Raw genomic sequence first — 72,089 nt, 5'->3', positions numbered from 1 at the left:
TTACTATGGATATCTCTATTGTTGCAGAGTAGGAAAATCTGCAAAGCCTCTTTTTCTCCTCACTGAGATGCTTTTTTTTCTGCAAGCTCATCCTGTTTCCTCCCACTGGGAACCGAGGGGATGCCGCTACTTCAATACTGCTGTTTATAAACCTGGAAATCATTGCAGTTGCATGGATGACTTGTATCTTTATAAGAAAGGTCTGCTCAGTGAAAAATTGAGACCATAAAGCTGGGTCGTGCTAAAGTAAGTAAGAGCTGGCTCCGCATTGCAGAAGTGAAATGTATACTAGGAATTAGATCAGAAACCATGACAGTGAGGCCACATGTAAAAGCTGCTCTGGTTCAGGTTGAACAAATGACCCAAAAAGCTGGTTCGTCCTTTAAACATCATGCATTCCCCAAATATTTCCAGCGACCATCAACCCTGCTTTAATGCTTTGCAGCGAGTGTAATTTGCAAACCCTGCCTTCAATATCTGCTGCAGATGTGGGATTATGGGAGAATTACATAACAGGACACTTTCAAATCGGTCCGAAACATTTTCCAGCAGTGCAGATGATACCAATAAAGCAGGACAAGCTGGTCTTTATTACTATACTGTCTCTCGCTGTAACCAGGGAAATAGTTAATGAGATTTCCTGTTCTTGATTTTAAGATGTTATGGGTGTATAACAGGCACTGCATTATTGAAGTCGCTGGGTAGGTTTGAAAGAGGTCCTAAAACAGCTGAATGACATCCAAATGTTTATGGAGGGTAATAATCCAAATTTAATCAATGTAGAAAAATGATTTTTTTTATGTAACTAGTACATTAAATAGAACAGCATGTTCAAGCCTACAGGGTAAAACTTGATAGTTGAACTAGCCATTAGTACTATGAGCTTTTTACAACTACAGTGGCCGAGGCATCTGACACAACTGCATCAAAGCCACATGGATGTATGAGTCAAATTGACGGTTATTTGTGAAAACCTGGATAAATCAGTCACCACTTAAAGGGATATGCTAGTCTGTTTGAGGTGTTACAGTGCAGGAGCACCCAGAGAGGGAACACAATGTACTTGTGTGCATACAGGTATGTGTACTACACCTGTACTTCAACATCTGTTGTCACTCAATTCCATTGTGGTTGAGTTTCAGTTGTTTGGCTTTTGCATTCTTGTTGTGACATTTTGCAGTTGTGTTTGTGTTTTCCCATCATGCACTGAGACGTTTTGGCCTCCTTAAGTATCTACATTTGTAATGACCATAAAGCATTTGATTCAGAGCAACAACGAAATAAAATTGACACCCTACGCATCCCATAAACCATTGCGAATGATTTATTTCCAAAGACTTACAGTGCACTTTCTCTCGATATAGTGCTGCAATATATTGTAGTTTTGTGTCTTGTATGTTTGTATATAGTGTTCGTTATAGTGTAGCAACCTGGTGTTGTATCGCTGAAAGATCCCATCATTGCCATCAGAGCAGGCATGATTTTTGCGGTACGGTTACAATGAGCACACCTAAGGATTGTGGGTAGTGTAGTATTTCTTCTTTTTTTTTTATCCCAGTTTATATACAAATTTGTAGCTTCTCCTGGACTTTTTAACATTGTTTCACAATCTTGTAGCTTGTGGTTAAATCTACCTTGGATGATTAAAATAGTATTGGCCGAATATAAAAAAATCCTTACTCAGAAGATGAATGGGATTTTCACTTCTGAAACCATGTTGTTGAGCTCTATTTGTATTAATCTTATTAGATTCCACTGGTTTATTCACTACTCAAATCTCTTATTTGACTTCAGTAATCCCCTCCCATCATCTGCAACTCTGCCACCTTGCCTGTGGGTGTGTGGCAGTGAAAATGCGATGCTAAATGTTTGGTATGAAGCCCGTGTGTACTTTAACCCCATCATCTGTCCAATCAGAGAACGCAGGCCAGGGAGCGTTGTCTCTCTCTTTGTCCCCACTTCATTGGAGATTACAACACCAATTAGGCGGATGTTTCCTGACATTCTCCCATCAAAGCTGCGAAATGGTTGGTTTTATTTCTCACATCAAAGGATTGTTTCTCCTTTCAAATCAACATCCACCCCGAGGATGTGTGAGTTCTCGCTTTCATTTTTCCCTTTTCTACCGAGCAGTCAAAATCTTCTCTGAACCAAGCCATAATGGAAAAAGGCAACGCAAACCAAAGAGAAGAGACGTTCCCAGTAGCACTGCAGAAATATCAAATTGTTTATTTTCTTTCCTTCATCTATTTCTCTTGTTTTTCCCTTTCTGTATCATTGCTTATTATTCTGCAACAACATATGACAGGTTCAAAATCACCTACCAGGTATATTTATTATGGGGAGCACATCCACAGCCCTATAGCCATGTATTGGGAGAACAGTTTTAAAAATGCATGATCCGTGTGCATTATGTATAATAATGTAAAACATTTAGAATAATGTTTTAAATATAAGATCTTTCTTGCACTTCCAAGACCTTTATCTTTTTGGTCCTGGTTTATGAGGAGTGATTGATCTCGGTCCGATTTTTCATTAAATTACATGTAGAGAAAATAATCCAAGCTTGACACAAAATACGTGCGATCACAGCAGTGCCTCCTGTCACATCTACCTGATTACTCACATCCAGCCATTCCCTGGGTGTAAGGCACATTTAAAGTGTGATTGCATAGTTGTGATCACACTTTAAATCTGTCAGACTATGGAAGCATCAAGCTTGTACAGCTATATCCCTTAAGTTGCTTTGGTTCTGGCTTTTTATCCAAAGGCAAACATGGCTTCTTCAAACGATGTACATAGTGTTAATGAATCTCTTCCTGTGCATGTAGGTTTGTGTGAGCGCGGACACACAGTCATGTATTCGCGTTGTATTTCTTATGTCAGTATGAGGAATGGACGTCATCCCAACTAAAGAAAAGTGAGTCTGGGTCTCACATCTTCTAACTATTAACCTGTGAGATTTGTGTTATTCTTTGATTTTGGTAGAGAAACCCAGGTGATAAATCATTTTCAGCAAAACATTCAAGTTTCTTTTAAGCTGTCAAAACTTTCAACCCTGAGCTTTCCCCAGATGTCGATGCTAAAATAAACAGTCGTAATATTTGTACCTTTTTAACAACCTGTTGTTATGCTCTGAGCAATAGTGCCTCGTCAAATGTAAAACACCTTTTTTTTATTTCAGGAGGAATGACAGCCAAAACTACACTAACAAGACTTAGCTTGTAACAAAAAGAAAGGTAAACAGCTTGAGGGGGAGCCAATAGCGTTTGAAGCTTAGCTTCCAATTAAAGTATTGGAAAACTTTAATCAAAAAGTACTTTGCAAACAGTATTGAAGCAATTACCCACAATCCTAGAGTCCTTTTCAAAGTGTTCAGTTTAGGTCTTTACATTGATTCCATCCCAAGAGAAATGTAACCAAGCCATCCAGATCCCCAACCTTCCACTGATACACAATGTTTGTGCCTCTCTGAACCTGTTCATGGAAATTTCCACAATGCGCTTGACAAAATTCTGCATCATCTAAATCAAATCTCCACCTGTAGAGCACGAAACCCGTCGCCCTGGTGGATTCATTAAATCCTCTGTGTGTAATTGCTCTACTGTCCCTCATCGTCCATCACATCCTGGTTCAGTTTCCAGTTTCCACATGGATCTCATTCCATTGCTAACATATGCACTAAATGTCCATCCATCAATCACGGGAATCTAATACCACTTCCTGCGTCTGCAAAGATTAACACCCAAACCCTGCTTTTCAAATGGACAGGAAAATGCTGCTGATGTTTGGGGAAAAACATGCTAAACCCATCTTGAGCCCATCTCAGCAGCATCGGTTGGACGGATCAAACATAGCCTCCTCCATACAGCAGCCAGATTCACTCCATTAACCTAACATGGCTGTAGAGTAAAACTGTGGGTTAAATAAAGAGGCGGCCACACTACGTGACAGACCGATGAGCCAGTGGTGCAGAGGTGAAACACAGAGCACAGAGCCCGCTGTTGTTGTATTTAGGACAGTCCAGCTATATTCCAGTCATTATGAAACATAATGAGAAAGTCTTTAATAGAACTGTTTTTGTTACAAGATACAGGGATTCTTTTTCACATGTCCTTCAAGCTTCTGACGATCAGGATCTCACCTCAAGTGAAAAAATATAGTTTTTTTCTTGTCAACATATCCAGACTAGGGATGCTCTGATTCAATACTGATATCACATACAAGATCAATACATGTACTGCTGACACTGTCATGTGTAAGTAGTACACCAGTGAACCCCCACACTGACCAGTTCCAAAGCAGCAACCTATAGCACAAAGGAGAGAGCTAAGAAAAGTTATATTATTCACATATGTCACATTTCTAGCTTAATGATTGATCAGTCATTTTATTCCACCAGTACATCAACCAAGTCACCAGTTTAGCATTAACTAGTAGCTGGAGCAGTTAGTTTAATTCTGACTGAATAAAACTATTTTCAGGTTGTGGGTAAAGAAAAAACAAGGACAGCTCTGTCTTATCTTAGCTAAGTTCATTTTACACTAAAACAACTGTAGGAAAAACTATTTCTAATTCAAGCTTTGCCTAAAACATTACAGATTGATCCCAGTCCCCTCCACACAGTGAGGCATACAATACAGTTCATTGATTTAACACTATTGGATCAATACTGGATGTTGAGGATGTTCTCCTGATGAAAGAATCTGTGAACCCGATCCAGAAATTAAACAACAGTCTGGAACATGTGTAACACAGCTGCAGCCAACAATTATTTTCTGTATTAATCAATTAAAGTTTCGTTAAAATAACATTATATTTTTTTGCATTGTGTATTTTTTTCTTTCATTTGACCAGCAGTCCCAAACCCAATGTTTAGAATCAGATGTGATGCAGAAAGGCTGCAAATCCTCACATTGGAGTGGAGTTTGAAACAATGAATGTTTTGTATATCTGCTTCCACAATTACTAATATTAATAATAATTCTTCATTGCTATTCATTTTCGAAGAAACTCACATATTGATTAACTGACAGGGGCTTTGTCTGCAATTTCTGAACTGTGGAGGACAAAGTGTCCCAAGAGGGATGGAACTTCTGTTAAAAACAAGCATATAAAAAAACACTAATAACTAGCAGCATTCGCTCAGTGGATTCCATCAGACAGACAGCATGTTTTCTTCTTACGATAACAAACCTCTACTGCTTAAATTTCATAAAGGACTTGACCTTTATGGAAATAAGTTCAAAACTAAACTTCAGTGTCAAAATATACATTTTAATAGCAATCTTAAGGTCAAACTGGGTAATGTTTCAGCGGTGAAAGCAGCAGGAGAGTTAAAATAAAACTCCGGCTCATAGGGGAATGATTTTTATCTTTAGGAAGTCCAAGGTTAGAGAACATTGTCCTTTTCTCTAATTTGAATATCAAATATTTAACAGGGTTGGTTTTGCAGACTTTAGCACACTATAGGATCTCAGGGTGAACTGTATGTGGTATGTTAAAACAAACAAACACGCTCAGCATGTAACAAGCATAATTGGTAACATATGCTGGCAGATGAGGTGGAAGTTAATGCATCTCATCACGCTCCTGCGCGTCTGCATATCATTCCTATGATTGCATCATGAATTATTCTTAAAACAACTAACACTCATGAAGAGGTCTCTCACAGCACAATGATTCAAGTGTAAGTGACTGCGAGCTACATTTCCAATATGTAATTAGCATGTTGTTGGGTCGTCATATCTTAATTTGTGAACATGAACAGGAAATTGCTTTGAAACCTCCAAAGCAAAGGAGCAAATGAGGAGGTAATTAATAACAGCCAGACACAAACAGAATAGCTGACAATTCAATAATGCCTCGATGAAGAGACAGTGACAGTGCACATGTTGATTTGTGTGGATACAAGTGTCTATTTGAACATCTTACATCTTGGCATTACAGATTATTATCCATGGGAAAAACTGACCTATAGATATTTATAACCTCAAAACCTGGAAAATATTCACTCCCGTCTAAACTCCTAATGTCTCTTTCTTTTAGAAATCGTCATGAACACAGAGCTTCATTGCTACTATGCTTTAAACGTTGAGTCTCTAGAAATTAACTGCAGGGACCATGCGATCATGGGATCCTGCTAAGTGTGTATCTGATAATGAAGATGCCTCCAAAATCTTCCATCAAGTTCAGGATCTGCCCACTGTGAAGTTTTGATTTTCATGCTCATCGAAACCATTCAATGATCGCGAGCTCTGACTGAAAGATTTACGTTCTTTCTCTACTCATTGATTCAGGTTTTGTCCATTAGTTTTCTATTCATCTACATTTTACACTGTGAATTTAATGTGTGGGTTTCTGTGAGGACGTTTTCACACCTGATGGTTTGGACCAGCATTCATGTCTTTATTAAATAGTTTATATGTGAAAAGGTTAGTTTTGGTTGATGTTGGCATGGTGTCAAGTGGAGGATAATGGACTCTTTCCATTTGAATCGAGAAAATGAATGAACCGCAGCCATGTTTACATCATTATGTTACGGTTATTTAGGCGCAGTACTCGACACTAGTCACACACATCTCTTCAGTCATTTTTGGGTCTTAAATCGACACATTAGCCAATTCCATCCACATGAAGACACCTTCTGATTATATTATTGTGCTGCTTCCCACGGATTTGCGAAGTAAGACACAGCGTATCTTTAAACCTAAAATCTGATTTAAAAATCTTTTTTAGTATTTTATGTAGCATCATATCACAAGGACCTTGCAGCCTGTTTTGATTTTTGAAAGGCAACAACTCACTCAGATTAAACTAATGAGATAATAATCTCAATAATTAACTGGAATATGATGATTTGGCTACTTTTCCATGAAAGTTTAATTATGGATTCAAAGCGTTCATAGTGCTGCGATATCTATGGTACCCAGAGTTTCCAATTATAGATGAAAGATGGATTAAATAATTTACAATCATGGAAGCCTTTGCTGTAGCGTTACAAAATAATCTCAACTATAATTTTCCCTACAGTTCAACCAATAATGTCTGTTAGAAACATTGAGGTGGAAACATTTCCAGGGCTATCTGTGGTGGAAAAGGAGCTCCTGGGACGCTGGGCACTTGGTGGAGGGGTTGAGTCCCGCTCAGTGCTGAGAGAAAGCTCTCACCCCTTGTTAGTAAATGGAGGGGTCCTTGGTCCCACTCCCTAATAGTGTGGCATCGCTGCAGGGAACACAAAGCAGTACCCTGAATACCAATGGGAGGCAGCAGGGTCCTTGAAGGAACACGACCACCAGCAGACAAACACTGCCAATTAGCAGAGGGCCCCTACTCATCAGCCATGTGTTCACATCTGATTAACAGAACACATTCACTGCATCAGGTCCAGGCAAACACAAAACCTGTCCCTTGGGCCCTTGCTTTTCTCCTCATATCCTTATTTATGTCAATTAAAAGCCTTATTATGATGCTAACGGTGAGACCACTCCGGTGAGTGTTGTGGTGAAGGTTGGGAGGAAAGGCCGAAACCGGTTACTGTATTGCACCTTTGTTTCCTCCTATAAGAGTTCTCTTCCGAAAGGCCTGAACAAAAATCATGCGCTGGGTAAGGCCTTCTTGAACACATAGTGAAGAGGGCAGGAATTGAGAATCGACCAGTTCTTAATAGCTGCATACTTATTTTCTTTTCTTTCTTCTCTTTTTGCTCATCTTGAGTGGCCTGTGTAAAGTGTGTGGGTGAATAAAAGTCTCTTGTGTTGCACAAAGGTGTGACATTGTACTGGTGGCACAGCTGCCGCTCACATCTCAGGAAACTTCACCTGGCATGTGGGTCAATAAAAGATTCTCCGTCTTTCACAGAATGTTTCATGTCTTTTAACATTACTGCTAGTTTCAATTGTCGTCTGTATTTATTTAAAAATATTCTCCATGTGAATATGTAGAATCTGTAGGTAAGGGACAAGCTTTTGGGGCTGGAAGCCTGGTTTCTGTTTCTAGTTTGACTAATCATGTTTGAGCATGCAGGCTTTGGTTGTCTGTGTGGAGAGTAACAGATATAACACAATTACCAAAAAGCATCGGCTGTTGGCTTTTTTATTTATCTGCTTTCTTGTGCAGATAGCTGTAAATAGCTGTTAATCCACTTGTGTAGACTCGTCGGACTGTAAACAGTATGCAGCCCAAAGAAGATACAGTCTCAGCCTGGATATCCACTGTCTTCACAGGAAGTCCTAAAATACTGTCCATTACCCCCAGATGCTTATTTGTCATCAGAGGATAGTCGATGGCCTCCGAGATTGATTTGAGATGAAACAAATTATTACATCAATGCCAAAGGCAAAAAGGAATCATATTACATGAAACAGCCTTTTATTCTTACAGATTAAATAAACCAAATGCTTAGAGCAGTTAATATATGTTTCACAAAACATATGTGGCATACAGTCAAGAATAACCAAAATAATGTTCTGTAACTCGGGGGGAAGTGGTGGGTGTGGTATATAAAAGAAATCTATACTCAGAAACAACAAATTTGATTTATGTGTAGTTAACATATATTTCTAAATTAAAAGACATGATTTGTACATATCTTCTTCACCTCACCATTAACCATTAAGCTTAATAGGGATATAGACCTTTCATATTGAACTAATCTTTTTTCTGAAGATCACATAGCTGTAGTCTTTCAAGGTAAAATATATTTTAGCTTACTAGTCGATTAATTCAGTCAATTCCTTTCTCTACAGGAAGTACTTTACTAATCTGTGCCCAAGGCCTCAGCTGAAAGGCTGAACTGATTCAATAAGCAGTACAAGCCGCTGTTCTTGGAGTTAGGTAGCAAATGTTTTTTAATTATTTAAGAGCTTGGACCGCGATTCCAGTATTGTCCTCACTCTACCTGCCACGTGATTGTATCTGTATCTTTGCGAGGATAATCTGTTGTCTATTATTTTTGCCAACACCATTTATGTCTGTGACAATGGTGTGTTTTCATGCTGATGTTTCTTCACATATTCTTGGCCACAGTAAATTCATTCTTAAGCCATTTAACCGCGGTCATGATTGTCAATTGGTGTGGAAGAGAGCTATGATGTTGTAAGAGGGGTGGGGGGGGACTTGTAATTCATAAAGAGCAATTAGCTCAAGCTAATTAAAGAAGAATGATGACAGGGTAGGAAAGATGGATTATTCTATATGGTGCTGTGTGCATGCTTATAACCATATACTTAAGTATTTAATTAATATTAAATGATGGAAGATTGAGTGGAATGCACGTTGGGCTGTGATGTGTCTGTTGTTGTTGTTGTTAATTCTATGAATAGCATCACTAATATCTTAATATGGCATGAAGGTTTTATACATCACGTATGAACAAAGGGAGATAGCTGGTACTGTTGCTTCTTCAAATCTTTGTCTGCCCAGAAAACCAATGGACTCTATTGACTTGTTTGTGTGGGAGTCACAATACCAGTATTTGTGGAAAACAACCAGAATATAGATAATAACTCATGTTGAAATTGGCACTAGATTTTCTTCTAAGGTTGAAACTGGTTATTATTTTCAAGGATAATAATAGATTATAATACAGTTAAGATTCAGATTTCAGAGTCTCTGAAATTGTTTGGTTTTAAAAAAAGAATCAGGCAAGAGTGAAAAATGTGAATAATACCTCTTTCATTATCTTAGAGTGGCAAGAGGAAATCCTCAATTATTCTTCCAAAAGGTTTGCAGGTTACTCGCAGGAAAAGAAAATCACAACTTAAAAGTTGAAACCAGTAAATTATTGTAGGTTCTCCTTAAAACTTTCAAATAGTCGAAATTTCGTTCAACAATGTTTCTGTAGACATTCAAACATTTTACTCAAAGTCAAAGTACAAATGAATAGACAAGTGTAAAATTGTACACTGCCTTAAATATACCGAAAGTATTAAAAATAAAAGTACTTACTAATGCAACACTCCACCATTAATTATTTTTTACTCCACATGTAGTGGAGTAAAAGTTAAAAAGGAACAGGTATGAAATCTACTTAAGTAAAGTATAGATACAGTGCCTTGCATATGTATTCACCCCCCTTGGATTTTTTCCCATTATGTACTGTTACTAACTGGAATTCAAATAGACTTAAATAAACTTTTTCCCGTTTGATCAACAAAACATGCATAGTACTTTGGAGGTGCAAAATAAATTTTATTGTGACACAAACAATAATGAGAACAAAAAAGTTGACATCTTTTGGGTGCATAAGTATTCACCCCCCTGTGTCAATACTTGGTAGAACCCCCTTTCGCTGCAATTACAGCTGCAAGTCTTTTGGGGTATGTCTCTACCAGCTTTGCACATCTAGAGATGGAAAGGTTTGTCCATTCTTCTTGGCAAAAAAGATGAAGCTCAGTCAGATTGGATGGAGACCGTCTGTGAACCGCAATCTTCAAGTCTTGCCATAGATTCTCTATTGGATTGAGGTCTGGGCTTTGACTGGGCCATTTTAAGACATTAACATTCTTTAATCCAAACCATTCCTTTGTAGCTCTGGCTGTATGTTTAGGGTCACTGTCCTGCTGGAAGATGAACCTCCGCCCCAGTCTCAAGTCTTTTGCAGACTGCATCAGATTTTCTTCAAGGATTTCCCTGTATTTGGCTCCATCCATCTTTCCCTCTATTCTGACCAGTTTCCCTGTACCTGCTGAAGAGAAGCATCCCCACAGCATGATGCTACCACCACCATGTTTCACTGTTGGGATGGTGTGCTCAGGGTGATGGGCAGTGTTGGGTTTTCGCCACACATAGCGTTTTGCATTGAGGCCAAAAAGTTCAATTTTGGTCTCATCTGACCAGAGCACCTTCTTCCACATGTTTGCTGTGTCTCCCACATGGCTTCTGGCAAACTCCAAACGGGATTTTTTATGGATCCCTTTCAACAATGGCTTTCTTCTTGCTACTCTTCCATAAAGGCCAGATTTGTGGAGTAGACGACTAATAGTTGTCCTGTGGACAGATTCTCCCACCTCAGCTGTGGATCTCTGCAACTCCTCCAGAGTAACCATGGGCCTCCTGGTTGCTTCTCTGATTAATTTTCTCCTTGTCCGACTCTTCAGTTTGGGTGGACGGCCTCCTCTTGGTAGGTTTGCGGTTGTGCCATATTCTTTCCATTTTCTTATGATGGATTTTATGGTGCTCAGAGAGATGTTCAAAGCTCTGGATATTTTTTTATAACCTAACCCTGCTTCATATTTCTCCACAACTTTATCCCTGACCTGTTTGGTGAGCTCCTTGGTCTTCATGATGCTGTTTGTTCAGTAATGATCTCCAACAAACTCTGAGTCCATCACAGAACAGGTGTATTTATACTGAGATTAAATTGCAGACAGGTGGACCCTATTTACTAATTATGTGACTTGCAAATGTGACTTGTGAATGCAATTGGTCGCACCAGATCTTTGTTAGGGGTTTCACAGTAAAGGGGGTGAATACATATGCACTCAACACTTTTCAGATTTTTATTTGTAAACAATTGTGAAATCCATGTAATATTTCCCCCCACTTCCAAAGATGCACTATTTTGTGTTGGTCCATTACATAAACTCACGATGAAATAAATTTTAATCTGTGGTTATACCATGACAAAATGTAGAAAAGTCCAAAGGGGGTGAATACTTATGCAAGGCACTGTACATGGAAAATTTATTTAAGTGTAGCAATGAAGTCAATGTACTTAATTACATCCCACCACTGTCTTTAGATGTGGTAGATCTGAGACATCCAACACAATTTCTCAGACTTAATGCTTTATGGCGACATAACATGTGGTGTGATTACCTTATGTACTGATTCTCATGTACAAACAAGCAAAACAATTGTCACAAGAATTCCTCTTACAGGTCGAGGATCTCTTGTCGCACACTGAGCTCTGTGGCTCACTTGACCCTGCTGTTTTGTATTTAAGGCACTCCTGCCGCATTGCACTAATCTGATGAAATGTGTTTAATATTGTTTGTACACTTTTTCAAAGGCCCTTGCTGTATTGCAGGCAGAGCCAACAGATGGCATGGCATACGAGTGCTGATAGGAATATTAAGTGAGGCAGCCTGAGCAATATAGAATATAAATGAGGTTATTTTACACTGCAGAGCTCTGCAAACCGACACACAGACTTCTCTCTTTGTAATAAATCATTCCCATTCAGACAGCCTCTACTCTTAGGGCATTGTTTAATACTATCTGCAATAGAGGGGAAAAATAAATTGGTTTACATTGCAGAAAAAAGGTGCTGCGTTTGGAATGCATGATATGATGATGAAAGATAGAATATACTTGACTTATTGATGATAATGAACTTGCAGATATAAGAGCGTGTTGCATGGAGGGTTGTCATGTGGGAGTAATATTAAGAGGGGGAACTGGAGAGAAATCCCAAGTAAGCAGTAAATGCAGCAGAGTAAGATTTTTTGAAATAGCGTTTAGTGTCTACCCACGCCTTTCAACAGAACAGCATAAAAATGCAATTTATGTCTATACCCAACCCACAATACTGCCTGTGCCACGGTGAGATAAACATTTTGTCAGAGATGCTAAGGGCTAAAGATGAAGTGACAATTACTCCCCTGGAAAAAACAACACTTCTCGTTTATGTGTATTATAATAGGAACAACTCTCAGCGCATCACTTCTTTCCTCTGATTGGCAGATGTCAAACGACTGCTGTTGTGTGATACACTTTTTTACTAACTGAGAACAGAGATGGAGATGAGTAAACCTTTTTGGCTGTGACTCTTCTACAGTGGAATCTGGGAGCAAGGGAAAGATACCTGTATTTCTACATTGAGAATTGTACCCCCACATCAAATGAGAGAAACATGCCAAAGCCATTCCTGGTAGAAGCTGTTACATAAGTTTGACAGCTACTAAGCTCAGAGACTTTGAACACTTCCAAGATAAATTTAAGAGGTATTCGCTTTTATTGCATTTCACATAAGTGCCAGTGGTGCGATGAATAAAGGTGTGTAGAATCTCTCTCGCTGACATGGACGATGGACCATTAAAATCCTGCAAAACGACAATGTGGCAAATTTGATTTTGTCGACATTAAAGGCTATTATCAGAGTTTTTTTTATCTACAGTCCTCCTGTAGGACACATTACTTTCTCCGTCGGACATAATGCAGGTGCTATCTGCTGTTAGGTCTGGAATGGAGAGTGCGATACCTCTTATTCTTCTACCAGATGAGATCCACTGTTCTGTAGTGGGAAATGAAAGTTGGCTTCAACTGGGTCTTTCTCCTTTGAACTGAAACCAGCATCGTTAGGAATTGCAAAACTCAGGCGTCAGGGTTTGGTGCCTCATTATTCTCCTGTTGTTGCATCTCCCCCATATCTCCACATGCACTGGGCTGCCCCCCGACACCTCGGTGTTCAGAGATAGGAATGCGCTGGGGTCCTCTACCATCAGATACACAGTCAGGAGTTAGTTAAAGATTGGACTGTATGAGATACTGTACCTGTTAAGTGGAAGAGATATGATTTTGGAGGTTGGGTGATTTTAACTTGTTTTACTACATCATTATCTCCCCTGTAACATTTAAACCTGTCATATATAATACAAATTTATTAAAAAAGTTACACAATCCGATGGGACTATCCCATACTGATTGAGAGGCTTTGTGAAGTGAAGCATAACCTACATGGTGTTTGGAAGAAACAATTACATTGGTGATGGTAAATTATTAAATAAAATGTGTCATGAAAGAAATGTAGTATTTGTGATGGGAGAGAGAGAGCGTTTTTTACATTTAATGGTCCAACTAAACTGAAAACTAGTAATACCAGTGTATAACACAACAATTACTTTGTTTCAATGGACATCCTATACAGAAGACAACTTAATAATTGAAAGTCTATGTCAATGTGAACAATGGTGGAAAGACAACGATGATATAGTTACATGCTCTTAATTCTGTAATGTAGGACAAAGACAGCATTCAGAACAACCAGAGACCCAGCAGGTATTGAAATAACCTGAATGTAAAGTTAAATCATATGAGATTCACTGCAGTTTTTCCAAGCTAAGCTATACATAACTTTCATTTGATAATTTTCTGTTTTATTTGACCTGCAAAAAAGTTAAATATAAGGGGAATTTATTTTTTAATTGAGTCTTTAAAATCACTACGTTTAAAGAACCACTTTGTGGACTAAATGGATAATAGAGCTACTATCAATATTCAGTGTCTACAGGCTTAGATGTGCTCTTGTCGTTTAAGCAGCGTTAGCTGTGTGCTAACGCACAAATTTAAACACCCATTTAACCTTAGAGTCTAGACATTAATAACACTACTATTATCATGTATACCCCAATGTCCTTTAAAATCTCAGTTGAAGACTTATTTAGAAAAGATTGCACGATAAATACATTTGTAAATACAGGAAATAATGACCACTTACAAATGTGTGGGGGTTGAAATGTGTTTTGTCTTGTGATACTCCGATGTAACATCAATACACTGAAAATAAAAGGGCAGCTGCATCAAACCTGAGGAACAGAACATGCTGGATTGTGTAATCTGATTCTCCCCAATGTGAAACCGAACATCTGTAAAATCTCCCTTTTGAGGACCATTTCTCCCAATTTAAAAATCCCTCATAATCAATATCAAATTGCTCTATTTCTCATGACAGGCAAAGCTTTGGTGCAATATACGGCCATATCTCTTGCTAAGGGAGTAAAGCCCTAATTTAGTCTGCGATAAAACCAAGGGGTTTAAAGAAACTGATTCTTTCCAGAACATTAATCATAAAAAATTTAATGGATATCCAATATTTAATACAGTAGAATGTACAACTTGTACTACTATGGCTCTCACCAAATCGATCATGTAGAGGAAAATCCATAATTAAAATTATGCTAGCAAGGGCAAATCATTAAGATTTCTATTCGCCTTCATGCTTCAGGAAAATGAAATATACACCCTGCCAGTGATGTATAGGCTATTAGAAGCAGCAAAAATTATTACTGTCGCTTGTAAAAAAAATGGGTCCTTGATTATATTAGGGAAATAAAAGTAAGTGATAATTCTTGTGTAACTGAATCTCACATTCAGCCTCAGTTCCAATGAAATAGAGAAACAAAATAAAAAATGTATATTGTGAAATTTCTACACTCGTGAAATACAGAGTTAAATAGAGCATTTATATCTGGGATCTTATTAATGTTAATATGTGTGTTGTTCATGTCAGAAAGACTGCATGGTTTCTGGTGCACATCCACTTATGATAAATCAGATCAGATGAGGCTCTGCAGTGATATAAGGCAGAGCCTGCCCGCCAGCACTTTGGAAAGAGAAATGAATAATGAAGCAGCATTCACAAAAACATTCAGCTAGAGGTAAGAGGAAATATACCAGGTTTTCTATTTCACTTTTATAAATCAATCTTTTCAAATGGTACTAATTTCCACAGCAGTTATTAACATGTCCTCTGTGTGGTCCTTTGTTGCGGTGGACTAGTGGCAGAAACTTGGACTATGGGCAGAAAAGGTCTCTGGTTCGTCTCTGGTTCGACTCCAGGGAGAAAGACAAAAAGACGAACCTGGATTGATCTGTCCAAAAATCCAAGAGGATTCTCCCTGCCCTGTCTAGTGCCCCTGAGCAAGGCACCTTACTCCCCCAACATCTGCTCCCCGGGTGGCGTACATGGTCGCTCACTGCTCTGTGTGTCCTGCACCAGGTGGGTTAAAAGCAGAGGTTAAATTTCCCTACAATTGCATGAGTGTGCCTGTGCATGTGTTTGGGATAAATAAATGTATCTTAATCTAAATCTTAATCTTAGCAGGAAACATGCCCGGCCTACTCGAAGCCTTGCTCTGTGTAGATCACCGTGTTTTAGTGCTACTGTGCAGCTGAAGCTGTGTTTGAGGTCAATGGAATAACTAACACATCCTTCAATACAACTAACTGTCCAAATGATGACACCCTGTGAGGTAAGTGTTTGTATACCCTGTTGAGTTTGCTAACATCACAACTTTTGAGTTGAAGACGCTCTGCTGTTTATGGAAAATATAATTGCGAAAAAATAAAACAACAATTCACAAAACACGTGAACAGTGAATTCAAATCCAATCTGCAGCAAGCCTTGATGATGGCAGGTGCCTTCCTTTTCTGTTAGAGGTAAGGGCTGTTGTGTTTTGTGATGCTATGTTTTAGTGATGCACTTTTAGATTTTTTTGATTGAAACTAACAAGGTTGAAACCCTTATATTTAGATTTGCATTACAAGATATAAGATACACTTATTGGTCTCCGACATGCAAATGCGGGGAAATTTGTCTTCTGCTTTTGACCCATTTGGTGAACACAAAAGGACACACAGAGCAGTGGGCAGCCATGCACGGCGCCCGGGGAGCAGGTGTTGGGGGAGTAAGGTGCCTTGCTCAGGGGCACTTAGACAGTGGGTTAGGGAGAGTCCTCTTGGATATTTGAACAGATCCAGGTGTTGTCCATCCAGGTATGTCTTTGTTGTCACTCTGTTGAGTCGAACCAGAGACCATCCACTCTGATTTTCTGCCCATAGTCCAATTTTTCTGCCACTAGTATAGTGATTTCCAACCTAAAGTACTTCATCATGCGATTACTAAATGTCAGCTTTGTGCTTACAGCTCCTTTGTATGCTAAACGTGGGCAAAGATTCAGACGTGTTTGATATTCTGCTGTTATCTCAGCTAGTTATCCTTTTTTAGGGCTCTCCTGCCTCAAAAATCACTTGCCATGAGTTCGGTTCATGCCTTCAGGTGTATAGCTAGAACCCCCCCCCCCCCCCGAAAGAACATGGCTGGAGGCTGTCTTTTTTAATTGCCCCCTAATCCTTTTGGAAGTTCTGTAGACCCTACTAGTCCCTGGAATTGGCCGGACAAGCCCCCTTGATAGCAATAGGTTTTTGACTAGATTTGCGAATTGCTGCTTTTAATTTAGTAAATTCAGTGACAACAAGAAAGCCCTTCAAACTGTCACTGAGCAAAGATGTTAGCACACATTTCAGAAGGACCGTTAGATGAGAACTAAGCACTGTGAGTCTCTACACATCTCTCCCTCTGGCAGTGTGATATGGACAGAGGCCATTCCCTTTTGGAGGAATTCCTCCATTCATCCACACATACCTCCCCCTCTATCTTAGAAGCTCTGGTTACTCTTTGATCTGCTTATGTTCTCTTGAAAGGCTGAAATACTTCAAACAGAAAGGACCTTAAGCCGAGCGTGACTTTCATACGAGCAGCTTTTTTTCCCTAACTTCTCATTGATTTGATAAAATGTGATCAATACTCTTAAATAATATATCATATCTTGTTCCCCTGTTTTGGGATCTGAGAATCAGTTGCCTCCTCATGATTTCAGAGGCGGTGCTTTTTACTCTTGTGAGTATGGACATACTTCTCAGAACATATAGTACAGTATGGAAGGTATGCATTATGGAGTAGGAGTACTAAGGGTCGGTATAGAAAGCAATCAACATATACCAACCAACAGCTGACTGCTTGGCCATCAATTCAGAACAGGCCTGAACAGTCTTGGGAGGTTTTACACCTGATGCCTTATGAAGTAGAATCCAGTGTATGGATACCATACATTTTAACTGCTTCCACAATAATCAAAACATAACAATCCAAAATGCCTTTATAGTACACTATCCGTTAGAGATGAGCCGGATACTCGGCTGAAACGAGTATCCGGTACGGATAAAGCACTTTTGCCGAGCACGAGTATTATACGAGTAATACGAGTCAATATCTGTGCTCGGACTGAATGAAAATCCTCACACAGCGTCACAGCGCTCCTCCCCTTCACACACCGCTCTGCTCACTCACTCACAGAACAGCTCTCTGTCTCTCAGTCACTCAGGTTCGCGGGTCTTTTCCGTTAACGTTTAGGGTTTCTTCAGCTTGAAGTTTGTTTTTATTTCAGTTTGTACTTACTTATTAACCAGTAGAGTTCTGTTAAACGTGAGTTCGTTCAGACGTGGTGCTGGTAGAAAGCGACTCGCGTTGCGTCTCTGCCTGTCGGAGATTTTTTTAAACAGTTTTTTTTTTTTACTTCAAGCATTGAGTGTCTCACTACTCTCTAGCGTCTGGCTACTCTCTCTCTCTCTCTCTCTCTCCCTCTCTCTGCCGGTCGTTGGAGTTTTTTGTTTTTTTTTAAACCGTAAGTTGGCTCTAACCAGTTTTATTTTACTTCACGCACTGAGTGTCTGACACTTTCTAGGTAGTAGTGGTATAAAAAATATTACAAATTAAGCTACACACACACACACACCTGGTGTGGAAATAAAGTTAAAAAAAATAAAAATAAAAAAATCATAAAAAAATTTCAAAGTTAAAAAAGAAAGTTATGTTGAGTATGAAAAGACTTGTTATTACATTTCACTTCATAATTGCAATAGCATGTGTTGTATTCATTGTTGCAAACCTGTTCTGTAAATAGTTTGTTTGCTATTGTGTTCAAAATCATTGATCTGAAGCTCAATGCTGATGCTGTCCTCTAATAGTTTTCTAATCAGCAATAAATATAACAATTTCTGATCAACCCATATCAATTGCATGCTTAAAATAACATACTGGTTAAAGCCCCGCCCGTTTCAAGACAACCCGGCCTACTTTCGGGTTAAATCACACCCACTTCCGGGTTAGGCCCCGCCCACTCCGAGTACAGATACGGATACAGATAATTCATATGGTTAACAGATACAGATACAGATACAGATAATGCTGTACTCGCTCATCCCTACTATCCGTCTTTAATTAGGGCCCAAGCACTGACAGTGGGAGGCCCTATTGAAATTGTAATGATTATTATTATTGGGTTTTTGAAGGCTTTAAGCTGCTCAAATTCTTACCAAAATTTGCAGAAAGTTAGAAAGTGGTGAAAATTTACGTATTCTGAAGGAATTTCCAATGGGCGTCGCAAAATGTCTCCTTTCATGTTGTTTTGTATATTCATGGAGATTTGTGGACAATATTAGACTCTCCAGGGAAAGATGAGCATGGATCAATTATATTTAGGGCCCGAGCACTGACAGTGGGAGGCCCTATTGAAATTGTAATGATTATATTATTATTTAAATATCTTGTTTTTGATTACCACACAATTCATTATTTTCATTTTTCCAGACATTTTTTGAATTTCTATATAAATGTTTCACACATGGGTCAAAAATGAACAATACAGTATGTATTCACTAGATCTGCCATACATTTCATGTTGCTTTTGCACATCTGATGCATGTAAATATATTTAACAATATCAGAGTGTAAGTACAGTTGGTCGCAATCATTACAGATTTGCGGCATGATCATAAACATGCTGCATGAAGAAAAGGAAATTCTTGGTCTTGATTCTGAGTCTGAAAACTCTGATGCTAATGACCTAGACTATGTTCCACAGGATCAAGCTGGAGTTGTGGATGTGTCTTGGAATCAGGCTCTCCTAAATAAAGTGAGGCTTCTTTGGTGACATAGAGGAGTCCTCTGAAGAAGAAACTCAGACCCAGTCTAATTTATTGAGTAAGAATGGGTCTTGTGGCCTAGGGCAGCGGTCCCCAACCTTTTTTACGGCTACGGACTGATTGGATGTCCGACAATATTTTCAGGTACCGGCCTTTAAGGTGTGGCTATGGAGCCTCACTACGGAGTCCCTCTGGTACGGCCTCTGGTGACATCTTTAGATTTTTTTTTTTATTTAACCAGATTAACGAATGTTTAATACACGGCCTCAATTTAATTATTGCATGGCCACTTACTAACAATGCGTGGACACGAATTACTACTAATAATAGTAATATTTAATATTTCGAACAAATCGTAATATAATTATTAAACAAATTAACGAGATGAAGGCCGTGCACGCCTTGCTGGTAAGTTACCAGCAAGACGGAGACGGACGGATACCAAAGCTCCATTACACACACTCTGCGCCTCTGTGCGCTTTGGAGAGGTTTTGGAAGCGTCTTTACGCATAATAATATATTATTAGTTTATTAATATATTATCAATATATTATAAATATATATATATATATATATAAAGCTTTCTTAACAACAGCATCCCGATATAATAAAATAATAACTGCAGACTCCAAAGATGAACGAATGTACGTTGTGTGTTGGCTCGGTGCGTAAATGTCACCAGACAGAGAATGAGGTAGTTTAAATCATGAAATTCAACCAAGAAAATCAGGTGTAAACAATAATCGAATGTGGCGGATAAATACGACAAAATATAATTATATACGACTAGCATAAAAACTGGGGTATTTTCTAAATATAATATTAATAAGAGTGAAACTGATGTGTATTCTAATGTGCAACTTTATTAGCAGCGTCCTCGTAACATGGCACCAACAACACAACAGTGAGTAACAATGAATAAATCACAAGTAAAAAACATAGTTCATGAAACATATAACTAACCACAACGCTGAATCAGTGGGAGCCCTGAGCCTGTTTCTCTGCAATAAGGTGGTTCCATCTAGGGCTAAGGAGTGACAATAACACCTGAAGTGTGTTGCTGATGTCCAGTCTACTCCGTAATTGTGTTAGTGCTGTTGTGGCAGTCTCAGGGTATTCTGCTGTGACTTTAATCCAGAACACCGGCAGAGTTGTTTTCTCGAACATACTTTTAAGGCCGCTGTCATTTTTTACTTTGGTTTACTGAGGTTGAAATTACATTTATTAACATCATGTAGCCTGTTTCTATATTCTGATAAAAAGGAAAGACATTTGAAAAGAACCACATTGCTGAGCCGTTTACACAACCAACCCAATGGACAAGCTAATCAATAAGTCAATCCTAATGCTATTATTAGCCATTACCCAGGTACACCTACTATTATTACAGTAACGATAAATATTCTAAACATGTGCAAATTGACTAAATGTTAATGTTTACTTTATGTTATGTCATGTGTAATACGATTGGTTATAGCTCCATCATAATCTTGGATGTGGTTTCCGCATTTTGAAGAAGCTTGCAGCACAGCAACTCTCTGCCCTTGAATTTCTTTGGGCTTCAATGTGTTGTATTGGAGATTTTAAATATATGGCATCAAGGGGAACTGACATCGAGTCTGATCAAATGGAGCCACACTTTTAATCTCAGACATTTTACACCTACTGTAGGCAAGCCTCTCAACACAAACATAATACAAAATATCAAAAAAATTGGGTGAGTACAGTCAGAAGTTTAGTCGCAGCCCATGTCTCAAACTAAGTAACAGAGCAGAAAGTCATCGAAAAAAATCAACGAATAAATTAAAACGTAGCTCTGTGACTCTAACCAAGAGGTCAAGTTACAGAGCAGGAACCAAAACAATACAACTGTATGTCTCTTCTTCACATATTGTGTGGGTGGCACAAAAAAGGAGCAAAAATTGAAAATAAAATCATACCATTATCAATATAAATATAATTTTAGTTCTGCATTGCTCTGGTATGAACAGAAAAATACTTGTGATGAAATGATCTTTGTGAGTTGCATATTCACTATGCCCTCATGCTTTGTGGAACTACTGTACACATCCTTCTACCATGAAATATAACCTCCACTATATTAACACGGGGCAGCCTGACATAGAGTAATGATAACTGAGGTTTCATTTAAGACACCCTGAGGTGAAAATCAGAATAGAGCTCATTAGCTTTGGTTGCTACAAACAACAAATATGAAAGAAAGCTGTGAGCAATACAGCAAACGTAGTGATGAAATATAACTGCATTGAAGCACTTATTTAGTCAAAATCTGACACCCGTATACTTCTAATTACTGACCCCTATTAACATTATGACAGATTGTATGTAAGCTTTTCGGAATAAAGTTTGAAAACAAGAACAATCAGTGTGTCTGCCTTTATGATTTATACCACTTATACTGTACTTTATTTCATTTTCTCTGGTTAGATTTTTGTCTGGATATCCTGTGATTGGCATCTAGCAACAAACGGTTCCTTACAATTTTATCATTTTGAAGATGCGTCATATTTTGAAAGTGCTTTCTGCTCAGATCACAGGTCCAGTTTATCAATGTCATGCTGATTTTCACAGAAATACTTTTCTTTCCTGTTTCAGTCTTGCATATTGAAAGACGGACAACAGTGACTGATGCAGAGCTACAGCTGCAAGCACTGCAAAATACAGACCAGCACTCACCACAGTTCAATTTCTCTGCAGACCAAACCAACAAGTCTTCGAAAACTCGACGTAGATGGTTCTGTTTCTGCATTAGCAAGCAATATATTAAATAAATAATAAAATCCTCCATGTTCACCGATACGTCACTTGCGTAGCTGAGTCCCAGGAGTGTGCGTCTCAATGCACTTCTTTGGGCACTTAACAAAACACATGGCAAGTGTGAAGCCGATAAGATGAACGGCTGTCAGGATGTGGGATACAGACATAGATTCGAGAAATAGTAGCAGTAGATAGCTTCCAAAAACTTTCCAAAATACGCAAGAGAATCAGGTGTACAATGAGTCATGGTTTTTGAACCGGTCTTCATATACTGCAGTGTCTTTGTGGCCTTGATGTAAGGGTGAGGCTCAGGTTTGGGGCTGAGTTGGCAGGAGAGGAGAGCGCTGGAAGCCACATCAGTCAGCAGCACACATAAACAGGAACTAGAGGAAGTGAGACCAAAAAAAGAGGAAAAACAACAAAGTTTCCCAACAAGTTTCCAAACACATCTATGAAGAAACATGAAAATGTTGCTCCACATCTCCCTGTCATTCAAAAGATGTTAGGGGTTTGTAGGTCCAGCACCATTCATGGACGTACTAGTCATTTATCAAAGAATTCAGTATTTGACAAACGGCTTTCTCATGCTGGCCGTGGTGGTGGAACACGAAAAAGAGTCAGTCGTGTAGTGTCCTTTCTAACAAATGAAGAATTGTGGAAACTCAAATTATCTGATTAAGATAAGGCTACAACACCTTCACATTAGATCAGAATTGCAACATATGGATTCAACCAAAATATACCTTATTTAATAATATATATATTTCATGTCTGGCACTGTCGGTAAGAAAGCTGCGTGAGGTGCACCAACCATCTGTCAGTCAGATGAACAAGATGACAGCACGTCACAATTATACTGCATGTGTTAAAAAACACATCCTTGGCCTTGCACCCAGTGAGTGTAGCAGATGAAAAGGAATTTTCAATTGAGCTGCTCAGTATTTGAGCAGGTAAATCAGCCAGGGTCGTGTATTTCCCTTGATCAGAAGCAATGTTATCCAACATGTGCATTTTGAACTTCCATTGTTCTTTGGCCCGATTTGAATTTCTGATTTCTCTTTAGAGGTGTCATGCAAAGCAATGTGTAATAGACAACTTCAATCATTTTTCTGTCCTAAATAATTTGCTTTTGACACAAACATTGCGATTAATCAATCAAACATTTCTTTGGATAAAATCACAGAAGGCACTCATGAGAATAGTTGAAAATCCGGAATACGCCAAATGTGGTTTGTGGCGCTTTGGTATTAAACAAGAAGGAAGGAATTTATAATTTATCACAAATCTGAGACTGTATTTTTTTTAATTATATATTCATTTCGTTTTTTACAACGTTCAAGGTTATTGTTACAGAAATAGAGAAGTTAGAGATCTTTGTGATATTATGGTTATGGTGGTTTACAGTCGACTCTGAAAGGTACAACATTTCTATAGAGTTCATTGCTAAGGTTGAAAAGTGTGTGGAGAGCAGCTGGGAGTGCCGTGATGTACCTGAAGAGCTTTACCAACTCACTCTGCACTCCTAAATCATTCATAAATGTTTACCTAGTACCGTATGCAGCAAATGTGCTCAGGCTTTGCCGTTTAGAGGCCTTGAGCTTCTACCATAACATGCGGTCAGACTTCAGCTGCTACATTAATAATAAAGAGCTACCAACCGGAGGTTAAGGACCTCCAGATGCATGAGCAGTGAACTGGGTCCATCACTGAGTGCTTCCATAAAGATAGCCCCGTGTCATCCCATCCCCCTCCTGTGTGACCTCCTGTGTAACCTGTTGACATGGCAGAACACATCTAGAGCCCCGGTGTAGTGTGCAGAGATTCTGCAATGATCACTCACAGGTGACGTGCTTAATAGTCCCTCCAGTCTACCACTTTACCCTGACATGTTCAATGAATTCACACACAGGTTCTGATGATGGATCTGATATCAGAAATACAGACTTGTACTCGTGTGCTGGCCAATGTGTGGGTTGTATTCAGCTGCTTAAACAACACTTGGCCCATATGCTCTGGTATAACAGAAATAGGACTTTAGACAAATGGAATAAGCTACCTGCAGTCTTTTAAGATGGCTTTCCCTAGTGACCAGATTTCATCTCCTTAAAGCCATTAACTCCTAGTAAAAGAGAAATGAATTTGCTCTGTGGAGAGAACAGCTTCTCATCGGCAATCATTAGTTTAGCACTCCATAATCACCCCTCCGTGCTGTGTGTTCATCAGTAGGCCTGCTCGGCTGGTGCTAACAGAGAGTGAGGCCACTATCATCAAGGGCAGGATGTGAAAACTGCTCCATAAAACAAAAGTAATACCCAATAAAATAGGAAAGCAACCGGCGCTTACAACATAAAAGTGAAAGATTACCACGGTACTACATGGTAAACATGTTGTTATTCCTCAGATCTAATCCAAATTGCAACCTTGTGCTGCTGCTGTAGCACAGGAGTTAGAGGTCTCATCTGTATATTAAGATGAGGAATGGGGCTCGAGGACCAAGCGCTATTCAATACTGTGCATTTTCCTGTCGAGGGTCCACGACAGCAGTAGAAAAAAAGGAAAAAAAGATTAGAGACAGCACCATGTGGTGTTTGTGGCTTTAAAGGTTCTGTGGGAACAGGAACAATCTGTCTTCATTGAAGCTGTGACTTGATGAGGCAACCTGAAAGGTAATTAAGTTTGATATGTTGCCTGGGCTCCTCGGCCCACGCTTTGAGAGCGTAACAAGCTGCAACAAGAAAAAGCAATGTTTAAGTTATAGGTTGCCATCTTATATTTTCTGGCCCTTATAATTTTTCACTGTCTGTGGAACCAACTTATAAATTCTTTGAACCAGAAAAATCAAACCTTAAGGCTGAAGTGTGTTTTTATTTTCTTAGAATTAGGGACAGTCGATATGATGATGAGCTTTCTGCCCCCCCCTCTAGACACACACATACACATGTGGCTGAAACACTGCAAAAGCACGACACATTGTTTAAGATTCCTAATTCAAATACTGAAGGTCATGGTACCAAAACAAAGTCATTGAGCTTTATTTATTTATAAGATACAAATGCAAGCTAATTTTGGGGAAGTGCCATCCCTGACAAGTGACATGAACTCAAATGCCGTGTAAGATGTCACACTTTGATCTGTAGGAACACTTATGGTTGTACATTGGTTTTACACAGTGGCTGTTCCTCTCTCACAAACTATCTATGACGAGTACTGAAAGCAGCTCGTACACAAACTGACAACAGCCAAGTTTAATTTCAGCCTGTCATTTAATTATTTAGTACGATGAAGCCCCAGTGACGTTTATTTTAACAATGACAGCGACGCGCAGCACCGGCTAAGAGTGAGAAGCTGGAGCTTAATATTTGCTGCACTATTTTCTAATTCTAGTGATTTTTGCTAATGAATAGCATGAGAGCTTGTGAACCCTTAAGAAAAAAATGTATGTAGCCTACATTGAAAGTTTTAAATTGATTGAGGGTCTGACTGGTCCAGTGTCTCATAGTAGCACAACTATAATGTCGATACAAACATCAGAGACCTACTGTTCAATTTCAGCTTTAGGAGCCACATAAGTAAATACAGCCAAAGCAGGCCATACATGAGTAAAGCTACAAGCAGCAGAGACAAAAAACACTTTCATAGAGATGGTTTGTTTTCTCTATTCCCAAATGGTTTCCTACATTACAGAGACATTTTATGAGGAAGCTGGTGGGTTAATGTCTGTTTAATGTCTGGTCTAACAGATTTGTACATTTGCAATCACAGATATGCATTATCCTGAGGCTAATATAGATTACAGATAAATTCAGGGTTACATTGTATCTCTGAAAGCATTGCACAGAGTATTTGAAGACGAGGTCCACATTTTCTTCTCCTTCAGGGAAGCAATTGTGGTTGATATCCATGTCATGAAATAATAACCTCTGATAATAATAACTTTATTTATACAGCGTCTTTCAAAATAGCCTTTGTAAAGTGCTTCACATAGACGATAAATAAATACAAGAACAAGAAACACCCAATAGAAGAAGCAAATTATTACACTGTTATTTAAATTAAAATGCAAATGATATAATAAAATATCTAAAATCAAAGACAGCAGATGAACTATTTAAGGTCATTTAAAAGTAATGGAACAAGAAAAGGATGAAAACAACGTAAGTAATGGCAAAAACAACAACCCCCCGAAATGCACTGTTCATGATGCTAAAATGCAACAGCATTTGTGTTGATGCTAAAATGGCTGTGACCACATCTGATGGCTAATTTTGAATACTTTTTAATCAAAGCATGTCAACTTCCCCTGGCTTCCATTGTTCATGACTACCTCTAGTGTGTCACCAGACTAGTGGCACCACACTCTTCACTGAGACAATTCAGAGGGTTTTGGATTTACTCATTAAATTAACTTAAATAAGGAATGCTGTGACTGTTCTGTTAATTTGTTGCTTTGAGCCTTCAACTTTGAAATCTTCCGTACCTTTTATAAATAAATAAATGCATCTCGTTTCCAGTAGATCATTACTCAATTTGTAGTATTGTGATAGTCGAAAAATGTCAGAAGTCAAATTACTATTCAAGGCAAAGAGGAGCTTTCCCAGTGTCAAATAGTGGCTAGTCTAAAGGTTTGTAATGGGGCAGTGGATTGAACTAGAAAATGCTTCGCAGGAACTGGATCAGTTGTATCCAAAGCACTATCAGATAGACCAAAAAAAAGGACCACACCAGCAGAAGATCAATACATCAAGCTTAGCTCCCTTGGGGATAAAGAAGCCACTTCATCACAGATACAGAATTTGCTAAACAAAGAGCGCAAGACTCCACTCAGCAAAAGTACTGTCAAAATAAGGCTGTCTTTTTGTGAACAAGTAGGACCACTAGTAGTTTCTGAACCACTTGCCAGCAGAGCTAACAAGGCCCAGCACATGGGTGGGCTAAGAAAAACCAGCATTCCACAATGGATGAGTGAAAAAAAGCTTAAATTACTGATGAATCCACGTTTGGGATTTGTGGCAGTAAAAACAAAGGATCTATGTCAGGAGAAGAACATGAGAGAGAATGATGCTGCAGTGTATCAAACTGACAATGAAACAGGATATTCAAGTCTTGGGCTGGGGGTTTGCCTGGAGTTAGACAAATGCACCAATTGGCTTCACCATGACCAAGGAGATGTGCCACTCAGTTCTTGTTTTAAATACCCAGTGGTTTTAATCATTGTGGAGAAAGATTCAAACACATCAGGATAATGACGAAAAATACCCAACAACTCAAAGCTTTTTAAGAATGATTTGAAGTGTCCTCACTGACATGGAATTTTGTCCAAAATCCCCGGACCTCCACCTCATTGACCTAGCATGGGGTCACTTGAAGAGAAACAAGGCCAAGCATTCTGTGATGTCACAATAAGCTGCTGAGAGTATTGTCAAGACATGCAAGGAAACCATGAGTCATCAGGTTTTGGACATACCAATGGTTTTCAGCCTTTTTGCAGCAACTGTATCATGTCATCAATGGTTTGCCATTTATACACAGCTGCAATCAAAAGCACTGAGTTGGGTTTGGCAGACAGGCTCCCATGGGTCTCCAGCTGTTTCAATCACTGGTCTACATATGGATGGTGTGTTACACTCCTGCTTAAAAAGTGTTTAGAAAGAAGAAATCAAGTGTACGTAAGTTCAACTTGAATCAACTCTTAATAATAACACAAAATATAACAAGTATAACAATACTCTCATACAAATAAACGTTTTTAGTTAATCTAAATGTTGATTGCAGGCAAATGGTGGTTGCAGACTTTTTCATGAAAGGGAAAGATAGCCGTTGCAAATACATGAAACATGTTGCCTTGGGACATAAGATTTATTATAAATGTATTACAAATGTCGTCATGTAAGAAGAGTGTGTAATGAAATGCGTAATTATAGAGATGGAGTTGGCCATTCATGCTGGGGTCTGTTTTTCAGTCGTTGAGTCTCTGTAAAATAAATATGATTATTAGAAAAATCTCCAGTAATATCAAAGGAAGTAGGCCTGATAAAAAATAACCTATGAAAGTGCTGGTTTCTAGTTCTTATCAGTAGATCAGGAGTAATTTAGTCCGACAAAGGTTTAGTATCTGGGCCATTTATTTGCTTGACTATTAAAGATTTTGTTTTGCTTCACAAACATCCTAGGTTTTAAAGTGCTTTGGATGAAATGGAATAGCACTGTGTTTGTATGTGCTACATGAGTGATGCTGTATTAAAGCTGAGGCCTCAATCTATTCAAGAAGCTTCACTGCACTATCTTCACAATTGAGTTAGCTGGATGAAATTGCTGTCTATTCAATGGCTGAGAAATTGGGTTTCAAGCCCGAAGCACTTCCAACATCATGGAATGAGAAGAGAGAGGGGGAGAGGGGTGGATGGAAAATACTGAAAAGTAAATGAGTGTATCTTCATCCTTCTATGCCCACATTGCAACAAGTGCACATATATTCATTTTAAATGTGACACTCGAGAAAGTTTTTGACAAACCGTCTCAAAACCCAGAGGTTCTTCATCTGTCCAGCTCTGGTCTACACAGTCATTAAGTCCCAGCATCATAACCAAAGGCTTATACAGCCCACCCCTCCTCTATATGCAAAGCAGTGATTACTGGACAGGTTATAAATTGTGTTATTTTCTCCATCTCAACAAGAACTGCTCATTCGTGGAGAGGTGATTTTGAATGGCCCGAAATTACAAAGCTCTAGCGAGAAAATTGCACTCTTGATTCAAACATGGTCCAATCAAGGCTGTATTTATTTGGTCATGTTTGGGTCCGGGAGTTGATTGAATTTTTGGTATCAATCCCTAATCCCTATCAATCCCTTGTATATGCAAAGTATTATGATTAGTGCTTGTGTTGTTTATTTGCCGTTTTCTCAGAGTGGTGCGCACGCCAAGCATCACTACTCCATAGCACTGCTCCCCTCTGTGACTCAGGCTTGTCATTGTTCCGTCGCTTTGATCAGCCTGAGTCAATCTTCCTTGCTTTCGCTGCCAGCCATTGCAGATTGGTTAGACTATGTGACTCGGAGCCAAATTCAGAGCTTGTCTCTCCTTCAGAAGCAAATATACTCAGAAATGACCCTAAATTTGGTTGTGCTGTCATTATGTCTGGAAAGACGACCATATGGGTCCATATGGCAGTGCTTGTCTGAAGCACCATATGTTAACTGTGCCAGCAGGCTGTAGCACTCATTTAAATAATGTTGGTGTCCCAAACCAGGCCGTATGTTGCTGAATTCCATCACGCTACTATAAGGCCTCTTCAGTCCTCTGGAATTAGAGGAAGTACCCGAGCTTAAGGATTTCATGATTGGCCCTAAATTTGAATAAGGATCAATATGACAGCGACATTTATGGTTTTTCATTTAGTTCATCTTGTATTTCAAGCCGCAATATGTGGCTTACTTTGCCTGATTAGGTTGGTTTTATAAGCAAATTTGCCACCTTCATCTGGAGAAAAAAAATGTAATGAAATTCCACCATATTGTGCTAGAAAAAAAATAAAACTCTTTTTTTCCTCTTCTTGCTCTTTGCTTTCACGATGTTTATTTGACTGAGTGGAAACACGCGCTCTGTTAAAACAGTACGAGTTGATGAAAATTGCTTGCAGACCTGGTTTTTACTCAACCAAGCCCCACCCTCCCTATCCTGTCTCTGTCAGCTGGGGTTAAGAATAGCTACCAGCAGCTCCACAGCCCCCCCATCAGAAAACCATGCTCCTTCTTAAAGCAAAACACCAGGATGCTTTCAACTCCCTCCAGGCAATAAAGGGACACAGAGAGCATTTTATATAGAGGTTGCAAGGTTGCACTTCATTACAGTGTGGGCAGGTAGACATGGCAATGGTGTGTCTGCGGTTTATTTGGCTGCACAAAGACTCTGGGATGGCAATAATAAAAAAGGTATGCATGCAGGATGGTTGATTCAATGCTTGTAAGAATCTGTTTACACACTGAGGCAATGCTAAAACATTTCCCCAATAGGTTCTATAACTCACTCCGAGCTGGGTCTAGGATAAATTAAGCAAGGAATCAACATGTATGGTAACATGCTGCATCACATGGAAACTACTGTACCGGAAGTGGACATGTTTTTATTATCCATGCTAGCTGGGATGATGATACTTGTCTGTTGCTGTGTCTGTTAGTCCGCGTCTTTGGTTAAGAGTGACAACTATTTGGTAGTTTAATGGTTAATTTCTGTTTGTCTGGTAATGACGAGAAACATGTATTCCCATCAATTTCAGATTTATGTCACAACCCGTCTCAAGGCTGGACAAAGAAGGGGAGACCACACATAACTTTAAACTGAAAATAAGTTTATTTAATCAAATTAACATGAAACAAAACCAAATGCTGTGGAATCCTTGGGGGAGTGGCTGAATGTCACCAGCTTATATACTTCAGCCAGACCAGGTGATGAGAATATCTTCAAATCAGGCCCCTGCTTTGAGAGGGTCGTCTCATGTAGACCAATTGTATGTATTGTACTTATACATGTATTGCTAATTAGCAAGTGTTAGCATGCTAACATTCGTAAACTAAAATTGTAAATATCTCAAATATGAGAATGTTAGCATGCTGATGTTGTCATTAGGGAAAAAGTACAGTCAAACATTGGATAGCATGGCTGTCATCTCTAAGGAACAGTGTAGGGTCTCTAATTGAAAAGCCACATTTTCAATCTACCCTCTAGCAATTTGTAACAGCTAAAAAACTGTTTTGATTTCTAATGTGTTCAGACAGCCCCTCTTAAGAACCATTGCTTTGGATACTTATTATTCTAAACAGTTTCTATCTAGGCTATGTAGCCAAATGGAAGGACTTGATTTGAAAATATTTTATGGCCATATTTTCTGCAAAGTTATTATTATACTTATTTTCATGGCGCATCACACTAGGGGCACCGACAATTAAGTAAATAGTTTTTTAAGTTTGCAATTTTTAAGTCAAGTGAAGAAAGCAATTATTTTGACTAACAAACAGGATCACGCTCTTATCATAATTTCTGGTGAATGCACCCAACATTACTATGTTGGAATAATGCACTATGGCATAAATTACACTATGTACAGAGTAAAGCACACATAAGTATCTGATTCGAGAACATGAATAGGTTGCTAGTCTATCACATGGCTGACAAATAGAGATTAACCAGTATTTTGTGCTCTTGTTCACACCTACAGTTTTCGGAGTAGTCAATTAACTTAACCTGCATGAATATTGAGTAAAGGGAGGAAGCCCCTGAGAGAATGCACACAGACATCGGGAGAACATGCAAACTTTTCTGTAAACCACTGCCACATTTAGAAAAAACTTTCGAACAACAGGCATATAGTATAATCACCAACGTCTAACACAAACATTTAGGCTTAAATAAATCAAAAGCCATCCTTTGTCTACAAACTTTGCCTTTGAAAAAGTATCACAAGGTCTTCTGACAAAGTTGGCACAGGTCAAGTTGTATTTCTTGAGGGTACTGAGGCAGACTCACAGCAGAGGTGAAATTAAAGGGCAAACCAGCAGAGCATTAAAGAAGAGCTGTGAAAACCCAACTTGGAGTATTATTTCTTAGCTGTCATGTGAGGGGACATAAAGTACACACTCAGCCTCCTTCAAAGGAGTTGCTGAAGGTAAATAATTCAGGACCATGGCCAGGTATACATTGCTGAAAGTTTTGCTCTATCTCACTCCATTCGTATTTTTTGTTCCTGCCATGTCTCAAATAATATATGAAAAAATAAAAAAAAGTGTACCATTCCTCTGTGAAGAATTGGATTTTTCTTTCTGTCCCCTGACAGAATTTGTAAAAAGAGCTGCAGAGTTTGATGAGGTCTTGTTGAGGTAATTCCAGAGGCCTTGGGGTAAATAGAAAAGCATGGGAACATGGTAGCAGCACAGCAGTGGCTTCTCTGTCTTCCACTTATGGTTCGTTAGACCTTGGCTCAATATTGACAGGTATCACTCAGTTACAATACAACTGCAACTAGGTTTCAATCGTGTCTTCACTTTTTTATGAGTAGCTGTTTTTTTCCACTTGCTAGTTCTTTTCTTTTTAGACTTTTTAAATTAAATCTTAAAGGAGCAGGAGCGTAATGGTGGAAATCTAAAATATCATGGGCACAAATTACTGTACGTCATGTGCTTTTTTGAAATGGTATGTTTGTATGACCCGTGTTAATGCTGGTTGTAGCTTCCTTTCTATAATTGTAAAAGGGACCTGCAGTAATTGAGCTGCAGCAAGTTAAGACCAGCTGTTGATTTGTTTATTCGATGTTCGGTGAAGCTCAAGTACGCAGAACCCTGAACTAGGGAATAGTTGCTGTTGCCATTGACATGAATGTACAGTTGTTGTCAATACGTTGTTTTTGTGATCTACGTCACTTGCGTTGCTGAAGTTTATTTCGAGTTTATTCAAATTGCATGTATCGTGTGTCCAAATGGCACCAAATTAAAAACTGCACTTCATTTGGCCCTTAACAAGAGACACGCCAAGTGTGAAGTTGATAAGATGACCAGTTCTCGAGATATGCAAGCCACATACGGACAGAGATTTCTAACATGCTACACTAAGAATGATGACACTTGCTTAACATCACAGGGTTAGTATTGTAATCAGGTTACATCTGTACAGAGGGGGGGAATTGAGTTGAGTTGCATAGTGAGTAATGTAGTCACCACAATATGACGGGAGAGATGAATTCATGTAATGGGTCTAAAAAAGAAAACATCAGTGATTCTGGGGCATCAGTCTTGAAACTTTTATTTGGGCACCAATGTTAAAGGAGCGCAACACTAAATCAGTGGCGTACTCTTAAAGTTTCTTAATTAGCATATTTCACCAACAGCGGAAAAACGTCAAAACAGAATGTATATTATGACTTTCGACTAATGTGTCAAATAGGGATGTAAGTATTCAATGATGCAGTCAAAATAGCAATACGGTAACTAAACAGCAGAGGAAACACTTGGTGAGGAAACACTGTATATTTAGAATGCAGAACAAATCTCATTCCGGAGATCACGATTGAAGCCAACAGAAGAAAAAAGCCTCTCCAGGGTGACCTCTGTGTGCAACAACTCATCCATTCCATTAGACCAAAAACACTTGAAACTACTCTGCGGACTCAAAATTGAATTTTCTCCACTCTCATACTCTCCAAATCAGCAACAGTGCATTATCCCTGCAAGGTCAGCCGGGTCAGGTGGCTTAGGCCTACAACCATTAACAGCACCTTTATTTTGGCAGCGTATGCGGATTGGGTGACTGCAGTGACAGAATATAAACTGAACGCTAAATGCTATTAAACTCTTGTTAGTGCAACTTCTGCCTGTCCATCACTTTTTCCATTCCATTTGCTGGGTATTTAGCTGAATATACAGTTTTGCCAAACTAAATTTACAGCCTGATTGGTTTCAGAAACCAATCAGACTGTAAAGGCATAACTGACAGTCAGTATTAGCTCGAGTAGAGTGTGTTGCTGTTGATCAGCTTTTTTTCTTATTCGGGTAAAAGACATTATACAAATACAGTGATGCTTGAAATGATGGGCAATGATTCATGTTGGATAGAAACAGAAATTCAACGTTTACTTGGTGCCTGCTCCATCAAAACAGAATCATGTATGAATCAGATACATTGTTATGACATTTTGTATAGACCATAATGTTGCACAGTTGATGAATCCTGAAGACTTTGGTAAGTTTGGTAAGTTTCCTACACCAAGGCTTTCACCCCTGTCCGATGGTGGTTTGTTTGTTTGTCAGCAGGATTACATAATTTCCACAAAACCTGGTGGAAGGATGGGACATGGGCCAAAAAAGAACCCATTAAAATTTGGCATGGATCCATACCCAGGGGAGGATCCATGACCTATTCTCCCAGAGAATAATTCATGGATCTTGATCTAGAAAATATCAGGCTTGGTTAGGGGACTGATATTTATGAGTTTAGGCAATTTGGTGCGGATCTAAATAAATATATCCTGATAAATCGGATTTAAATGTGGTTTCTGTAACTGTTGACGGAGGTTTACACTACTGAGTGGCATTCTAATTGTCACTGATTTAGTGTAATCGTGACTTGAGAATTTGACTTAAAATTGTGAATTAGCTTAATTTACGCCAAGGTAGACCTCTGATCTTGATGCATACAAAAAGGTTGTAGGTGGTATAATATTTAATCACAGGAATGACATTTAATTCATAGCATTAAAAATATAATTTCAACTAATTTGAAAATATGATTTCAGCCTTGATGCCGCACAATACCACAGTTGAGAAGCATCAACAGCTGCTGTAAAGCCATGCAGCCCTTGAAAAATTGCTATATTCATGCTTATGGTGCATTATGTTGTATTACTTGATTTCAATGTCATGAACAAAAATTTAATTATAAAAGCATAATTGTAAAATGTATTCGCAATTAATAATTAAAAGTTACAGAAGCGCTTAACATGAACGTGCTCTAACATGGTGTAATATAGATTTCATTAATGTGATTCTGTGTCTAGTCAATACATAATTTATACTGATGTTATATCAATATCTACTTCATGGTTCATTTAAACATGAAATAAACAGACCTAACATTATTGAACTTTAATGTCAAGTCTTTTTAAAAAAATACTTGGGGGGGAATCTTTGTTAAACAAATAATGACAAAATAAACAGAATGATAAATGGCAGAGCGAAGGATTCTCCTTTTGTGTTTAGAGGAAGACAAAGCGGAACCTTTTCAAGGTTGACCATGTGTTGACTGTGTGTCTTTAATTAGGGGATCACTGATTTAACCGATAATGGCGGTGGGGAGACGACATTGGTGTCATTAGGATAATCAGAGCCCTAAATGAGGTTTTGATGCAGTGTGTCCGACAGGTGTAGTGCCACGATAGGGGGGGGGGAGGTTCCTCCGGCAAGCTCCAGCTGTGTTTACACTCTTTGTGCTGAACAAAGGCGCCTTGTCATATCTGCCATGATTGATGCGGCTGCAGAAGAATGGTTAGAGCATATTTACATGAAACTCTGGTGGGAGGGCCAACGTGAGCAGGCGGTTTTGTCTTGCCATTATTTGTCCTGCACACTCTGCAGCATTAGCCCCTGCCAAACAGGAATGCTGCAACACAACAGGCCAACTCTAAAGGTTCCCTATATGGTGAAATCAGTTTCCATTACTGGGAATGATTCAACCATGTGGCCCGGGCCTTCCAGATACTATAACTCCCGAACATATCGCACGTCATCTCCGAGCAACCTTTCAGCTCCGCCTTGGGGAAATCACAGTGCAGTATAGACATCTCCTCTCCCTCATGTTTGTATCACTTTGATCTGCTAATGACGAATAATGTTCGGAGGAGAAATCATATCAACGCACTTGACAATGAAGAGGATCTTTAAAAAAAAAGAGCCAATAACCGTGCTCTTGACTGATCATTCTGGATATCTCATTGGCAGCTTCCTTTTTTTAAAACATAAAGCACGCTCTGTTCTATTCTGAGGGCTTCTGGATGAGCCCAGTGAGTTTGGGGCTGATTTGAAGAACAATGAAGTGGATGTGCTGTTCTATAGACTGAATAATGAGGTTGTGTGCTTCAGAGAGCAGACCTCATCCCCCCCCCCTCCTCCTCCTCCTCCACCTCCCCCACTCTATCACAAAGACACCATCCCCCATTCCTCCCCCTCCTCTTTGATGGAGATGATATATGCATAAGCAACACTTTCATGGGGTGCCAAGTACTGCTGGTTTAGGAGCTCACGGTCCTATCTATGTCCAATGCTGTGATTACTTATATCGCGTTATTTCCACCTGGAATGAAAACCCATTGGCTTAAAACCAGCTCGTTACAATTAGTGGATGAACGGCCTTTGAGGTGCTCCCGTTTTAGCTCACCTGATTTCACGTACGTTGCCACAGTCCGTCTTGATCACTCAGACGGCGTCAAAAAATTGTTAACCTTTCTGCTACAACAGAGGTACACTAGCCCATGGCTTCTGACGGAGAAAGGGCATTCTTTCTGTTTTTAATGGCTGCCAAACCACACAGGGAATATGATTCATGTAGAGCAGAGCCTAGCTACAGCAGAATGTTGTCTCTCTCCAGCCCTGAAATACCAGGGCCTTGACTGGATTCCCAAGGCTATAATTAGATAGTGTGGTTCTGAACCCAAGGTGAATCAATGTCTTAAACATCTCCTTCTCCTGTTGGATACAATAGCTTCCATCTACCTCTCTCACCTTCCCCACCTCACTCCATTTGCCGCGGATCAAAATGAGCGCTGCAAAATAGTCCTGCTGTGTTATTGTTGTTGTAACGCTGGCATGCTCGGATAATGTGGCGTTTAGGTGTTATTCACTTTGCCGGACCGCGACAAGAGTCCAAGGTACACGCAGAGGAGGTCCTGCTTTTTTTTTGGCAGGCCAAGGTCTTTGCCCTGGGGGAGTTTACTCTACGCTCTTAATCAAAAATAATGACTGACCAATAATGAGGGCAGTTTGCACAGATCAGTTTTTTGCGCCAGTATCAATAAACTTGTGGGTTTAGCGTTGAACTCGTGCCAAGTGTTATTGTTCGTTGTACATCCATTGTGGTGCGTTTTTAAAAAGTGAGGTCAATGTCAAAGCCTCATTGCACACAAATGAAAATATCTCCATGCATTCATGCCCCAGCGCTTATGAATACATACATAAATAAGCCAAATGAATCTAAACAGATAGATCCCAAGAGGCTGTTTCTGTTCTGTTGATAGCGTTCCTTTTAACATGCACGCTTTGCATTTCTACACGAGCTGACATGTTTCAGTGGTGCTACTTTAATATTTCTTGAACACTACAGTGACTGTGTATGATTTGTAATTGCGCTGCCACTGTTCTGTGGCTGCGCCGCTGCTCTGTGCAAGTGTGTGAGCAAACGGAAATAATCATTGTGTATTATTAGCATACTTATTCAACTGCTTGGAGATTTAAAAGTGGATTACAAGCTTTCTCTCCAGAGATGAATTTGCTCCATTTAAACAAAACTCAGCCCCAATTCCAGAAGGTAGGTCCTGCATAGCGTTGATCAGCTGTTTAAGGTGCAGTTTATGGAGGCTTAAAACTCTTTAATTGATGCTTTCTCCCACAGTTGAATAGTGGGTCTCCAGAGTAATCAGTATGCATTAAATATCATCTCTCTCTGTGAATATTAGCCTTTCTATGGAAGGCAGGCAGAACAAAGGGAGATGCAAGTACCCCCCTTCTCAAATACTGTGATTAAATTTTTTTGGGAAATTAAGTTTATTCTTATACAAAAATACATTTGCTGTTGGTGTTTACAGCAGGTTTGTCAGATGGCAAAAGTTGTAATCATAGAACATATGCTTTAGTTTCTCTTTTCAGCAGAAGGATGTATCCTCAATAAATTCAACATTTCAAATAGCCTTTCTGATTTCTTTTTCTCACCCTTGTATGCACATGAATACTGTATGAGCGTGTTTTACTTGAAGAGCAGAGGGAGAGAATGAATCTGTGATTAATAGAAGAATAATGGAAATGTAATAGAAATTACATTTTGAACATTCATAATCTGCTTCCCTCTCTTTGTTCAAATACAAATGCTTCGGGCTCCAATTTTCATTTTCACTCTGAATAATGAGACAGAAAATTGAAGTGCGTGGCAGGCTGAGAGAGGGGGAACTTCCAAGTTCAGCTGAAATGTATTCTGACCTTGTTTTTATTCCTCCTTTCTTTCTCTCTGTCACAAGAAATCCTCTGATGTAATCAAAGAGTGATTCAAATGTAAATCTGAAATGTAGCACGATCAAAGTTAAATTGCCGTTTGACTTCTGCGAGCCGTCGCATCTGTCTTTGCTAAGTGATAAGTGCAGTACCTACAGTTGTTGGCAAGATAAGGGAGAGAATATACAGTATGTGTGATCCATCATCTTGTGCACATAATAATCAGGTATTTCTCTCGCCCCTGCTCACCGATCATGCACAGAGACGACGACTTTGATCAGTGTCTTTAAGGCAGACAGAGTTTCTACCCCTGGCTTTGTATGTGAGCCGTCAGATGGAGCAGTGCATGTCAGTCATGTCGCATGTGATGTGAGGGTTTTTACAACTAATGTGGGGGAGAAAAAGCGAGGCCCGAAAAAAACCCATATTGAATTTAAATGGAGGAATCAATTTTGAGGGGAGCAATCGAGATCTGCGATGACACGGCGGACACCATCCTTGACATATACACTAACCCCAATCGGCCTTTTAAGTCCAAATGTATCATATAAGTGATTCTATTTAATTATTTCATTTCTAAGCTGCTTGGGGGGGGGGACATTTTTTGACACTGAATATTATCTGGAACAGTATTGAAGGGGAATTCCAATATTCCTCAAGACATTTGCATAACCCTCAGCCCTTCTGCCCTCTCAGCTCACAACTGAGCAGGGTTTCATTTGATCTTTTGTACAGACGCACACTAACACACACACGCACACACATACACACGGAGGGAGAGAGAGAAATAGAGAGTTACCCTTGAATTTCTTTTCAGTTATTTAAAGCCCTGTAAGTGGCTTGCTTGAAAACAGAGGGATGTGTACAATACTGCACAGCTCAAGGGCAAACACAAGTTGTGAGAGACAGAAGATGTGAATTTCTAGAGTGACACTGTGTTGATTGTGCACTGTAATGTACAGACGTACAATTTGATGGAAGCCAAAACATGTATGTGAAGTGACAGCAATGTGTTACAGCTGGATTTCTGCCATAGATTTGTTTCCGGCTCCTGAGGGACTTCTGCATAGAATAAGAGCAAGAGAGCAATTTTATTTGCATTGAACTACTATACACATACTCTATGCTATATACTATATACATCTGCTTGCTCATACAAATGAAAAACTATAAATGAGCTGTATCTACACACACATTCATTATAAGGGCTTTGAACTGAAGCAATAGTGTTTATATTCTCAGCATTAATGGTGTTTCAGCCACTTCATTTAAGCAGTGAAATAATATTATACCACATAATTTAACTATCACCCGTGGTCACACTCAGTAATTTCACTGCCCCAGAATAGTATAAATCCATCCAAGTAGTTTTTATTTTTTATTTTATTTTTGTGATATAAATTGCCTCTACCAACATATTCACACCTGTGAGATGTATTTTTCAGATAAACTAAATCAAGCAACAAAAGAGCTTTCGGCAACAGAACATTGGATTTACTGATCCGGTAATAGGTACCATAAATTCTGACTTGCATGCAGCAATGACAAATGGTACATCAGATAGGAAATTTCCTTTGGGACTTTCATCCCTTTTCCAGAAATGGTTTCAACATGAAACAAGTATTTATCCTGCTAAGTGAAAAGGTAGGGTGACAGTGGAAAAATACACTGCCGTGCATTCTTTATTACAGACTACATTACTAAAGATGCAGCTATGATGTCGTCATGGAAATGGGGGCACTAAAGTAACAGGTCAGGTTTTATCAAATATAAAGTATATGTCACATGAAGTTCACTAAGATTGACTAACTAAATAAAAAAAAGCAGTTAATAGCAGTTGTAACTCGTGTTAGAATTAGTTTCTAGAGCATTTGTCACACTAATAATCGTTAAATAGAGTTGCAGTTCATTAAAGATGTTATATTTCACAAGCGAGCATTTAATAAACCCCACCCGCCTTTTCATGCTTTTCATTCTCTTATGGCCACAGACTGTATATACAAATTGACAACACAAACTTTCAATTCCTCCCACCATAGATGCCTATCATTCATGACGTTTGCAATGTTAACGTTAATACGAAGGATGGTTCTATGACAGCTAACAGCGGGTAAATGTCCACTAGCGTAATCTCCATTGTGCTATAGCTATGTCTCTGTCAACATTAAATAGTCTTCTGATAAGACATAGACCTTGTGTGAACTTTTCTGCAGCTGAATATGGTGTCATGCTGCTTTGACATGCGGGATGTTGCTGTTCAATGTATGTGGTCATATATGAAATCAAATATCTTGCTTGTTGTGTATCATTTAATATGACATCGTTTTATGGCCGTCCTCTCAGTGCCCCCAACTCTGACCGACTTTACTTTTCGGTTTGGTACATTTCCCATCCACCAACATGGAGGTGGTGGGGTTTATGACTGAAGCTGCAGCCAGCCATCAGGTGACAATCGAGACGCTTTGGTTTCACTTTTGGGGAGCAGCCCTGTCGTCCATCTTTTTATACAGTCTATGCTTTAGTACAGTCTATGCTAAACAGACAACACTTTTAAACCATCGGTCTTGATTTCCGACAGGAAGACGGAAACATTGGCCAGCAGACTAATTTGAATGCAAGGAACTGATATGCTCAGAGACTGAGGGTAAAGTTAGATTTGTCCCAGATAGAAAGGTTAGCATCCTCGCCAGCTGTTTCATAAAGCAAACATGCAAAGTTAAAAAGCTGCGTTATTCTTTCTCGTTTGTGTAAACACAACCACATTTGGCTGCTTGGCTTCACATACTTTCCCATATTTTCAAAGAGTAAATATTTACTTCTAACGTTACAAGAAAAAAAAACTGCATTGGGGAATAGCCAATGTGTTGGACAGACGTTAAACAATGTTGGGTAACTGGAGCAAAAACATCTATAATCCAATAAAAAGCACTCATAACTCTGTAAGTAACACTGGCTGCTACACAGTGGATGTGCTAGTGCTGCAAAGCCATGTTTTATGTGCATAAACATGATATACAAACATATTTAGAAAATATCCATGACATGCTCCTTAGCCTCGGAAGTAATGCTAGTGATGTTGGTTTTCTATAACTGCACCTCAGCATCTGTCACTGACCCAGTTCTGTTGTAGACTGTATAATGCTAAAGCCCTTCCTCATTTTACCATAACTGTAATCTTTCCTCTTACATTTGCTCTTCCCTTTTCCACATTTGCAGCTTGCTCATAACATCTCTGTGTTCCTGAGCAAATCTAAACTAAGACTCGCTTCACTTTCTAGCCTTGATTATTTCAGGCTGGTGAGTCAGGGGGAGAGAGCTGACCTATATCCCTGCATCAGATTTGCATCATTGTAGGAGGGGTTTAACAGTACATTTAGCACGCCTAGTCAAAGCCAAGAATATGTCTGTTTCTGAGGAGACAGAAAACACAGTTATTTTCCCTCACTCTGTTTACATTTTCTTCTTTTGGTTTGCGTTCAAGGTATCGTCTCCTTCGCAGACAAAGACCGGTCCACATAACCTGACAAACACAGCGCACTCCCCAGCTAAGGCGAAGACTTCCACCCTTTGAGTGTTTCTGCAGGAGGGCAGTTGATGCAACCCAAACTGACAGTGTTTCTCTGATTTTTAAAAACTTACATTTAAGTATGTTTGGCTTGAGATGCTCCCCAGGCAACATGGGAAATGTGTTAGCAACAAACTCACTTCACTATTACCATCTTCATAATGTTATTCCACTTTTTCCCCTTTTTTTTTTTTTTTTTATGAGACTGTTGACCTGACGGAGCTTCTGTGGAAAATGTGGAGCCTCCGGGGTGAGATCGTCTTGCATAAGCACATTTCCCATTAGAACAGCACTGAAGGGCAAGTGGAATTTGAACAAATCTCCTGTCCACATTCAATACAACAACTTCTGGAAAATATGGATATATGCAGTCAGTGACTATGTTTACACAGACACCAGTGTTCTGACATTAAACTAATTAAAGCATTGGCATTTTATTCTCTTTTATATTACTCTTCACCAAATAAGAGGCCAATAGTATTTTGCACATTGTCCCTCAGTTTCTGCTGCAGATGCACGTTTTGCATCAATACTGGACCACAGAATTTAGGGTGAGAACATTTCAACTATTAGTCTATCCACACATGAAAATTGGACAATTATCATCGCATCTTGTAATTAATCAGTGGGCCAGTAATTTCTTCAGTAAACTGTCACTTGGAATTTGCAACTTACAGTGTAGGCCATAGTTTACCATCGTTATAAAGTGAACTTTTTTGGATCTTGGGCCACTGAATAAGTATTGTAGTTTACGAATATTACAATATAAAAGAAAACTCCACTGCATGTTATCTACATAATTTACAAGGTTCTTCTATTAAATTGTTTTGCCTTAACTCAAAGTTGTTGAGTGAGTGTCGTAGTGGGGTACAGCACTGGTGTGGGCTCTAAACTACCACCACTACCGCAGCTGCTGGCGAGCAGCATTGAGGCAGCAGTACAAAGTTGTTTCTGCTAAAACGTTTTGTTTGAGTAGTTTGCTTCATGGATTAATTTCATTCGAGGCCAAATTTTTTTACTTTTTTTCCCCAGTTTTAACCAGGAGGTCAGGTAAAGGGCAGGTGATATTTCCCAGGAAGACAAACACACCCATGACCCGCGTTAATCTGCCTTTTTGGCTTACTCAGATATTCTGATCCTAACTAACCAATCACCCCTCCTCATACCAAATCCAACAAATTTAAAAGTAAATTTTCTTGCTTTGAACTTAATCAACTGTTGTGTCAAAACAAATTGAATCAGGTAGAAAAACTTATATCATACATTTTGTTGAACTTCGAACATATATAACCATGTGATTGAGGCTAGCTGAAGATTAGCCTGAATTGCTAAGAGATGTTTTTTCTAAAACGGTGGCTGTGGGGTAAAGTGAGACACTGTCTCACTTAAAGTGAGACACTGTCTCACTTTACCATGAAGCACAAGTTTAGTTTAGTCTTAAACATATTTGAGTGTTATATTATATTATATATGTTTTATTTTTAATGTCATAAACATTGTAGAATAGCCATCATGCCAAGAAACTACACCAGGAAGACAACCTGGGGCCAAACACCCCTCGCAGAGATGGAGAGTGCAGCCGCTGAGGTCATGCAAGGAAAGAAGTCCTTAAGAAAAGCTGGAAGGGATAGAAATATTGATAAGACAACCCTCAAAAGATTCATAAAGAAAAAAGAGAAAGGGAAAGTAAAATCAGTAGCCTGGGGTGCAGTAGCTGAGGTAAAGAGAATATTCACAGATGAGATGGAGGAGGAGCTTGCCAAACATTGGAAACAACTAGCTGACCAGTTCCATGGCCTTGCTCCAGTTAAGTGCCGGGAACTGGCATTTGAATACGCAGAGAAAAACAATATCCCTGTCCCTGCCAATTGGACAGAGAAACAATGAGCAGGTAAGCTAGGGTGTGCAAGAGATCACATGTATCATAATAATCATAAATGTGCTTAATTGACCAATCCCCATGATTCTGTTACTAGTCCGATATTGGTGGTTGTCAATCTAGCTGTCGGGATGTTGTTATGATAGTTTTAAAGTGGAAAAAGTAAGTGGACCACTTTACCCCTAAGCTGGGGTAAAGTGAGACACAAGACCACTTTTTTTAAAACAATCATATTTTCACTGCCCTTTGTCCTGAAGACATTCTGATCTTTTCCATTGCTAGAAAACATCCTGAATTAATGGGAAATGTGTAAATTTTACTGATATATAATTTTCCTCCGCCTAGAGGGGAGCAAATGTAAAAAATGTCCCACATTACCCCGCTCTCCCCTACTAACCAGTCAGAGACAGAGTAAGGTGGTTGATACTTTTGCTTGATTGGGAAATACATTGGTTTGCTGAACGATGCACATCTAAGGTAATAGAACTGGGTTAACACTATGCTGATGGAAAAATACCCATGTCTACACTAACCACTGCCTGTCATGGTTACCTATAGTTTCACATTATGTAGACATATATACATCTTGATCGCATATTAAAATCCTATTGGAGTTTTACAGAATTTCGCAACATAGGCATACATCAATTACCAACTGCTTGATGTCATGTGCTTTGTGCAGAGGTTGGCTGGTAGAAGTCACATTTCTTGGGGGTTCGGGAGGAACCATAGTCATGCTACGTTTTAGGGGGAAAATATCTTATAAAGTGTTTGAATGGGCGTTAACAACCCAATGGAGATGGTATTAAAATAGGTAGAGCAGGTCATTGGGCACACGGGGAGAAAAGCGAAGGAAAAATACATAAAATTAAGAAAAATATCTGTATGATAAATAGTTGTACAATCATTATATCAAAGTTTGAACATTCTGCAACCCTCCTCATTCTCTCTCTCTCTCTCTCTCTCTCTCTCTCTCTCTCTTGCTCTCTCTCTCTCTCTCTCTCGCTCTCTCTCTCGCTCTCTCTCTCTCAGTCCATTCCCTCATGGTTAATTGAACAGAATAGTTTAGTGTGCAATTAATTATGATGTGCTGAGATGATGTATGGACCTGACAGGGCATTGTGGGTAATAATAGGAGAGATTTATTTACTGGCTCTGTGTAGGCTTCCCTCGCCCCCTGCAAAATTAATACATTTTCTCTGATTCAAATTATGGAAGAAATAAGGAAGGAAATTGTGTCAGACGCATACATATACAATACACTGGGGAACACACACACACAAACACTCTAAGGCAAATAATGGATGAATACACACACACACACACACACACACACACACACATACTGGGAATCAATGCTTGTTCTTGTAGGAAAATATTTAATGTAAAACGGCAGAAATGAATCATGCTAATGGCATGGCTGACAGTTGTGTTCAATATTATGATTTCAAACCCACAAAAGATTGATCACATAACCTCTTCTTTATTTACTTGGTGGGAGAAAACATATTGCCCCCACAGTGCTGTGGGATAAACATAAATTTATAGGGAAAAAACAACAGTTCTAATGTGTGAGCTGAACGGGGTGAATCAGAGCTGCTGTACATTATGGTAAAGAAATTGACTTTATTTCCCTTAATCCAAAAAGCATGTGAAAAAGCAAGACCTTCTGAATTGAGTGTATATTTGTTGGGTATAGTTTAGACCATCAGAGCTAAAAGACGATCTTTCAAACATCACATCTCATCTTCAGATGCTGTTTCACTCACTCAAACTGTTACTTATCCAAAACTACATCTTTGTCATCTCGCATTTCATCCCAAAAAACTATACAGCCTCTACTTTAAGTTGCACTATAGGCCGTTGCACACTGGCAGCTCCTCATGCCAGCAACCACTGTTTACCATGTGTGGACAGAAATACACCATGATGTCAGCAAAAGTACATGTTTACTAAAGCAGCCTTCGCTTGATTTATATCAAGAGAGGCTAAAAAAAGAGAAGCATGACAGATGTGAAAAACATGCCAACAAAAGTCCAGCTGTCTCTCCACAGAGCTCTTCATGGTTTGATCTCTTTGCTCATGTCTGACAGTGCAGCTTAAAATAATTTGGGCGGTAACACAAGTTTGCAGAATGGGATAAGACAGGTGTATTTTCAAAAAATTCCACAAACATCCACAGCGTCTGTCTTTCTGTCTGTGTATAAGTGGCTCGCATATCTCGAGAACTTATCTTATAGGCTTCACAAGTGGCATGTGTATTCTCAATGGCCGTGGAAGTGCAATGTGGACTGTAGTGTGATTTAGACATGCCAAACGTTTAATATTAATTAAATGTGAGTAGGAGTGTGACCAGCGCTGTGAAGCAGACAGTGTGCCTTCAGTCTGTGGGTCTTCTTCTGCTACGTCCTTGGATAAACTGCAGTAGTGGTCTACAACCGCAGGTCCCAATTGCCACCTGATTATTTTGATAATTATTTCAACGGGTGTGACGGGTGCTGATCTGCATCATGGCAGCAACCCTCATACAATCACTTCCCCTTTGAAAAGTTGTTTACAAAGTAAAAAGCACAATTTGGGTTTTGTTGCAGCAAAGCTATCTATTGAGCTGAATAGCAACTTTTATTTTGGAAAGTAGTGAACTGAAAATTGTAAAAAAAATAACAAAAATAAAACATTGACAATAAACTCTTCAATGCAGATTAACCAGGTAGGATGATCGCATCATTTACTTATTTCACTCTACACCATAGACAGTTTATAAAATGCTCTGCACACAACGTCCAGCAAACAAACAATAATAAGTGACTAAAAAGTATAGAACTGTTTGAGGAGGACTCACTAATGATATGGAATAATTCTGAAGATGCTCCAGAGCATTAACAAAGGACAAGAGAACAGAACATTCCAAACAGCAAAGTTTAGAAATAGCACTGAACTAGTTTTGCCTAAAGCAGCATTAAAACGATCTTCTCTTTCTGGACGCCACACAAGGTGCGTATCTTTGAATCAGTCCAACCACAGGTGCATTTTTGCAGAGGCCAGTGCTTTCCCACAACCACCATTACACATTGCAGGATCAGTGATCTTTGCCCATCTGGAGAGAAGAATGGTCCTAAAGCACCTCGACACACAAATGAGTCCAAATATTGCTGCATTTACTCGAGTGGGTGTGGTGTTAACTTTGTACAGAGGCCAAGGTGAGTACCATTTCATACAGCTGTGAGGGTTCGGTGTCGGGCAGAGCACTTCTGTCTGTGGTTCATCGATATGACTCTGCTTTACCATAGTTAAGCCTGATTCATGCACTTTTTTCACAAATGCTCCTGGAGTGGAGGAGCTATTGAGTTGAAAAGTTGTGCACAACACACAGTGACATGGATCGGTTTCTATTCCGCCGTCCAATTCTTTCACTCTTCCCCCACAAGCGTTCACTGGTGTCTCTCCACCTCCGTTTAAAAAGGACCTCGCTTGTTGGCGTTCCATTTAGCAACATGTGGGCACTGAGCCAGCCACATTCATTGTTACATAAATGAAACAAATCCCTGCTGTGTTCCAAATGATGTGAACGTGGAAAAGGATGATATTACTTCTGCATCAGGAGTTGGTCCAAATAGCAATGGAAGCTTGTAAAGGCTGGTATGTGTGGACCATAAGGAAGCTGTTCTCAAAGAGTCGGGCAAAGAGAGGAAATTCTATCTACTAATAACGGTTCTCAAATTTCTCACAATGGAAAGCAAGCAGGAAAAAGGCTTATATAATCGTGGGGTAACAGTAAACAGCTGTTTATGATCTATGTTTACAGTGGTGTTCCTTTGGGATTAGTCTGCAATATAATCCAAATAACATACGATATGTAAACAGATTAGCCTGGAATTGAAACTGCTTGGCTGACAAGTGGTTTTGATCCACGCCAGTGATTGAGGTCACCACTATACTTTTCATAAGCTTCTCTGTTTATACCAGGGAGAGCAGTATAGGGTTGTTGAGTAAACATGTATGTATGTTTATAAGTCTCAGTGTGTGTGTGTTTGTGTTAGTCTGAGCGTGTCTGTGGGTATACGCATGAACAGGTAGACAGCCTGAGGCGTGAGGAAACCTGCAGCCGCCAGGGGCCCCAAATTTCAATGTCTGTCTCATATGGTTTCTCTTTTCATCCCCCTCCTTCTGTTTTTCACATAATTGACACATCTGTTTGAGAAATATTGTTTTTACAGTTTCACTATTTGGTTTTAATTCGTATTTAAAATATCTACTCTTTAAATAAATGGGTTACTTTCAACTAATCTTTGCCCACTGTTCAGTAGTGTTTCTTAGTAGTGTTTCTTTATTCCTGTTTTCAATAGACCTCCATAATTGTCCGGACTTGTTTTTCTAGACCACACTATTCTGGTTTAACTGACATGTTTTCTTCAATAGTTTATGTTGAGTCAATCCCATAAAAGCTGGGGTGGCACAGTAAATATTCCATCAAATTCAGGCCTGAAAATACTCCCTGACTAAAACAAGTGTTGCTAATGTTTGAAAAACATTTTCTTAAAACTTTTTCAGAAGTAAACAGTGGGCTAAGGGACCGGAAAGACAAATTAACAGATAGATTGAAATGTTTTTTTCCGTAAATGGATTTACTGAATTCAAAATAATAAAGCATATCACCAACCTTATCCTTTAAACCTGTGGTGACGAGCATGTACTTCTGCCACGCGGTCATCACTTCATCTCACCATGTTAAAAAAAATCTGTTTTTATGGATCCAAAATGTATTGTTTTCCTCCTTGGGTCATTTGAATAGAAATGGCTTTGGTAGGAATTTTGCGAAATCTCGTTAACAGTCAAGCACACAAACAGCAATAAAAACATAAATCCTTGGTGGCGGTAATAACAGATTTGTTTGGTCACTAGGGAGGCTGTGGTCAGCCAGAAAATGAAAACAACAACTAAAAGACCTAAACAGAGTTAAGGGAAACCACGACAGTAATAATGGTGGGTTAATCACTATGTTTTTACTCGTTCATATATTGATCCATATCCATTATAAAATATTCACTATAGCTTGTTTTTTGAATGATTAGAGAAAATGCTACAGTTAAGGAACAGCTGTACCTTAATGATTATCTTTAATACTGATAAAGAAAATTGATTGTGTGATGCGTTGCTCTCATTGTACGGCTGTGTATTAGTTCGATTGATTTTGTGAACCCTGGTCAATTTGACTAGACAAGAGAACATCTGGTTAGTATATATATAAATGTAAGTACATATTCAACCATGCGTGTAAAAAAAAAAGCTTTAAATTCAATTCGATTTATCAATAACAATTATATTCTGATGTGTGAACACACAATGCTGCTGCTGTGTGCATGTAAAATGTCTGTGTTTGTGTGTGTGTGTGTGTGTGTGGAGCGCTTAGCTTGGCTGTGCATGCATGTTTGCATTTAATACTTCACACCAGTAGCTGTTTACTCATTTCCATGGTATAAGTAAGTCAGTGGTAAACTGATTAAATTCCACACAAGACCAGTGACAACTTATAAGTGTTTGAATCACTCCATCTATTCTAAATGCATAAAACATCAGACTGTTGACTTGCCATGAACACTCCATTGTGAGCAGTAGATTAGGGTGAGGCCCCTTGCCATGTCTTTAAGGAAGCTTATTCTGAAGCGGAGCAGGCACCAATCATCAGATACAGTGTACTGGTGCAGGCTCGTTTGTATGCAGTCAAAGATGCTCTCTTCTTGCCCCAGGCATCTCTGTATCATTCTTCATTTAAGTGCTGCTTTGAAGAGTCCAGTGAAGTGCAGTGAGAGATACCAGCGAAAAACAGCTGCCTATCATAGTTGGATGTTTACTCTTTCTGAGTGGGCTTTGAATAACCCTTTAAAAGTGCTATTTATAATTAAATTCATTACATGTAGCTCTGCGTAACCTACTGTATTATGAATGGTGTTTTCTATTCATGTGCTGGCTGAAGTCTGACCTTTAAGGGGATATTTATTTAACAGCCTTTTTTTTTTCAAAAACAGTGTCTCTTCATTGTTTTTGTTGTTTAGCGAACTGTCGGACATGTTGCTACTGTTTAGATTATGTTATTATTCATTATTTGTATTTTTCAATACAGTATTTGTGAGCATAAACTTACAGCAAAACTAATGAGCAATTATACTAACACTTATTTAAGACACTTATTTGTGAACACATTGTGACCCAACTATGTTATTCCTCTCATTTATTTTTATTCAAATAGTTTATTAGCTGCTTGAGCTGCTCCCCCCGCGACCCGACCCCGGATAAGCGGATGACGATGAGATGAGATAGTTTATTAGTTTGAACTGCTGTAGTTAATGTTGTATTTTAGCCACATATTAACCAATCACAACTGCAAATAAAGTTTTTGGGTATGTCATATAGGCAAACATTTATAAAAAGGTTGGATTCTCAGAGGTTAAGTTTGATCAGGGGTATGAATGTTTACAAAGATGGACGACACGACAGCTCCCATACACATGCCCCATGGTGATTGGCTGCAGAATAGGTCATAAATCCTGCCTCCTCCATGTTAGTTGATGAGACATGGACTAAAGTATAGAGTCAAAGTAAAATATTTTTTTCTCAAAAATGGTTTCTATCATTAATGGTGGTTTCTTTCACCCTAATGTTGCATATTTTCTTGGTAAGTTTTGGTTTTATTAGTGTTTTAGGATTATAACAAATCTACCTTATAGCATAACCTCTGGCTCCAAATGTGCAAGATGGCTTCGTTCATAATACAGATATTTTGTCTTCATTTCTGGATAGTGGAAGCGCGAAAAAAAACAATCATTAACTTCCAGCTACTACAAATATCAGACTCTTTCATAGAACCAGGTACCTAGACGTATATGAGCTCCTTGTTGCGGCACCTCTGCCCGGCTTCGTTCAGCTGCTGCTCGCCTTTAGGAAGCTTATTGAGCCTTCCGCCATTTTTGGGGGATATCAGTCCCGATTCTCAACTCAATTTTCTCGCAGTTTCATGGAAGATTAATGACCTCGTGCTTTGTGTGGCCTCCTGATATCCCCTCTGCAATGGAACTTAACAACCAATCACAGGCATAAAAGGTGACTCAGACCCAGTCGTCGGGTGGAAATAATACACTCTTTGGTCGGACTTTCCATTTCCCACTGACAGAGATTAGACTAATTGTGAATCAAACCAAATGATTAACTTGAACACTTTTTGAAAGGTTCTAAGGCATTTCAATTAACATGCAGGATACCAGTGTATAGAGAGAGTTTAATGAGATCCAATTGTACTATTTGGCAAAGAAATATCATTAGTTGATTCATGTGTGTTTATGATGAAAGTTTTATTCTCATTAAATGGGTCCTGCTCATTATTAATCAAACACAAATGGAATACTGATACAACACTGTGGTTATTAATGAATCTGCTTATTAAAAGAAGCCTGTGACGTTAACATTCCCAGCATACAATTTAATTATCTCTTTTTCCCCCCTCGCTCTAATTATCTTTGATATTTTTCATCTTCTCAAGGCCTGATGGCTATCTTATCTTAAAGGCACATAGCCAGGACTTTTATTATGCCTTTTGAGATCAAACAAGAGACTTGTCTGAGAACAGCCTTTTTTCTGTCACATGAGACAGAAAGATCAAAAGCAGAGCTGAGGAATACTGTCATCATGATCCTCTCTGTGACTTCACTCTGCGCTGTGGAATCACACACTGTTACTGTGCTCGTTACAAGCCCAATGGGTCGACCACATTATGTGCATACGAGCATGCTTGAATGCTTGCACCCATATGGATAAATATGCACGGACACAAACATTCAGAAAACACACACTGCATGGCCCGAGATCTGAAGAAGGTTGTTAATGCATTTCATGGTTATTTTCCATCCAGTTGGCCAATGATCTCTCTCTTTAAAATGCAGTCCTAAGCACAAGCACCATTTAACTTGCAAAGGAATAAAAAATTTAAAAAAAAGTCTGCTACACTCAGTGAATGGTAAATGAAATAACTTTCATCATAAAACCAAAATGTTTTGCAGTCTTCACCAGAGGGAGGGGAAAAAAGTCCTGAGAATACATAGGCAGAATTTAATCAAACATGGCTGCTAAAGACCACACACTGTTTCATAAAAAAGAGGAGGAAAGAACATTTGATACACTTAACCCTACACGGGTGTGTGCTTGTTTGCTTTCAGTAAATCCTCTCGTACTGTGAACCAACGAGAACTAACCGCCGATTTAACGACATCTGTGACGATATCTGTGATTGGAACGGTGATTAGGTTGAAAGATGACTGGAAAGACAACCCGTCAATAACGCCACACGTTCAGGACATCAAAGAGAAGTAGATGTGCTCTGAGTGATTTAGATACAGTTGTCACAGACAGCTGCCGGCATAATCACGCCACCGCTACCCCGCAGTTGACGGGCTCTGATGAGAGGCCCGAGTGTAGCCGAATCATTATTTGATCCCCATTGTGATAAATGTTATTTATTGCTGTCAAGCGACATTAATGTTTAATTCGGAGGTGGGAAAACGAGCGGGCCAGAGCCGTTTGGTTTTGACCCAATCACGGTCAGCGTGTGACAAAGGAGGAATGACTGAGCGGCAGCCAGACAAACTTCACCAGAGGGGGGGAATAAAGAGAAAAGTATGTGCTGGGGTGAGGGGAGGGGGGGCCGGGCTAGCATAATAGCTCTAATTTGCATGTGTTTTAAAAGGGTAATGAAGTAATATGATGTTTATCTTTTCTGAAGAGTTTAATATCTGCTGGCAGAGACCCAGAGCGCACCGTGACATGGGATAATGAATGGCGTCGTGAATATGGGCCAGGCTATGTAATGGTAGCAGATGTGCGAGGGTCCAGGGTTAGAGAGAGAGGGTGTGTTTGTGTGTGTATGTGTGTGTGTGTGTAGCTCCTGTTGTGATGGGCAACGGATTGAAGTGTGTGTGTGTTTTGTTGGGGGTGGGCTCACACTCAATGATTTATTCATTAAGTTCACTAACCAGGAGCTTGTGTTTGTATGTTGACCCTCAGCAGTAAGCTGGAGAGACGTTTAATTCTCGCCCTGATCATGCCATCATCTCCTCATTCTCTACAACTAACATGAAGGGTGAGCACAACAGAATTACAAATGACATAATAAAGTGATCACAATTGTGTAAACAATTTCACTTGATAAACAACTGATTCCGTTTTTCATTTCTCACCAAGCGGAGTATTCTGAAAGTGCTGGCCCTGCAGGACAAATACTGCTGAGAAATTTTTCGTGCCCAAGAGGTTCTGGTTTCCTGAAATAAGATGATGATGTAAAAGGGGTCAGCTGCTAATCTTTATTCCCGGAGTAAAGCGCTCATTCATTATGTAACAGTTTGTATTCAGGCCACAGACCAAGGGTTCAGAAACATTCATTGAGCCACTCATAAAAAAACATCCATTTATTTTTTACTCCCTTCTTTACTCTCGCTCTAATCTAATGACAAGCTGCCACCACTAATAAAAAAGCCCAGATTGAGGAATTGTTCATTTCATGTTGCTTAACAAAGAAATTCAGAAAGAAACGGAGCTTCAGAAACAGCTTATATCAATAATGAAATCCCTTTGTTCAGAGGGGCCGTCAAATGTTTGCTTTGAAAATGAATCTGATACATTTTTTTCTAATGCTCCAGTTCCCAGTCTCTTCCTTAGTGTTCAAATTAATTTCACATTTAAATCTATGTCAAGAGTTAGGAAAATGAAGGCTCTTGATAAATATCTCTTTTCAGCCTTTGATGTGCTGTTACACTTCTTCCAGAGGCGCTAACCATACAACTCCTGTCGTGTACGTCCAAACAGATGCACTCCTGTGTGATTATATCATCGTTGGCATAAAAAATTTCAATTCAATTAAAATTCTGTCTGCTCATTAAAGTTTTGAGTATCGGGTACCCTGGCTTCTTCCCAGCCTCCAAAGACCTGCAGTTTATGTGAAATAACTCCATTGGCTGCAAATATGGCTGGTACTTTTCTGTGGCTACAATACTACTACTATCTCTGTCCACAAAAGCATTATGGTTCTGTATCATATATATTATATTGCAGTGTTGTGTTTTCTGAACGATGGACTGAACGAATCAGTTCACATATGATGAACATTCATGTTAATTTTTTGAATCATCATCGTATCAGGCCACCAAGTGATATACCAGGAGCTGGCGAAAATATGTGTGGGTGCTCCCAGGCAACGGACACACACACAGGCCCTGGGGCTCCGTCCCCACTCACTCGCTCAGAGCAACACACAGATGAGATGATGAGTGTTATGTGAAGCAGCCGGTAAGTTACTTTGTTGAAGAACAGTGGAAACAGTGAAAATGCAGAGTTTTTCTGGTCTCAGCTGCTCAATGATCAAAGCCGAAGCTGCAGCTGGAGTTTCTGTGTCCTCCTTCACTCTGACCTGCTCTCACTTTTACTAATAAGCACTCATCACTAGTTATCAGGACCCGATCAGTACATTAAGTAACTTAGTGTTGGTTTGAGGCTGAATTTAAACATCATGGAAAATAGCTCGTCAACTTTTTGTGCTCAGTACAACACGAGACGCGATGCTCACAGTCAGGACTCAGTGTTAGAGTGAGGGGAGCAACACACAGACATGATCTGACACCATCCATTAATAACTAAATCCCCTAAATCATCCCAATAAAAAATGGAATAAATGAACTATGAATGTGAACTAGTTCATTTTAAGTGTGAACATGCAAAACACTGTTATATTGTTATATTATGTTGTATTATGCATGTTACGTTCTACACTGGTACACTGTCCAGGGTGTACCCTGCCGCTCATCTTACATAAACTGGGATTGTCTCCAGGCTCCCTGGGACCCTCAAAGGATAAGTGGTGTAAAAAAAAAAGATGAATAGAAGTTTTAAACATATTTCTGCATTTGCTCTGAGAATTTGTCTTGGAATCCTTTAACCTTTTCTATTCATCATATTTCATCTATGGACTATCATATCTGAAACCTCTACCCAGGTAAATAAAGCTTTAAAATTTGTCTAAATACATTAAATCTTCATCTATCATGATACACTTTTATATATTTCAGTACAAACCAAACCCTTTAGTGGAGCGACAAAATCTGTAAAAGTTGATGCCATAATTAATTCACTTAAATCACAACATACATAATCTCAAGGAGGCCTTGCAATGTTTTAGAGGAAGCCAACAGTTTCCACAACCACTACGCTATTAAAGATCCATCCTATATCAAACAGGGCTGGAGGGAATAGCTGGTGTCAGTTTGATAAAGTTAATAGAAGTATTATATAGTATCAACAATTAAATAGACAATTGTGTGATTATCTGCACAAAATTGTCAAAAACTCGTAAATCTCAAAACCATAAATATGTCTTATCAAGATCTGCACATTACTTCCTGAGAAATAGATGGAAATGTTCAATGCTTATCTCAAAATGAAGAAAGTGATAAAAGAAAAAAAATCATGAATCTGCTGCTTTAACTGTTTCAAAATGTTATTCCCTGACCCACGCCTCATCCCTCCACCAAGTTTGGTGCGAATCCTCTGAGCACTTTTTGCATGACTCTGCCGACAAGTACACAAACAGACACGGGTGAAAACATATGAATATGAATGATAATCACTTTGACCAGATTGGAATGGCACCAAGCCAAACTGGATGCGCCGTTAACTATCTCTTCACAGTGGGATAACATCAGCGCTGAAAGATGCTGAAGGGGGGGGGGGGGGGGGTGTAGACAGCCCCCTTTCTATTTCCATCCCGGCTTGATAAAGGTGGCTGACATCATCTAAACAGCGAAGCCTATTTGTAACCAGGTTACCAGCTATCTTTCATCTGTAATTGAGAGCATGAAGCTCGAGTCAGAAGTGTATCAACAATATAAAATGTTGTTAGCCTTCCATCAAGCAGCCTCTGAGGGGAATTAATAGCTATCATCTGAAAGGAAAAAAAGTGCCTCAGACGGCCTGGAATGGGGGGTTGCAGCGACAGTGAAAGATGTACCCCTGGAGTTATTGTTAAAACAACAAGAGAGAGAAAGAGAAGGCAGAAAGAAAATGTTCGTGGGCACATAGATACCCAGGCAATCCCCGCCTTGCATTTGCAAGGCAGCAAAACGTGAATTCATGTACATACAAAATGTACAAAAGAACTTTGGACTTGGGAGACTGCACCACACATAACCCCAGTTACCCTCTATTGGTATTTTCTGTTCCTTCTTTACAGGTGGCCAGTGTAACTTGACACGTCTGACCTCACAGAGAGATTTCATGACACCATCTTGCCGTTTGAGAGGAGAGGGGAGGTAAATACATGATAGACACACATCTCCGGGTTTGTCAAACAATTTGCTCCCTGCCCCTCCACACAGCCTCGTCTTCACTGTGATCCACAGATGGACGGTGGGGGATGGAATGAGGGAGCATTTGAGGAGTCACTCTGATTTCAGTTTAAGAGCGTCAAATAAAATGGGCAATTGATGGACAAAAGTTAGTATCCTCCTCGGGAACATTAATGGAATAAGTAATTCCACATACTAGAAATTCAGTACATTTTAATTTGATTTTATACAAAGCCCAAGACAAATAAAGCCAATATCTTTTTTTGAAATACTAATGAGCTGTAATGAAAGTCCATACTTGAGTGTGGACACCAGATCTGAGACTTTAAGGACCCGTCGAGCCTGGTTTGGACCAACATTTAAAAATGAATAGTTCAGGTAGGGTTCGGTCACGTTGGCTGAGCTATCACCTTGATTTGTTTGCACTGCACGTACCTGTTATCATGGAAAACATTGGGTTAGGGTAGACCATTGCGATCCAAGTCATGTCCATTCTCATGGTTATTAAAACCACCTGCAAAAAGGTACTTCACCCTTCGTTGGTCAGATTCTAATCTTTTATTTTACACTAATGGATGATACTATTCCTGCACAGATCTGTGGAGAGATGTTCTGCCATTCTTCACAGTTGATTAGTTTTAGCTGTTGTTTGCTTCAGGGGGTTTCTTCCTCTTTAAAAAACTCCAAAGAGTTTATGAAGTTGGCTCCTTTAAAACATGAAACCCATTATTTTGTTGTTAAGAAGACCCTTTCATTATGCCACCTTTGCTTGTTTAGGTCTACATTGAACCAAACAAGCTGGCATATGGTCGTAATTTTACAAAACATGAAGGCACTCTGGAATGTGAGACATGAGGTGTAACACAACAGAGCTGGCGTCTGTCCTGCCATGCCGGCTCACACTTCTACACAGATCTGCCTCTGAAAGTACTTAGTAATAATATAAAGGCAGAACAATAATGACCCCCATTTTGAGTTCATACTATTTATACAGATTGAAAGGGCGGTAGAAAGGCGCAACATCGAACATATAGTGTAAATGAAGCAAAATACACAATTTGCCTTCATGGCGCCATCTATAAAATCCTTTGCAGGTCCACACAGAACATCTGATGCAAAAAATTAGTTTGGGGTTATCCACCTAAAGAATGTTCTGTCTGAGGCTCATAGATAATCCTTGGGCCGAGTCAGAAGCACTAACACTGTTTTCCAATGCATGAATAGCGACAGTTGTTTTTGTTAGTATGACTCTTTCTATATGTCCTTCTGCTGCAGCTGTTTGTGTTTATTATCCTACTGGTGCTCTTGTACCCTCTCCCTTCTTTAAGTCTCCCAATCAAGTTCCCTATGTTGTTCAGTCAGTCGCTCACCATCTGGAGCCATGTTGCATTGGACCAGAGATCACAGATCCACTCACTTCTGTTGCACTGAGATGGGAATTTATGTTGTTAATCCATGTAACCCATTTGTTTTAAGTTAAAGGCACAATCAAATACCCTACCCTCCCATTTAAAAATAAAAAGCGGGGGCTATACACATCTTCCAAGTTTGTGGTCACAGACGTTCACTTATAACTTGTAGGATTTGATTTAGTAATATGTTAATGACAGCCCTTTTCATGCCTATTCGAAGCGCACTCTGCAGCACATATTGTCATACGTGCTATGATCTAAGATGAGCCTTTTATCAGCATGAATAAACACAACGTGTCGTCCCTGCTGGATCTGGGGTGCAATATTGTGACATATTTTTCCAATTTCATTTGTCTTTCTTTTTTACAGAGAGGGTGAAATGAGAACCTGCCACAACGGTGCAATTGCATTGTAAAGCTAAACAAATGGATTAGAAAATATACGAAATGTTTCACTCTGAAGGCAGACGAGTCTGTGTGCCGCAGGCAGTCAGCAGTTTGTTATAATGGGAATTTCAGTCTTGTCTTGTTTGCCTTGGAGGTGAACAACTCGGGTGCTCTGCTTGTGTGTGCTCTAATTACAGACAAGATTAGAGCGGGCAAATTAAACTGCTACCAGCCACTGTTTGTAATTGCCACAAGCAAATGTTTGTAATTATGAACAGATTGCTTTACTATCGATAATTAAAACAACAACACAACTTATTTAATGACTATCGGGAGATGGCACTCTAAAACTGACAAAGCAGAGCAAAGAAAATCATTTTCACCCCGACTGTCTAGCTTTTCTTTTTTTGTTCTGCTGCTGCTCTTTTGTTTTCTCGTGTCTACATCCCAAAGCTCCCATACTGTAGATCAAATGGGTTTGACTGGATTTGCTCCAGTTAAAACAAAGACACTGAAGTCTGTGTTGATAGCATTGTTGTCATAGCACATGCTTTTCCCTTTAGCAGTGATTGACCATTGTTTATGCGGTAACTGATATGTTAAGCAGTTGGTATTATTAGTTGTGAAACCATGATTCTAATCCCCCACCTGTTGTCAGCTATTTGAAACTGACACACAATATGAAGCTGAGGCAACTGACCCTGCTGCTCTACTGACTAATGAGCTGCTTTATGAAGCAACTGCCAGCAAGACTAACACTGCTGTAGTACTACTGACCCCACAGTACTGCTGTTGAAACGTTTTTACTGCTGCTACCATGACTACTGATATTACTTGTACTTTTTGGCAGGGAGAGGTAGTACTAAAAAATAAAATAGCAGTTTAAAAATACAAATACTTTTTTAATTCAGCTATCACATCTTTCCGCCAGAAAATAAAATAAGAACATGGTTGATAAGACAGGATGGGGCTGAGGCTCTGGGGATGAATCCATACTACAGCACTGTTGTTTGAAAATGCTGTTTACAAACTAAAGTGATTTAGGCTCATGAAGCCTTTTGGCTCCATATCAGTGTAAGAAAATTATCAAATTTATTCTGGTTGTTTTCTTCCGAAATAAGGTCATGTGAAAGGAGCCTGACGAAATTAACAAAGGCTATGTCATGACCAAAATCACCCAATCAGCAAGTAGTTGTAAGTGTCTGCGTTATCGTTGCCAAACAAATAATAATAATAATAAAAATACCTTGCGTTTATATAGCGCCTTTCAAGAGACCAAAGAATGCTTTACATATCATTAACTGCATTACATACTACAGAGCATTAACTGAGGCCAAAGGACTTAGTGAGCAGGTGGTTCAAGATGTCCAGAGGTGCAGCGCTGCGTATCTCGGCCGGGTGAGAGTGGACGGTTGGGGGCTGCGATAGAGAAGGCTCTGTCTCCAATAGGTCGCAGTTCGGAGAGCAAACCTGAGTTTGAGGGGCCAAGAGTAAACATCTCAGTTTCGGCCCCTGCAGACTGAAACTCAGCCCCGTGGGCACACAAGTGCAGCGCCGGAGGAATGTGGACTCCAAGGGTAACCATAGCTGAGTCAATGCGTTTTCTAACAGAACCGTGGTAGATTTAATGTTGCCTGACTTCATATCTGTCAGGTCATAATCGGTGTGAATGCAACACGCACTGGTTGCAGTGTTTCAGCACTGACATGCATCACGCTGTCCAGAAAAGAAAAGAATGTCTACTAGATTTGATGGTGCTGGGGTAGGTGCAGTTACATAAACTGGGGCCACCTGTTAGATATTGTTTAATTTATAGTCTAGATGAGCTGGCTAAATTAAAGATGTTCTGTAACGTCATTTTCAAAAAAACTTTTAATTAAATTAAGTAAGGAGCATTTTAGGAAGCTATCTGCAATACAATGCTGAGAAACAGTTATTTCTACTTAAAAAATTCATGTCACTTATGTTTACTATCCTGCTACTCCTAAGCACTGGCTGACTCACAATTTAATTACAAACAAGACAAACTACTTTTATGTGTGTTGTAGGTATGTGTATAAACAAAGTCAGTACATAAATAAATTGAGAATTAACATTTATTTTAAACCACAAAATACAGATATTCCGGCTAACATGAGGTAAATTCGCTACTGGAATCAAACAGATTATTAATCTATTAATAATCTGTTAATTAAATCCCATCACACAGCTTCATGGTTAAAATGTCACACATTGGTCCACAAACCAATCAAATTTGCAATTTTTGCAAGCATAACTTGAATGACCATGTATTAACATTAGTGAGTGTAATTATAGTGTGTATATGTATATAATATATAATGTAATTATAGTGCATTTAAGTAAAAGAGATTAGGAAAGTAACATGCACTCATGCTCAATTGTGTAATCAGTACTTTCTAGTATTAGAAATACAACCACTGGCAAGATCCTTTAAAACAGAAACAAAAGAAGAATGCACTGGGTCGAATATATCATAATGTAATCGAATGGCAAAGTGTTAACCCCCAGACTGTCTTTCATTTCCCATTTATAGTCTGCAAATGTAACTGCATCCTGAAGATATTAAAGCAGGTTCGGGAGAGGACAGCTTTGACTCTGCTCACCTGTTCTGAGCTGTGTCTCCAGTCATTGTTGAGGAATGTCAACATATGATTCTTCCTCCTATAGCGTATATGTGCTGCATTTATATATAAAGTGGAAATAAAGGAATAAAGTGGCCCTGATTCAAAAAGAACCATCTCCCATCTTTAAGGCCAGTCCTGCCATCACTTCCCATTACTTCCTATATTCATTATCCTCATCCTTATTCCTTGGGTGTGTTGGATTTTTATGTTCTAATAAGCCGCTCTTGATACGATAACAGATGGTGTTTCATTTTGTCATGGACCTGTAGCAAAAGTGCCAGGAGTTGTGATGTGTTTGATTTTATTAGAGATGAAATTTAGCACATACATGCTACATTACTGCTACAGAAGTCCCATTTCTCATCTGCAGGAGAAAATGAAACTGTGATGAAATGTAATATAGTCCCCCTCAGGCAGAACTGGAGGGACTGGGAATTGCAGCACAATAAATCTAATGGATATTACTGCTCTCAGTTCTCCCTCTCTCACCTTTTTCTACTCACTATTTCTCGCCCTTTTACCTCCACTCCTCGTTTTATTCTCTCTCGCTGTGCAAGCTTGCATGGATTACTCACACATACACACAAACACACAAACACACAGTATTGCATATACAAATTTACATATGCTTGAGAGAGATGGTCTTTGCTTCTGCAAAAATAATTTATATTTACCATCAGATCCATCTTACACAAACCTAATGGATTGTGACCGGGACTAAACCTGAAAGCTAATGAATTAGATGCCCTTCTCTGCTCCCTCGCTGCACCCCCCCCCCCCCCCCCCCCCCCCCCAAGAAATCAAGATAATCCAGAGAACAAATGGTTACAAGCAAACGTCATTATTAAAGCATTATGTAAAGAAATGGCTGGGATTGTGAAACAACATTATAAAATGTCTCGCATCATCAAATTTGCAACAGAATGGCTGATAATTGTGTTCATTACTGTGGCAACAAAGCATCAAAGGCAGAAAGAGATAGCAGCATATATTTCCAGTACTGGTCTCTGTATTATTCGGTCTCATTAAAACTCTAAACCATACAAATACCCTCTTTCACAGGCGTTCTTTGTGTAGCATGTATTGGATTTTTTTTATTTTATCCACACATCTTTCACTTGTTATTGCCTGGACATTCAGTACAAGGAGCAGCATGATAAGAGTATGTTTAATCCAACAATGGTTGTTTTTCAGTTCCTACCAACATGATTCATATGAGCCTTGTTTGTTCCGGCACCTCTATGGTTTAGGTCTGGTTACATTTAGGCAACTGAACCATAGCAATTGGGAAAGATGTCTTATTCTCTTACATTTGCTCTGTACTATATGTTCAATATACTTTCCATTATGTTTCACTTTTAACGCGTCTCATTGGACAATTTATGCTCACTTCTTTAATCCCCCCAGAAACCTGATATACAGTATCTGCATCACACCAAATAAACAATGTTAGAGACTAGCTCACGAAGATAGTGAAGCATTTGGCAGCTAAATAGCTAGCAGGGACTGGTGGCGACCAAAATGTAGGAAATGGGATTGTAAATATTGGATTAAATTCCCCAGGTGGATGGAAATTACGGTTTAAATATAATGAGAATAAGAATAAAGGTTTAAAATGAACATTAAGTTAGTACTGCGATTGCTGGATTTGTAGTAATATGGGTATGTGTAGTTTATGAACATGTCTTCGTTGTCTAGCTTTTTGTGCTGATCCCAATTGGCACCAAAAACCGGTTTAGAAAGAATAAATTGTGAATAAAAACTAGTCACAAGTGGAATTTGAAGTATTTGCTTTGCTAGAGATGACCTAGATGTAATTAGAAATGGCCTAGATCAGTCTTTTTAATTAGGCACCTGTAGAGGACTGTGTTTGGTCTGCCAGATCTTTTTTCCATTTGATCTTCCCAGGTTCTAGACTTTAAAGAAAGTATAGACAAGCTTGAAGTGGTTAAACATAAACTGTAAAACAGGCATTCAATTGTAGAGTTTGCAGAGGCATATTTCTTATCATTAAACGAAAAATAAATAGAAAGCTGTCATATCTGTATGGGTCTCTTAGCCTCATGAGGTGGATACAGTGTAATATCAGGTGTCCAATCTAAAACATACTGGCTGTGCTAATTTTTAAAGAATGTGCATAACAGATTGCAACAAATTTCAATAGCAAATATTACCTACTTCATAAATACCTATTTCACATAACTATTCTCAAATTTAGGGGTTTCACATAGCTTTATTTGAGATCTAACCAAAGATACTAATACATTATTGAAGAGTAACTATTCAGTATATTGACGTCACATCTGCTCAGTCATACTGTATGTCTTACATTGATCCTTTGACCCTCTGCATTTGAGGTCCTGCAATACTATAGTCTGTTAATCCAATTTTCAATATGACTCTACACCAATGTCACCTAGATACACTGGTGTTTGTTGTGCACTTGGTGATTAAAGGGATTCTGATTAGCATTGCAATAGTGAGTCCTTGCCAAGATTAAGTGCTGCTGCTCTCAAACACTACAGGACATACTGAACTAGATGGAGATCACGGCTTCTCCTGTGTTTCTCCTGTGTTGACGTGTGTCCAGATGTCTGGTTATAAAAAGGCTTTTACGACTATAGTGAGCTTGGATTACATTTTTCATTTAGATTTTGACTTATGTTGTTGGTGAAAGCTAAACCTCTTCACGCAAAATGTATTTCCACTTGTCAAAGTCACACTGTCCTGGTTTAACAAACACGTACGGGAATAGAGCATACACATGAAATATATATATATATATATTGTGTGAATATGAAGAATCCAGAAGGTAGACTCTGTTGTCTTAACAGATGGTGTAACACCGACACTGCAGCAGTCAATTGCTCTTTTGTTCTCTTGAGTATTTATAGCTCGGTCACCCAGCCTTGCCAGCTTCTCACTGCCATGCACAAAGAAAATCCACTTCAGTCTTTTTAAGTTGTGAGGCCGTGCAGCAGCAACTAATGCTGAATGGGGGCAAACAAGTTATGAGGAGCATGGTCTTCATTTGTAGATTTAAAAGATTAATAAATAAAGGAGACCTTTATTGTTTTTTTTATAGACGGGGGCTGATTATCTCAATCCAATAGTCTCAGCCTACTGTACACTAGAATAGCTTATTCTAATAAACAGTAAATGCAGCCAATTTGCATGCATCAGTTTTAAGGTTTGTAATAACAAATGGTACTTTATTTACATCTGACTATGGCCTGTGTTTAAACGTGATCACAAACAGTGCAAATTGTTATGCGATGTACATTTAGACAACAAGAGAAATGAAATTCAGCATATGGTATCTTACTAAAACATTCTATAGAAAACAGTACAGTTTTATTTTTGTTATGGATAAACAAGCTTATGATGTTGTTACAATGTACAAATACCATTTTTGCACATAATGTCTCTTATTATTATTATTACACAACCTCCTAATGATTTGCACAAGTTTGAATCCTACACAGTATTGAGCTCTAACCGAACAGTTTTTCCTGGAGTAAGCTGTGCATGATGCAATCAGTGGTCTGGTTTTGGTTTGATAGCTCTTCTATCAAATGAAAGACTTCAGATGGGTTAATACAGGTCCAGGTTTTTTTTTAATGGCTGCAGGATTGTGTCCATTTTAAAGGGAAGGACTTCATACAGACCTGCAGGCAGTTGTGGGTGCAACTTAAAATGTGGTTTATTGCGCTTTCATGGGATCCATTTTTGCTACTTGTGGTTTGCTTCTTCACAAGACTGCACATTTTTTTTTAAATGTTGCATATTTCCGTCCCATTTGTACATGCAGGTGGACTCACTATGTTAAAATTAGTGATGTTGAGCTGATCGGGCATTCCTTAGATGATCTAGTTTACAATCAAATTTTGTTTCCTTGTTCAAAAAAAAAAATGATACACATCTGCTTGCTCTTTCAGTCTGTTTAGACTTTTAAGTTGTGTCACAGGGAACAGTGTCTAACAAATACCTGTGTATTTGTTTTACTACACATGAATATCACATGGCAAATATTGTTCTTGCCAGAGGGAAAAATTATGACCACTCTCTAGTTATCTGAAAAACTGCATTCATTATAACAGAGTGGCGGTACGTAACCAGAGATGCATATGTTGTGGGAAAACCAGGTTTGCAAAGAGAAGGTGCCTTTCATAACTTAAAAAAATTCACTATTCAGAAACAAAGATTTTGTGAACAAATGGTCCTTGAGAGGACAAAATGTTCCCCATCTCTAATCTAAAGGGAGCTGTCAGTAGAAAATCATAATAATCATAACAAAATTTGTAGGAGCACAATATGTTCACCATACAGACTTGGTAGGAGAATGTGAGGTGAGGGTTATTCAGCTGGTCACAATCGGCAGCCAGATCCTCCACACTGAAGCTTTAAGGACACATAACGGTGAAATGTTATTATAATTCCCATTCTCAACGTTGTGAGCAAGGCATAACTTTGCATTGTGTCCACGTTGCCACAGCAACAGCATTTTGTCAGGTCCTTGTCAAAAAACTGTATTTAGTATCTCCCTCAATGTTGAAGAGTCTGTTGCTCTGACCACACGCAAGGTCAACTGTTCAAATTAATTTAAAACCAAGAGAAGATTTTGGGATTAAAACAAGCTCCATAAAGAACAGCGCCTGTTTCTTTGAACCATCTATACCTCTCCATCCATGTGTCTTCCCTGTAGCCATTTGTTTTCCTTCTCAAAGGATCCACGGCGCACTTATGGAGACGACACTGAGTGCACTCATTTGCATTTAACAAGAGATCAAGAGTAAGTGGAAGACACCTCTCGAAGATTCATCTAATTTGCTCCATAAAAACTATTGCGAGCGTGTAACACATCCCGTCTGTCTGCTGTGATTTGAAGAGCTGTCTCCGATTGCTGCGTGCGCTAATTCAGCACATTTCATTTCACATAATCAGTGGAATCATTTGATTATTGATCTGTCTGACGAATGTGCATTAGAGGAGGAATAAATTAAGTAGCTGCCCGATAAATTACCTTTTTCCAGCAATTAACTTTAAAGGCATTTTCAATCAAAGTCTAATGTCGTGATGAGGCAGTGTCTGGAAGGCAATTCCAATCAATACTAGCCTTTATACACTGTTAAGGCACCACAACCACACTCTCCACGACTATAATGATGGTTTACATTATTATTTGACTTTAATTAAATTATTGGCTGATAAAAAATGTTATCTTTTTAAATGTTTTACTGGACATCAACAGAGGATGTCATCTTCCCCAGATATTATTAAAATTCCTTGGCCGATTATCAGATGCAATAAATTATTGGCATTCCTGATTACAAACCCAGGTGCACAGTACACACACAGGTGTACCACCGTGTTGTGATGTAATTGTCTTGTATTGGTTCATGCGTCTCATTAGGTGATGAATTTTTGAAACATGTTTTCACATGGCTTGGCTCTTTGGTGGAGGGCAGCGGGGTCTCTCTCAGCAGGTGGTCTCATTCGCAGCTGATATCAGGGCTCCCGACCTGTCAGTACTGATAACAGCTGCAGCGCTAATTAGCACAAAGGTCTGCATTATATTTGAAGATATGTTAACACCATTACCCTGTAATTGTTGTTATTCAACTCCTACGCAGAGCTGACGTACATTTTCAAAAGGTCGTCAAAAGGAAATGGAAATTCTCAAGTGTTTTCATCAACTATAGAAAATCAACGGAAACAAATGAATAATAGACATAACAACTTCGCAGTTCCCTAAAAGGTCCATAAAGCATTTTAATGACCTGCAGCTTATTGCTTTGGTTTTATGATCAACAACTTCACCATTTTGGTTCACTCTCTTGGCATCATGTTTGGCCACAGCTGGCAGCTGGTTTCAGTAAAACTCTAAAAAGTCAGTGTGCATGACCTGCCCAGTACCAAACAGCAGGCGCACAAAGTTATCGACTGGCTGGCGAACACAGCGGAGCATTTAGATGCTAAAGAGCATGATAGTTCCAGACAAGACCAAATCAGAGCTCAAAGGAGAGATAAGACTGGACGTTCTTCAGCTGGCCATAAAACATCCAAAAAGCCTAAAGCCTAAGGCTACAAAATGCTGTGGAAACAGGCTTAGTGATTAAACATGATGTATATGTTGAACTGTGACTTAACGCTTAAAGAGTACTAAATATTCTGATATATATTCAGTCTATACATTTATATACCTTTAATAATACTTTTCTAAAGAAGGGCACAAGTGGGAAATGTGGAATATATCACAGTATCATATAACTTGAGCTAATAACACGTCAAGTTATTCAGTAACAGTTAAATCGTTCTGTCTAATCACAACAAATAAAAATAGATACGACAAAAAATATACTTTCATCTGAGATAAACGGGGGCAGGTCAAACAGAGACCCCTCATTGAATCAGGGGAAAGTCAGTTTCCTCTGGGACACACAGTTTCTGGACTGGGCAGTCACATCCAGATGGCTGCCTCTAACAGCCATCTGTGGCAGATGAACATGAACCAAATATAACGTGCACAGAAACTAGTTTATGATCATTGACCCAGTGCCTAACATTCTGTACCTTTGGAGAAATGTTATTTCCGGAGAAGGGCACCCTCTGGTTTTAGATGCATTCTCCCCCTGGTTATTGTGCAGACATAAATAAATGAATAACAGTGTTATAGCTGTCTAGCTACTATTGTTGAATTGCTATGTTGAGGCAGTGGTGTATCTTCGGCTCAAATAAAATACTAGATTCAATAACCATGATGACGATGACAACAAATTGTCTGAAAACAGAGGCAGCGCAAACACAACAACATGAAAATCAACCGATCGTCTGTCCTGATGAAAAAAGTGAAAAACAATCAAACGTTTGTTTCCATCCTTCTCGTGATAATAGAGAAACGTCTCAATATGCACCGGAGGTAAGAGCAGGGTCATGCCACTGCTGATTTCTGCCAATGTTAAATGCAAATCTGTCTCTTTGTATGCAGTGAGTGTTAAAGAGTTATTATGGAATCACAACCTGGTCATCAAAACAAATGAGACCCTTTGTGTTTGGGAAAAAAAATGCTTTAAAATCGAATATGTGCACTCTCATAGATGTCAGGCATGATCTCTGTCTTGAGAACCCACAGGACTTGACGTGTGGTTTGTGTTGTGTGTGTGTGCGCGTGTGTGCACGTGCGCAGGGGTTGGGGTGGTGAAGGTGGGTTAATCACCCTTGTGAAAAAAGGAAAACCTACAAACAAAAGCATTCAAAGGCCCTTTCATATGTTTCCCCATTGAAATCTGGTGAATATTCTGTCACCGTGCTTTTGAAGTGATTGCTGAGCATACAGTTCAGAGAAACGCTCCTCTGGGCCACTGCCTCCCCGCTCTTTGTTGTCATCTTCATTGTGCTTTGCTGACCTGGCGCTTTTCTTTAGAACAACATCCCACACCTCCGATTAATGCCTCATTAGGCCCGGTGCTGGCTGTGAGCAGGGGCGGCACGTCTCGCGCCTATTTAGCCCAAACTCCCACACCCAAACTTTCCCCACAGAGGAGAAATTATTAAGAAGTCCCCCCCCCCTCAGAAACCTGGGTACTGTTCATTGCCCCTTTTCTCACACCCTCCACTCTGTAGCAGGGCCAGAGTGCATCTTCGGGTCTTTTTTATTTGTCAAGGCTTATCCCTGATCTCTTCATGTGATTGTCTGACTTTTCTATGCTGCTTTCAATCACATCAGCCTCCATGAAAAAAAACTATTTGACTCATGTGTGAATAGTAAATGTAAGGTTTAACTTTGTTGGTTGGGATATGTTGAGACACATTAAATACACTGTAATCAAGCTTGTTTTAACTTTGTCATTAAAGCTGAGATTTAGGAGATGCGTGGTTTTAAAATGACAGCTACCCGAACATTCTAAAAGTTTGCTTTCTAATAGATTTTTTTTTTGTAATTATAGGGATCGTGGTACATAATCAGCATTTACCCCCCATTTGTTTAGTCACCTCGTAAAACTAAATTATTTTCTGTTGTTTGCAAGAGAATGCAACAATATGTGTGGGAACCCCTCTGAACCAATCTTCTGTTGTAAAAGTTTTAGACGAATTACTAATATGAAGTGTATTTTGTCAATTCTGTAAAACACATTGTTAAATATAAGCCTTCATTGCTCGAGGCCTCTCTCATACCAGCGCACAGCGGCGAATAACACATTCTCTCTCGGTGTCCATTTTTAATTTTAAAAGTACATTTTCAATTAATTCTCCCCTCCTGTGCATTCGCTATACTTGGTAATTTATCATCTCTCCTCTATTTACAAGGACATTGTCTGGTGTGTTATTATGTTGTTTATCAGTTTAATTTTTAATATACCTGTTCTCATTTATCCATCTCCCATGCGCCTGTGCTGACTTAATCATTTGGCTGTTGTGCGAACCGCTCTGAAACACGGCTCGACCGTGAAAGTCTCCCTTTCCTTCTTTTCACAGTTTCTTTTTTAATTGTACAAGTTATGACTTCCTAGTTTCTGTCTAATCTCTGGCAGTATGACGGTTCCAGTGTGGTGAATGTGCATGAGCGTCTACCTGCTAATTCCACAAACGTCTGTCTGTCTGAATGTGGAAGGCATATCTCGCAAACCGTTAAAGATATCAACTTCACACTGGGCATGTATTATGCATGTATGTATATTGTGTATTATAAACTGCCCATGGAAGTGAAGGGCCGAGTTTTGAGTTATGTCTTCTCAGTATATCGTAGAACTGTTTGAGGAGGACTCACTATTGACAAGGAATAATTGTGAAGTAGCTCAGGAGCTTTAACACAGGCCAAGAGAACAGTTCACTCCAAACAGACATGTTGAGATACTGCACAATGAGTGAAGATGGTTAATAACAGCCGGTATGATGTAAACAAAAATCTGTATTATTACTGTGGATTCTACTGGTCTTATAATACTTCACTCCATGCTTGTTGCAGCCTCCTTCACGTCGTAGACAAAATCAAAACTCCAGTGAACTGACAGCAACACAGATTTATACACTGCTCAATACCATATATTATCTCCACTGATGTATATTGATTGGTCCGTGGCAGATGATTGGTTGGAGCAGCCATGTTGTTGTGTTGAGAGACGGTTGTTTGACCAAGAGCCTCAGTTTACAGCCATTATCAGGAGGATGATCTGCCGGCTAATAAACACCAACTATCTGCTCTCCACATGTGCCCAGCTGGACGGGTAGCCTCCACCAGGCAGGTTTTTCATGATCGATGACTGTTGCGTTGCTTGGAAGCATGCAAACAATTGGCAATGTGTTGTTATCAACTTGAAGTGGTCAATAAGTGCAATCTGTTTTAAAAGAGTAGGAACATTTGACTGATTTGTAACTGGCTGTTGTCATAGAAACAAGTGCAGCAGAGGGGTTGGACCTGACAGCAAAGTTTTAATAAATTTGTTTGTCATATTAACAAGCTAAAGGTTGAGTTGATTAGAAACTAAAGGAGGAAGTGGAAGAGGAAGTTTGTTTAGTGCAGCGCCAAAACCCCAACAGGTTAGTCAAGTTGAAAAACTGTTTTATTTATATCCAATCATTATAGAGCAGGTCTGAACAGTACTCCTTATTATTTGCAGATACCAAAACATTTCCCATGAGCCAACAGCTGTCGACAGTGCGAAGGAAGATCTCAATTTAAACAGGCAGAAAAAGGTTTTGGGTGAGTGGCCATTTGCCTCAGGTGGCTGGGTGGAGGGAGGAGGATGGGTTGGGGGGTGGGGGGGTTATGCAGCATGTTCAATGCGGGAATGTTGTACCCGTATTCCTCCTCGATGCATAAAAGGTACAAACAGGGGATGAGGGGGGGGGGGGGGGGCATTGCTGTTACCCCGGCAGTGGACGTAGTCACAGAGATGGATCAATGTCTGTGTAAAGAGAAGTGCCAACATGACATGTCACCGCTAACGTCTGGTTTTTGTCTGCAATGCAAAACTAGCATTTTTATCTTTGTATTGTGCAAGATGCAACACTGGCAGGACAGCGAGGTGTGACAGCTCCTCATTGTCCGGCCTGTTCGTGACATTGACTCAACATTTTTTTATGCTCTAATTTACCCGCATTCACATAAATCATGTATACCCAATCATTTTGGTGTAAAGGAGGAGGTATAAGATGATAATATGCTGCCTTGTCCGTGTCAGTGTATCAGAAAGAACAGCTGGCAAAATGAGGGGACCTCTTAATATCACTTTCATAGAGAGGACATATTATAATGCAGAGAACATACTACAGTGCAAGTATATTAATAATAATGAATAAGATAACAATAATTATTGTAGAGGAAGGTGTTGAGCAATCCATGGCCTGCAGTCACAGATCCAGACTCTCCAGCTCCAGAAAGCAACAGGAGAAGAAAAACTAAAAATTACCAACTACAGGAGATCAAAGCTAATTTCTGCATCAATGTCTCATGCAATATTTATGTGTTCAAAGCTCTACGAAAAAGTGTTTAAATCAGCGTACGACGTCTAACAACCTCTGCACAAGTTTTAACATCCAAACAGCACAGTGCTATTCACCAGGGGGAAGCCGGAGCAGTGCCAATCAGCAGCAACTCCGGAGCATGTTGGAAAAGATTACAGAAGTCAAATGGCCTCTTCACCCATTGTGAGCGTTTAACTCGTGTTGACAGCCAGTCATAGATGTTGAGGTTCCGTGCTGCCGTCACCACCCACCAGATCTATAAACTAAAGCAGGGAAATCTTTGAGGTGTTGCTCCGAGGGTAGTGGCCCCGAATTTCTCCCTAATCCCGTTCCCCAACCCCCTATTCAAAAGAATCATAAAAGCCATGCCTCAGTATTGCACTGCATTATCCGCCTTCCTTTTTTTGTAGCCGTGGTGGTCATTTGTCATGTGATTAGCGATGAAAAAAAACGAGCCGAATGTGAATTAAAAAGAAATAACAGCGTGATGAATGACCTGGATGTCGGTCAGAGGGAGGAAGAGAGGGGCGGGTCTGTTCCAGGCAGCCATGCTCACCAGGACCCAGACAATGGACCCCATCGACCCTGATGCGGCTTGACAACTGAATGACATGCTGAATGGTTGCCATGGGAACAAATGTCTTGAATTTTATGCATGCATATTCTGTTTTTTGATTTTTTTCCCCTCCTCCCCTCCGTCTTTTTTCATGGCTGAAGAGATTTGACTAATGGTGTGCTGACTCTAAACAGCGCGCTGGATGGGCTTGCACAGGGAGCCCCCTTTTTTCTCTCCGCAGCTCCACCGGACATTGTAGCACAGCTTAATGTTAACGCCTCGGAGAGTATTAGTGCAGCGCAGCCGGAGCTCAGGAGGAGATGAGGCTGTGTGAATAGAGAGCAGTGCATTAGCTCCGAGAGGAAGGGGGTTTTCCACTGCTAACGATCTAATAACAAATTCTCCAGCCCACTTTGTCGAACCTCATCCCCTGTGGATTGCTGTGGATTTTCCCCACTAACAGCTGGGATACTGCATGCACCATCAACAGCACTGTCGTTACACATTCCATCTATATACATTATTGTCCTGCTCAACACGTCTGGCACAGCAGGTGTTTAGCTCTTAGCCAGCACCAGTAAACAATCACATGTTTACTCGCGTAGTTATGATGAAGTGGCGGTCTGTATGATGCACTTATTCTTGCTTTGTAATGCAATATTTTTATCACTGCATTTCCCACAAATCACCTGGAAATGAAACAGTGTATAATCTGACTCAGTGGGTTTTGGTTTTCTGCAGGTGGTGCTCTTTTTCTCTCATTGTGCAGCCAAGATAAATATCACTGCTCATGCTAACTA

Source organism: Pleuronectes platessa, chromosome 1 (assembly GCF_947347685.1).
Source record: "Pleuronectes platessa chromosome 1, fPlePla1.1, whole genome shotgun sequence".
Lineage (NCBI taxonomy): Eukaryota > Metazoa > Chordata > Actinopteri > Pleuronectiformes > Pleuronectidae > Pleuronectes > Pleuronectes platessa.
The sequence above is the reverse complement of the archived record's forward strand: the minus strand, read 5'-3'. Positions refer to the sequence as shown.